Source organism: Cygnus atratus, chromosome 7, assembly GCF_013377495.2.
Source record: "Cygnus atratus isolate AKBS03 ecotype Queensland, Australia chromosome 7, CAtr_DNAZoo_HiC_assembly, whole genome shotgun sequence".
Classification (NCBI taxonomy): Eukaryota; Metazoa; Chordata; class Aves; order Anseriformes; family Anatidae; genus Cygnus; species Cygnus atratus.
In genome coordinates, this window is record NC_066368.1 from 25,860,606 (window position 1) to 25,921,553 (window position 60,948).

Genomic DNA, 60,948 nt, shown 5'->3' on the forward strand with positions numbered 1-60,948 from the left:
AAGCAGGCAATATTTAAGAGTCTAGATTTCTGTAGCAGAGGATCTATCTTGGCTTTTTTGTAGTGATGTTGGTCTCCTTTAACACAGCTCTTCTCTTGTTGGGAGATATTCACTGTTTCACTCATAGACATTTGAATGTTACTCAGAATGTTCAGATGTTAGAGCATTAATAGCGCCTATTTTGCTTTAAGAAACTTCTGATGAGCCTTAAGAGCACCTGTTTTGCAAGCAAATAGTGCTAGAAATATGAGATGTGAAATGTGTTCTTCATTACCACTGTATTTTGTCCCTAATGTCTCTTCCCTTTCCTACTGACAGCATAATTGTACAGCCCACAAAAGGAAAAAAAAATGGAATTTATCATCTCAGAAATGGGATGGGATAAATCCTGTTTCCGAATAATTGCAGAAGACACTCAAATAGGCCTTTGTGCACTTGGAGTCATGCCCTTGAATACTCAGTCACCTGGCCTGTGACCTCAGGGTTGTAGTAGTGGGCACCCTAAACAGTCTAAAATATCCATCTCTTCTTCAAGAAAAAAGCCCCTTAACAGATCTTTAACTTTTTCAACATTTCTTTCAGACTGTCGTAAGAAAAAGACCATTTTTTTACTCTGATCACAAAAATTCTCTTTATATGTTCATAATTAATATTGTCCAATAGTAGTTCTCAAAAAAAAAGAACTTAGATTCTTTCTTACCCATATCTTAAGTTGTCTTTGCTCCTTATTGAATCTCCCTGTAGTTCACGGTTAAACAATATCTTTAAGAAACTCCAAAATAAATTTAGTCTGATTTTTAAATTAGAAATGAAAAAGGAAAAGACATGACAGCAGTCTTTGAGAAGTGCCTGGGATGCTTCTCTGTCCTCCTTTCCTGTTGGTCTGTGAAGGCTTGGACACAGATGTTAGGGCAAGCTCTGAGTGTAGCACTTCAAGTGCTGGTAACGTAGGACAAGTTTTATTAATTTAAGTAAAGTATGCAAGCCAGGTTCCTTCAGGAATTGCCCACGTGAGAAAGAGTCTATAAGAAAGGTCCAAAAACATACAGCACAAGTCCACAGTTTGGTGATGGATGTGCACACAAAAGTCCACAAAACTAAACTAAAACTAACAGGCAACAATATTCTTTTTTTCCTAGTCCAAACACAGGCATGCTGTGCAATCCTTTCATGGCTGAAACTACAAATGCACTTTCATGGACAGTGACCCAATTGATTTAAACTAGGTCATTTCTGTTAGTTCTGCTAGCAGTACGTGTGAGCAGTGCAGAAATCCACAAATGCCTGAGGCTGAGGACTATTCCAAAGTTTTATTTTGGGACAACTTAGCTCTGTGACAAAAAAAGGTTTGAGTATTGCATGGCCTTGCTGTAGACTGACAAATTACAAGACTGCACAAGGTAGTTGTAATAAGAATTTGCATGACTTACATGCTGAACAGCTTTCTCTGTTCTACCCATGCATGTAAACAGCACTGATGTCAAAGGAATTGTGCACGTGTATCTGAAGACCACTGCTTGTGTAGCCAGACTGAACAAGCACAAGCCAGACAAAGGGAAGCCCTGAAAAGCAATGGTATGCAAACTAAATGGTATTTGCACGTCTGCATTTCCACTTCTACATTTTGTCTGGTAATTTCAAACGTATGGGCTGTTTTGGTTTTAAAGTGAGATTAAGTTTTCACATAAATATTTGTTCCTAGTGAAAAAGGGAACTTGAGTCTTGAATTAGACACGAAAGAAATCTGGCTTGTATTTTTTTCTATAAGTTTTTTTTTTCCAGTTGTGCCTTTCTTTTTTCATACTCTCATAGTATATTTTTTATCTTCTCCTATGTCTTTTTTATGCTTTTTCACAAATCTTCCCTAAGAACATTGTAACATAAAAACTTTCACTTTTGAATCATATGTATAAGTTATGATGTTTAAATGAGATTTAAGTTAGGTGAAATAATTTGCCTATCCTCATAGTACTAAACAAGTATAGAAAAAATCCCTTGGATTTTTTTTGCAATCCCTGGATTGCAATATTTGTTCATAAACAAGTATAGAAAATTAAACTAACATAGATAGATAGATAGATAATCAGTAACTTAGATTGTGATTTAGATTGCATTGTCCAATTGCTGTTACGGTACAAGGTAAATTTTTAACAAACCATCTTTATGCTAATTTATTTACAAATATACCCAGACTGCTAATTCTTGGCAGGTGTTGATAAGAAACATTCCTTCAGTAGCACAGCAAGACATTGTAAAATCTCTAAAGAATGCACAGGAATAGCAAATCAGCACAGAACACACAGTTCTTTGTCTCTGATAGTCTGTCAAGTATAAAAACTAACTCCTCTATTGATTATAAATTATTTCTGATATGTAAATATCATTCTGCTCAGCTACAGAAACTAAAAGCTTCCTATTACTGTTTAATTTAGTTAGACATTTCTGAAAGAAGAAGAGAGAGAGAAAGAGAGAGAAAGAGAGAAAGAAATATTCTGACCTTAGGAACAGGAGGTGTAGGAGAGGGAGAAGAGCAATGTTGAAGTTTACGAAATTGTTCCATTAACATTTGCTGATTTTGTTTCCACTCTTAAACTCTAGAGCATCTTCCCAAATGTAAACCTCATGACCAAAACAAAACTGTTGATAAAGTAACCAGTGTCTTCAGGTCTTCAGCATGATTCGTATAATGTTCTGTTGACGTAAACTCAAGAGCTACTCTATTCTCTTGTCAATTGTTGGCATATTATTTTGTAAAACTTAAGATGGGCTTCTAATTACTGCTTAATGTTGCAATATATTGAGCCAAACATTTGCTACTGACAGTCAAATACTTTTCTGAGAGAGAGAAAGAGAGCAGGAGAGATAGTGAGAGCTCAAGGGAGAGAGCTATGCCCTTCTAGCAGGACTGTTTCTGCAGCTGTCGTGCACATTAATCCAGAGAGCAGATCTCCCAGCACTAAATATAGCCAGTGGGGTCATTTTACACGACAAAATAAATAAATAAATAAAGAGAAAGTATTTAACTATGGGATCACGTTAAATTAGGTTTGATTTTGCTTAAGAAGGAAATCCAAATTATGGCATATTGGTTTAAGACTGAACACCAGAAAGTAAATAGTTCAGAAAGTTAAGGAAGGGCCTAAAGGCTGAAAGAAGATTACAGTCCCGGCAGTGAACTTTTCAGGTCATTACTATCTTCTGTTGATTCTTTGGAGGAGTCAGACTGGCTCCGAGGGATTTTGAGAACCCCCCCAATGCTATTCAAGCCCTTTATAGTGCTGCAGAACATTGTTTCTTTTTCACTGTAATACATACGCCTCAGCCTAATTTAAGTCAGTCAGTTTTAAAATGATTTGTTCCCTGTATACATCTTATCAGCAATAATTAGCTTTCAAAGATACATGCTCATCAACCCCTCTGCACCTGTGCTGCAAAATTAAAATGTAGACCAGTCTAAAGTTGAAGCATTACCTTTTTTAGTTCTTCCAGGTGTTGCTGCCCAACTCTGGCACTTAGTAGCGATGACAATTATCCAGAAACGTGAGATTAAAGTTAAGGAAGCGAGGGAATTCTTCCAGTCTTCAGGAACAGGAACAGCTAGGAGTCCATACAGTGAAGGAAGTTAACCTTCGTTATTATGAGGATGGCTGTAAGAAGCTGGACAACCTGTCACCACCGGAGCAATAGCATTTGTCAGTTTGCAGGTCCCAAGTTATTTTGAGCAGCGTAAACCATGTGCCTGCGGAGCATTCCACCTCATTGGACAGGAGAGTATCGAGCACAGGGAATCCACTGCTCTGACAGCACCTATGGGCACTGAGTGCCTTCTCCTCACCATGAAACAGCCCCTATAGATGCTTATGTGGGGTTTGCTGATGCGTCCAAGAGGCGCTGTAGTGGCATCTTGTCAGCCGGTTTACACTTCAGCCTTTTAGAATTATTTGTCACTGCTGTTGTCTTTACATTTTGATCAGAACTCGAAGAAACTGGGAAACCCATTAGTGAGTAATAATGTAAAAGTTTTGCAAATCCAAATGCAAATGCAGCAAACGTGATTTAATAGTAGAATATTCCTGACTTCTTCAAATGTTTGATTTAATAAACACGTACAGCAATTATGCAGAAATCCTTAAGGATGGCCTGTGACTACAAATTCTCAAGAAGCAAGAAGCTGGAAGTTCTAAACTTGTTATTGAGTGCACAGGAATAAATGCTTGGGGGAAAAGCAATTAAAAGTGGCAAATGAAACCTGGCTATAAATAGACCTGAGATATGAATAATTTAAAAATATTTTAACCAGTACACAGAGAAAACCTGTTATTACATAAAGAATAGTTTATAAAACTGAGCTACTAGATAAAACCTTGAGTGACTAAAACCTACAATATCACATTGAAAATGTTGAGACTAGATTTTCTTTTCTACTCAACCTAGACACCAGCAACAACAACAAAATCTGAAATTCTAAATGGTACAGCTTACCAAAAATGTTTCTTGATTGTTGATATTTTATTAAAAATGCTCATCACAGTTCCAGTTTTAAAATATTAGTAAAATGATACATGTATATTATGGAGAGTTGATACATAGCCCTTTCCACAGCTAATGATGTAATTGGCCTTTTTACCTTCTCCCAATTCTCTTGAATGTTACACGTGAGCTCCTTTGCTAGGAAAGACATTCTCCTGGAGGATGCAGGTGCAGAAAGATATTTTATGAAGCATAACAGGAAAAATCAGAGGTGTAATGGCAGATCTCTTCTGAAAAATTGTGTGGCGGACTGGAAGTGGTTTTCTTTTCTCTCTCTCTTTTTGTAAATATAATTGTCAGAATAGCTTGTGAACATCATTTTATGATGTGGTTTCTTCAGTGATCTGGAAGTTGTATGGTGAAGTCAGACCTTCTTCTGGGAACAGGGTAGGCATTTTATGGGTTGAGTGATGTCTAATGTTACTTTATTACCTGGATCGGAGATCTAATGTATTCTTTATAATGTCTGTAACAGTAGATGTGAGCCATACAGTACTGACAGGAACTGCATATTGATATTGTACCATACACTACTGTGGCTTGGACATTACAGTATCTGTAGATGAAAGCTGCAAAGTCTGAAGCATGAAAATATACATCTGATAAAATAACTGTAAATCCAAGTGGACTTCTGCTGAGATATAATTATTGCAAAACATTCAGAGCTGTGAGCTGCTGTTTGTGCATGATAGGCAAAATTAAGCAAACCAAAGTAAGTATTCAGTATGATCCAAAAAAATATGCAAAACTTTTCCACTTTGAAGGACTTTTATATAAGATGCTAGAAAAGCAAAATCATTTAACAATCTGTGCAACAGATGAACAAAGAGTTATGCAGAAAGTACAGCGCTGAGAAACCATAAAGGTTATGAGCCTTTCCTGTGACTAACACACTGACCATACTAACAGCGGCTGGTACAAGGAGAAAACTTTCAGGAACCATGAGAAGTCCAAGCACACACGGTAAATACACAGTTCACTGCAGAACCATCATCTTGATGGAGCAACGTCAGAGAAATTCAGATTCACTAGTTTGCAAACAACAGAGTCCATGAAAATACTGTTGTACCTCTGTGACTACTTTTAGAAGGCAATCAACTGAGACCTTTGACTGCAGAGCACTAAAAAGTTGTACTGTGGCCCTTCAAGATATTGACTTCCAGCTTTATGTTCTCTTGTCTTTGCTGGCTGACAGAAGGGAATATCTACCTCTCTAGCATAAGGCTTATCATCCACCTAGCATATAGCATGCATTTTCCTAATTAGTTTGTAAAAAAAAAAAAAAAAAATCTGATTCAAGCTACCTCAAGTTCACAGTTACACATGTACAACACTTTATTTTGGCTTTAGAGGTTAGTGCTGGAAATAGTGCTGACAGCTGCAGGTTGGCAGTAAGCTTTGGGACATAAGTTACAGGGCATCCCTGATTAGTTTGATACTTTTCACAGAAGCTAGTGATGAAAAGCAGCTGGACAAACTTCAAAATTGTCTTCTGAACAGGAATACTGCCTTAGAACAAAAGGCATAAAACTGAGTACTGCTGACATTTAGGGCTGGAACCAGGAAGAGGACAGAGGCAGGACCAGAAGACCAGGAGCCAGCTGACGCTGACCGTGCAGACGGAGGCCAGACTGAGCCTTGGGCTGGCCAAGGAGGAGGAAAAAACTGTGCCCAGCAGAACATTAGCAGTGCAGCTCATAGGAAAAAGGGTATCGGTGCCACAGGGAAAAAATTACTGGCAACATTTTAACAGCTGATTTGTGAAGTGACTCTGATTTTAATTAAGCTCAACTGGACTAGACCAAGCCACTTTCAGGTCAGCTCCAGTCAGTTTACACACAGCAGCTGTCTGTGTGCTTGTGGGGAGACCAAAGCAGCGAGAGTTTCTGCTGTTACTCTTCAAGATCAAGTATGTAAAATGGTACCGTAGCTCGGGTGATGCCTCATAACTCATTCAACCATTATAGCTTGATATAAATTCTTAGCGAAAATTTAAACTTATCAACAATGTAATTGTGTACTGTGGACACAGCAGTGAAGAAACACTTGCAGAATCAAAAGATGCTGAAGTCACAAAGAGACCTCAAAAGCACAAGTCACAGAGCATGCCACAATCATGCTTCCTTCTGGAGCTGGTCAATCACTGTGACTTCCTCACCTAGCAGTGTCTATAGTAATGAAAGCTAATTCTAATGTCCTCTTGTCTTTGTTATGCCATTATTTCAGAAGAATATAACAGAGCTCAGTGGGTTTATTCCAAGGTGTTAGAAAGTGCCATCAGTGTCCATAGGAAGCAGAATTTTAATGTTTTACAGCTCACCAATCTCTTGGCTTAGTTTTTAAACCAATAAGGACTGGAAGGAATTGCATTATCATTGAAGATATGGGCAATGATGTGCGTGTCACAGGTTGTGATTTTGTACTCAAAGTGTTGGCCGCTGGGCAAATGCAGATTGTTTTTGCCATGTCCACCTCTGCAAGAGACAGGCAAGAGTGCTGAGGCAGATCCAGAGAGAGTTGCTATAGTCTACATATCACATTGGCAAAAAGAAAAGAAAATGATGGTCCAGTGCTGCTTCTACATTGCAAAGAGCAAGTGAACTCTGTAATTCAAGCAACAATGACCAATTTCCTTGCTCTAAAAGGACACCTGAGTACACTTTGACTATATATAATTGTGAAGAAGGTCTGCATTTTCTGAGAATTACAGTGAAGATCCTCCAGGAGCTTTGTGTGGAAACCAGGAATTGATACACGAACGGTAGAAATGACAAATCTGTTTGGATTGTCAGCAAACTCATGTCTCATAGCCTCTCTGAGGCTGGCTGACAAAGAGGTTTACATCCAAAGGGCTCCAGCTATTAGCAAAAAAAGGTGATATCAGATATGTCACTGTAGCTTCTTACCATGCTGTCACAAACGGGTTCGTAAAAGTATGCATTTTAATATTCTGATTCTTGCTATTAAGCTGATAAAGGAGGTATGCTACACAATACCAATTTGCTGTTGATTTAGAAGAACATAATATGTGCTTCTGAAAATCAAATACTTACTGCCTGTAGATATAATTATAGGTTTTACATGCACTTTATCAAAGCCCAGTTTACAAAAGAAAAGACATTCAAAAAAAACCTGTGGTATTATACTGATTGTTATACTTCTGCTGTGAAATTTCATACGTAAGAAAAAGTTTAGAGAAAAGACACAAAAAACACCTTTTGCATAGAAGTTTTATTGTATTTCTTGTGAGTGATGCCTGGGAAACACCCAATGTACAATACAGCAGCAGACTGTATGAACATGTGCAATAGCAGCCATAGTCATTGTGTGACATCCAGAGCAGGAAGACAGTGTTTATACAGCTATCTTACAAACAAAACACTTTACCTATTGCTGGTTTTATTCCTATAAAGTCTATATCAGATCTACCTAGACTGTTATAAATGTCTTAATCTGTAGCATGTAAGCTAATGGTAGCTGTAATCGTAAAATGCATGCAGTTTGATGGTATTTCTCATGATTCTATTAAACCATACTGTTATCTACTTTTCACAAACAGATACTTATAAAAGATTATTATTGAATTAATTTTAAGATTCACGCTTTCACAGAGGTTTAAAAATGCATCCTCTTTGGTACAAAAACAAACAAAGGAATTTTGTGTGTGTATTTTAGAAGCTAAGAAACGAATGGAATTAATTAGCATTGAGTGTGCTACTAAACCAGTATGACATGTACCATAGAAGTGGATAATGAGAAGCTTGGTAAGCACAGATAGGATGACTAATTGAAATATGAGAGGGCAGTATCTTTTTCTTGCCCTGTGTTACTTTGTATGTTTTTCTGTTTGCCCAGGAATACATTATTATTGTTGTCAGTTGGTATGACTTTGTTTAAAAATCAATCACAGGAACTGAAGGGGTACCTAGAAGTCAGCATGATTAAAAGCAAGAAAACTTAGAAGGAGCATCCAAACTCTGACCTACTTTAATATAGTAATCTACATTAATTTATCGCCATTAGCATATGGCAGTTGTTTCCAAAGGTAAGGGGTTTATGTTTTGTAGTTAAGGGTGAAGGAAACTTGTTAACCTAAAGTTAAATTCTCAAAGTTAGATATTGAGAATATTGCCAAGAACCACATAAATGCCTTGCAGGATCATAAATTGTGCAGTGAAATTGCAAAAAAGGAAAAAATAACTATTCAGCAAATCAGTAAGTAGAGCTAGCATAACTAATCCAGCCAAACATTGTGATATTAAAAGTAAGAAAAAAAAATCCCAGTTTTTGCATCCCTGTATACAGAACTACTATTATATTTAAAGGTTCAGTAAATTGAACAGCATCAACCCTCTTTCTCTTTTAGGTCGTAAACTATACTGAATTATATTAAGGCCACTGTTCTTTTGGTAAGTAAAGTGTTAAAAGCAATTTTCTGGATGCTTCTGGTAAGGCTGGTTCAATAGTGATTTGCAAACCTTGTGTAAGACAATATCAGTTGGATGTTTTCTATTCATATCATTATGCAGTGCATCTCTTAGCAGAAGCCTGCCAGGTATTCTGTGATTCTAACTCAGATTCTAATTTTAGAAATGGAGACATATCAGAAGGATGAAAGAAATGGTAGCTCTTTTCTGTAGAAGGCTCAAATAATAACGTCGAAACATTCCCTCAGTTCCTGTTCCTTTTTCACCCTAAACAAGCTTTATCATTTAACAGGACAGCACTCATGTGAGGATTGCCTGAATGTTACGACTGAATTTTCCAGTCGTGGAATTATTCAGGTGAAATGTACAGGTAACTTATGGGGCCTGATGTGTTTCCACTGAGATTAGTGATTGTTCTGTCACTGACATCAATGAAAGAGGACTCAGACTTTTCCAAAGAGTTAGTTATAGCCACAACAATGAAAGCAGTCTTTCGGTCATCCGCACAGAACCACAGTCTCTTGTGCTGTCTTCTTCCAGTTTCATCCAGTTTCATCCAATGTTCCATATATTTGCGTTTTTTTTTTTTTTAATGAACAAATAAATAAAAAATACCAGTATTTTGCTTTGATACAAAGGAAATGGTATATCTGAAAAATGTTATCAGTATTTCTATAAAATAGTAGAGATAATCCCCAGAACCAGAAATAATTTATGCTACGGATGGCAGTTGTAAAAGGGGATTTGTAACATATCTTTTTTGTAAAAAAGCTTTTGCACAATTTTGAAAGTGTCTCTTTAAGTTGGATTCCCTGCCTTGAAAAAATGAAGGACACTGATTCTTTACTTCAAATTATGATCTTTTCTGTCTTGTGCTGTATTATCCTTTGTACAATACTACCCTTTATAATATTAGCCTTTAAAATAAGCTGGTCAACTTGCAAAGATATCTGTCATAGAAAACATTTAACAAAAGTATTCATGTTTTACTATTCCCTGTATAGTTAATATTTTACTAGGTTCTCTTAGATTCTTCCATTCAAACTTATTTATTTATTTATTTATAAAGTCAGGATATCTCAGCATTCCACAAGCACCTTTAATTCTTTAATTTGCTAGCATTCAAATTTTAAAGCGGATCACGTATGGTTCTAACATAAAGTGCATGAGCTCTATCTGGAAGTGCTCACTAGGCTGAGTAGGATCTCCTTGAAGTTACCATCATCTCGGGGTGCAGGCTTTAGCTCACATCAGCCTTCCTTCTGGGACAGGGTCAGTGCTACCAGACTTAATGAGTTGTAAAGCACACAGCAAGTACTGATATATAAAGGCTGATAGTTGTTCAACAAAGCAAAAGTTTGATGCAACCTGTTATACAAGATTGCTTTTAAAAATCAGAAAAAAGTCAAACACAGAAAAACGAGATAATACTGATGAGGGCTTCTCTCTGTAAAATCCAGTGACTTGGGGGATACAATGTCTGGCAATCAACAGAAATGTGGATCAGAAGTAAATGGATTAAAATTTATAACCCAGAAACTGGGCTTAATTACTGAACAAAATATCAAGGGGATATGCTGTTCAATTCATGATTTTCTTTGGGCAAGTGAAGCAGGAGGAAGCTTGATTTGAGTTAGATACCAAAAAACAGCTTGACTGCAAGGTGTGAGATTTACAGTCAGGGTTACTACTCCCAGCATGCTCAGACTACAGGATCTTACCTGATACTATAGGATTTCACTAGTCTGAAACAGACAATAGAAGGGGATCTGACAATGCCAGTTTACTGTCTTCACCTAATCTGGGGCACTATGTACTTTGTAAAATCTGCATTCCTACTGTGACCCTCTTCATCCCTTTGTTCTTTTATTTCCTCACTTTATTTCTTGTCTTTCATGCCTTTCTTCTCTTTTTTTCAATAAGAACCATTGAACCACTTGAACGATAAGAAGCCACTTGTCTGGCTTACCAGAGACTTACTTTGCTGTGTTGTTTCAGGCCTCCAACTAAGAGAGCAGCTGTTGGCACCAGCTCAAGTCTGATGCTGGTACAGGTTTGCCAGATCTTTGTGTAGCCGATGCAGTGATGGACTGGACATGTTTTCCTCGGATTACATGTAAGAGACGGCACTAAGCCAAACACTGTGTTCTGACTTTTGCTGAACTTTTCTGGGTTTGTTCTCCCTCTTTTTGTGGCATGGCTAATTTGTTCTTCAGATAAGACAGGATTAGACCCTAGCAGCTACAAATCTATCCATTTCCGTTAGCTTCTTTACCTTTCTTTAGAATATAAATATCCAAAGTATCTAAAAAGGTTGTTTATAGCCATGATTAATACCAGCTGAACAGATTGTCACTTGAAATGATAAAAATAGTGGAGGTATTTTGTTACCTAGTCTGAAGGAAAAGGAGATAAGGGACAGTTACTGAAGGGAAAGCCATATTATAAACTTCATATTTTGAGTATTTGAACTTTTTCTCCTTCTGTATTGTAATAAAAGTTTTAAAAATAATTTTCATGCTAGTTATTTCTATGGTTGATATTAAGCGGATGTGACATCTACAGTGTCTGCCTTTGTTAACTGCTTATTGTTCTCCAGTGACAGGGTCATACATGTGAATGCCTTTTGATTTTGGGATGAGATTAACACAACAATGCATTAAAGGCTGTATTTTTAAAATTGGATTAAGAGTCAGGCTAGTTAGTTGCATTTTGTAACCCCATAGTCTCTATTTCTAACTGCACATTTGTCAAACAATGTTTTACAGTGCAGTCCTTATAACTTAAATGGCATCGCACATCTAGAAATTCTGAAAGCAGAATTTTGTCCAGGCTACTTACAAAGAAATTCCAAAATCCTAAAGGAACTGAGAGACTTCACTGAGAGTCCATCTATAAATGCTTCTAACAAAAAAGAGCAAAATAAGCCTTGCTATTATTTGTGGGAACCCAGTTAATGTGAGTTGCATGGCAATGAGGAAAATGTACTCAGAATTTTTTGCCTTCTGTCCGAACTAGCAATGTATATACCATTTATATAAAATACAAGGATATTCAGTATCTTTTTTCTAATTAGGTGTAGTGGCTTTCCAGTATATTTCTTTGTTTTACGCTAGAGGCCTTGAGGCCTACTGCAAATTAAATATAAGAGGGCCAGGTAGAGCCCTCTACCAGTGGGCTGAGGCAGCTCAGCCTAACTGTAGTGTAGATTAGGACCTTCAGAATTTTAGAGGGACCAAAACCAGAATCAATGGCTGGTATTTTGAGCACCAGAGGCTTCGGCACCTGTTATAGACAACAGAACTTTAGAGGAAATCAGCTCTAGATGTTTAATAGGATAAAACGTTCAGTAACTTGGATGCCAAAATTAGATTTCATCAGATAGATCCCTAATTAGAATGTCCTAGCTAAAGGCTCATTGCTAGAAGAGAGTAAGGAGAGGGCACTCACAGATAGTCCACATTTTTAAAATACTTTCTAGAGACCTCTTGCTTCCCAAGCACATTCCAGTGAGGGTTTCAGTGGTTTATCAGCAGTGTTTATGGTAGTCCGTGGGGTCACTGGCTCCCCAGGTAGGTAGGCCTGGGTTAAACACTCTGGAGAACAGCAACGTGATTGTTCAGTGAGGTGGCTAGAGGAACTAACTGAAGCAGAGGGTTTGACAAGCATAAATTAGGTAGCAGGAGAACACAGTTTGATAACAATTTGCGAAAATATGGTAGAAGGAAACTCCATGGAAAGGAGAGACTGTGTGTAGTGTTTTACCATGGTGCAACAGGATGAACTGAGAAACAGTCCTGTCTGAAGGTCTACAGCTGGGGAAGAGATTCTATATCCATGCTTACATGGAATCTGTGATCAAGACACATGGTGGAAGCAGAAAAGCTTGGCAGTAAATCAATTAGTGGCCCATGGGCTAGGAGCATGGTGTTTTCTGGTGTCAGCTGGGGAAATGAGCACTAGCTGCTGTTATTTGTCCACTTGCGTATAGCATTCAAAAGCATTCACTCTGTCCTGCCATCTGCTTGTACAGACAAACAGAAACAATTTCTGTAGAAGTTCTAAGGCTTCTAAAGTTTTCCTCCTTTATGTTAAAACAGTGCCATTTTTAAATGAAAATGGAACTAGGATATCATTCCCACGCTCTGAATCTCATTGGGTGACTGCTATGAGAAATAGTTAATATTTTACCAGCACTTTGGTGTGTCACCTTATTACACTTGCTTGAGATCAGTTTACCAGCCCCTCCCAATTATTCTGGCACTCTTTCCCTTATGCTGCCTCATCTGTCTGGAACTCTTTCCCTCAGGCCACTGAGTCACCTTCCCACTTTAAATGTCGCTTTCTTCATTGTAATTTTAAACTGACTGGCATTATAACATCATTTGTGAAAATTTATATGAAGATGCACTGCAAAAATCGTATGTGTAGATATTAATGAAGCTTCAAAAAAAGATTTCCTTAGGATACAATGTTACTGACAATTTAAAAAGAATATACATATGTAGTCTAAACACAAGCAAACTCATAATGTACAGATATGAGAATTCAAGTCATTTGATAGTAGCAGCATATTAAACACCAGTAGAATCTGAATCACTCTGTCTAGCTAAAGGACAAGAGCTATTCAGGTAATTCAAGCTCACGTACCAAAGTAAAGATCACTACTGAGAAAATTACTTCAGTACAGCTATAGAGTGAGATATTGGCTATTCTGTCCATACAGAATGCAAATTGTGCAATTGTTGTTGTGCAAATTGTTAACTGGTCCAAATGTGATTTTTTCATAAGTACTTAAGACAGAGAATGAGAGAAAGAGCAAGAGAAAGAGAGGAGGATATACTTATTATGATATACCTATTATGATCTACCTATTATGAAACTAATACCTCTAACTCATTTCAAAGAAATCACCTGGTAATCAAAAATGGTTATGACCATTTTCCCAGGCCACATTTAATCCAGTGGTTCTGCTCATGCAGTTGTCTGTTTCTAGAACAGTCTAGACTCCAAACAGTCAAATATCAATCTACCCAGTAGAAGGAGTCAAAAGATATATCACCGGATTGAAAATATATTCTGATCTGATAAACCATGTGTGTTACAAGCCAAGTTTAGACCAACTGGTACATCTGTGACATATAGTAATGCCATGTGCTATCACACAAGTTATAAAAAGGAATTTTCTTTCCGCCTAGTGTGCCTTTGAAAATGCTTTTTTAAATGTCTCACTTCTTTTTGCTTTAGAAAGAATACTGGAAAACTTCAAATTGACGCTGGTAAAGAAAATGCAAATATTATGGTAAGTATTTTTCATTTAATATAATTAGTAAAGGCTTTTTAAAGCACAAAAACGTTTATGATATGCTTAATTGATGGTATGGGGCTGTGAATGTATTAATGTTTGAAATAAATTTTAGATACAATGCTCTTAAAGTATATGCTTAATGTTAAATAAGGAAAATATAGTGAATTGACAAAATGTATTTTGTAAAGAAATATTTAGTGGTTTGAAAATTCAAAAACAACCTATGAAGAACAAGCCTACATCTTCATTAAATAGTTAAAACCACATACTTCAAATTTTTGTACATATCTGTTGAAAAGCTCAGGGATTGCCTGTGCAGATCCAGTTGTGTATTCACATTTGGGGTGTTTATATAACCTGATATTTTCCAAGATTTTGACATTTAGGTGACTAGAGGCAGTCACCTGAATCTCTGAATCTTCGCCATTTTTTGAAAATCAAGGTACACCTTTTGAAGAGACTTTAGAAAGTCTCAACCATGCTTATAACACACAGGTATCATATATGAAAACTGTTTCTACTGTATAGAGGGGATTTATTTTGTTGTGTATTGAGCTGTGAAATAGAATTTAAGGTGTTAGAGTGGATAGAGAAGTTTAAGTGGTGAGTGGAGCAGGAAGGGGAGCCAAAACCGCTGATACTATGTTGTCATGGTTAGAACTGATGCGAAATGAATTTTGGTTTGCTGACTGCTCTGCATTAAAAGGAGTATAAACACGTATATGTTCATAGTTTGCATGCTCAGTTGTGGTTTTGTACTCAGTTTTGTACTCGGTGATGTAAATCCATGCAAGGCTCAACTAGGTTAAATTGGCATTATTTCCATTGACTTCCACTGAGAAACAATTTACCCATCTGAGGTTTTGACCTACAGGACAGGGCAGCAGGGAAAATTACAGCTTAGATTATTGGCCAGGGAAGGCCAAGAGAAAGAACTCAGTGGGAAGAACTTCCACAGTTTTCCCAGCTTTAGTCAAGATAATAAAGTTTAAAAATCTAAGAACCAATTAATATTTTGATTCCCAAGAATAAGGCTAATAATAATAAGAAGAAGAATAGTCTCTACCTTGCAAATATGGCTACTTCCTGTGCTCTTCCATGGGCTCCCTTTGATTATGTTCATGAAACTCTTAAGAAGGGATAACAGTGCTCCAAACAGTATTGTTTTCTTTCCTGAATTTGAAAAGCTTAAGAAAGTGTTTATATATTTCCTATGTTATGTTCTTCCTAATCCTGAAATACTTGCTGTCCACTCATGTCGAGCAACAGAAAGCCTTCAGTTCTTTTGCAGAGAAATGAAAATCTCTCTGGTCTAGATCCTGAGATGCAGGATTTGTTGCAGCCAAATGTTTACATCAGAAAATATGTGACAATTAATATATTATTGGCTTCAGGTTTTATTCTTTTTATGTTGATTACTGTATGACCAAAGAAATTATGGCAGAGGCAAGCAATAGTCTTTGAATCTTTGATTTGAAACTTTTTTTATTTTACAAATATTTAAAAAAATGCATTTCCTGAAATATAGCTATAAAGATAACTTTATTTGCTAATTTATTGAGCTTTTGAGTTTCCATTTAAATTATGTAAATGTACATATTCAAAAAAATTAATTGTGTTGTCAAATGGTATTTCTTTTAACTTGTGGTCTTGTTAGAAAACATCAGGAAAATTAATATTATACCTCTTTGTTTTATTGTTATTGGGGCAAATAGTGAGTTCTGTATCCAGCCAAATTAGCTGTAAAATGAATGGCACATAGGAACAGCTGTAAAAGTGTAGACTTCAGATTTTTACGTATTGCTATTAAATATTCTAAACTAAATCTTAGCCATCAGATAAAAAGTTTGACCTGAAAGTTTGACCATAAGTTTTGACCTGAAAACACTGTAATCCAGAATCCTAGATTCTTAAGAGATCATTGCTGATATAACTCACTGGAAATTATGACTAGTTGTAGTGGTTATAAAAAAAACGCTTCTCAGTTCATGTCTATTACAATTCTGCAGGGAAGCCAGAAGGGATTATTAGAGTTATAAACAGACTGTTTTAATGCTTATGGTTATTATATACTTGGAAGATAACTCAAGCAGGTTTATAATGGTGATGAACTATTTAGAGGCTCAAACTTGAACAAGAGGTCAGGAAAAAAATATAAAGATCACGTCATTCGTTTCTCAGGAAAAGTGATTTTTAATCCTAATACTGTTTACTACAAAACAACCACTTAGTCATCAGGTCAAATAAGCATTAATTATTAAATATTAATTTCATTCATTTTATTTAAAAAAGTTATACTGAAAACAATTTATTTTGTAATATTTATACTGTTTGTTAAAGTGTTCAGCTGTCTGAGTCTGCCTCAAGCTTATCAGCAATTATAGTATTGTAATATTGTTTGTATTGAATTGTTTGTATTTACAAAAGTTTTAACATATTGGGCACAATATTTTTACAAGTCTACAAGCTAAAAGTTCTACAAGTTTACAAGCTAAAAAATATTGTGGAAGTGTTTTGTGATGAAATTTGAGTTTCAAACTGACTCCTGCTGGCAATCTGTATGGTTTTGGATGTCTCCACTGGGGTGTACGGAAGCTGCTATGTCTCAGTTTCATGGAAATGCTGTCTTTTCCTAAGAGGGTCTCAGGAACAATCTCTCTTGAATCTCCATAGATCCAAGCCCTAGGATTACTCAAATTTATGTCTATGTATGTTTAAGGGTCATTTTTTCTGCTCTAGAACCCTGCGCAGAAGCTGGAAGTAACCCTGTATTGTTCTTTTATGAAAGTAAGGAAAGACTTTTGTAAATAAGTATTACTTACTTACTTTCCCCCCCATTCAACACATGTTAAGTGGGGACTATCCAGTACTCCTCAAACAATCATTTCTCTTTGGGATCAATGATCATATTTAGTGGTGTCCTAGTGGCTTGTTGACATTAATGACAGGAAAGTCTTCATCAGTCAGACATGGCTGATTGATCACTGATACCACCCTCCTTATCCAAGAAAAAAATGACAGCTAAATGCGATGGAGGTTTGCCACAGGTGGCTGCTCAACTGTTTCTGCTTGAAAATGATATATAGTTGCTTTGGCCTCCCCTTACAAGTGTGAAGTTTTAAATTGAAGCCATTTTTTTGATGCTGACAGACCAAATAAACAAAGAAACAGTCTTCTAAAAACATTGTCCTAAGATTTTGTGGAGAGAAATAAGAGTCTCTAAATCACTCATTAAAAATCAAAAACAAAATTGTCAGCATTTTGCACAAGTCCAATGTCATCAAATAGAAACAAAAGATCACTAGTCTGCAGCAATTTTCCTTCCTAAATGGTAGCTTATTAAGTATCAGGATGCAAGATCTCCAGAAACATGAACAGCCATTAAGTTTATCTACATATGAATTATGCACAGGGAAGCAGTAGTGATCCCATTTTTTCGCATAGTTATGAGGATTTGATTGCTCATCTTATGCAATTTACTTTACTTCTCTCTCCAAAATGATGTGAAAATTTTTGGAACTCTTCTATTCCAGTAGTAAGGTTGAGACTTACATCATAGGAAATTCAGAGTTAAGTTCTCCCAAGGACTCCAATCTCTGACTGCTCACATATAATTTCTGTGGAGCCCTTTAACAACCTCTGCAAGAAAAATCTAATTTTCTACCTGTCCAAGAATCTTCATCCACTATGAATATTTAATCCATGTTTTGAACAGAGATCTCCTACACTGTAGTTGATACAAGTGGCACAGGTTCTCTACCATTTTGGCACCACATTTCAGTCCATGCTATACCAAATATCAGTTGCTAACTGCACCAAAATAGATCTTAAAGTATCATGCCCCTCTGGGTTTCAGTAATACATGTGAAATCATGAGTCTTATCCTGAACTAAATCATGAAAACTGCAAAGAGTACTGTCCAACCACCTTTACCAAACATAAATATCTGTTACGAAACAGTCCCATATTATTGAAAGCAAACTCCCAACAGAAGCAGCAGCATGTAATTTGAACATACTGGTCACAGGTTATTTCTCAGAGTTAATTATTTTATTCCCATTTATTCTTCTTATTCTACCATAGGAATAGAGAAAACAGCACATCCTGACAATCATGTAGGCACAGGGCCACAGGCTATTGCACTGAGCTGATGGCTGAATCCTCTGCTTCCTAGAGACACATGCTGTGTCCTCTGCTCTCCTAGCAATTGGCCCTAACATCCATTCGATGTTTTGCCTGTTGTGCCCTCTGATACTCAAATCAAAAACTAAAGGTTTTTTTTCTTATTTGCAAATTTCTTGCTGGTCCACAACCTTTTCCTTTACTCTTGCACCCAGACACATCCATGCATATCTTCCCTCTGCCTTTACTTTTTTTTTTCTCTCAAATCTTACTCCTTGTAAAGCCCAAGAAATGGGGTAGAAAAAGAGCTGAATGTCTGGAAAAATTCATTCTGGCTCAACAGAAAGAGAGGGCTTTATCATGGTATTTCTGGTTCCCATGCCAGTACTACTTTTTCTTCCATTCCCAGTTCCATTCCATTAACAAGCTTCATTCTGTGAATTGAGTGCCAGTCCCCCCCCAACACATACATCCCTCTTAAGAAAAGAGACCATCTGTATTGTTTTCACCATTAGTTGTTCCCTCTGCTGTTTCCAAGTCCCCTGAGAGAACAGATCCTCCCCCCTCCCTTCTATTTGCACGGTCACCTTTCTTCTTTCACAACCAGGTCACCCTGTGGTTGGGATAAGAAAGGACACTAAACAATCCAACACGGAAATTTGCAAAGAAGCCAAGAGTGCTCACCATGAAGTGCGGGGACCTGCCTGTGTGTGAGCCTCAGCTCTGGTCCTCTCCTGTGCCTCTTTGTTCTCCTCAGTGCAGGCTGCTACCTTTCTGCTTGCTCTTTACGAAATAGTAAGAAGGCTAATTTTAGGGTGCTTCATCATCCTGCCGTGCAAAGACACAGTGTCATGTCAGAATCAGCAGCATGTGGCACCACTTGGAGCTGCTATTTTATAAGCTGAGGTTCAGTGTGTTCTCAAATTGGTCTCTGCAGGGCAGAACTGGCTCAATTGTTGATCTTGTACTTCTGGAGGAGTACACCTTAAAAATCAAGGTTCAGTATTTCAGCCTGACCAAATGCCCAGTTTAATGACATGGGAGTTGGTGACTCAGCATCCAATACTTAAACAAACAAACAAACAAAAAGATTACAGGGGAATTTCCTGGTGTGCAGTTAGTACCTAGCCTACCGTTCTATTCTTATATAATAGAAAAATTCATGTAATAGTGTGAAACACCAGAGCAATAGGAGGAGAACGTGTCCCATGCGGGAAAGGGCTGCACTCCTAGCCCTCTGCGTGGGATGCTTGAAAATGTTCAGCATCTTCAGCCCCAACCTGCAGGCGACCAGGCACTTGTGCGGCTTTTGCCACGCTGCCAGGAAATGGGGTAGTTGCTCCAAGTACCAGCTGCTCTTTGTGTGGGCTTGGGGATATTGGATCCATGCAGAAGTTTGTGAGCACAAGAGCTGCATACCTAATGCAAAGGTCAGGTTGTTCCCTTCATTGTAGTCTTCCTGTCCAGCATTCATGGTTGTCCTTCGCTGCTTTTCCATTTTCTTCACATCTGTCATTCTGTGAATAGCATTCTTTTGGCTGTTTTAGCTATTTTGTGGCCTGAGGGGTTGAAGGGAATGAGGTGTTGCAGCCTTTTGTTCTTGCTTATCTTATTTGAAGATATGACTCCTGTGCTTCTAATGAGAAGCTCCCTTAATTAGATGCCTCAGGTTAGACACAGAACTTGCAGTATTTTAGATTTAGTATTTACTGATTTACATTCACAGTACAAAAACTGTTCATTTTTTTCACTACACGGCCATCAGTTAATAAAAAATTGGTAAGCACATGTAAATTTGAGCTCACTAGAATCACCACAATGTGTAGGGTGGGCAGAGCGAGAACTAAAACATGCTCAGCTATAAAGTAGCAGAGCATATAAAATGCGTATGTGTGAGTTATGTCTGCCTATATAGGTGCACATTCATTAATTCGCTAACACCCAAATATTGATCTTGTGAAAAATGTAAGGATAAAATGGAAAACTGAAACGGCATAAAAATGTCTGTGCATACCTTATTTGTAAGGCTATTTGCATGCTAAAGCCTAAAGCCTTTCCTTTGTCTTAATCAAGAATACTCTACGCACAAAGGCTTCTCACAAAGGTTCGCAATTTCTCACAGCAAAATGCTGACATCTCTAATTTCATGTTATCAGCTGTTCTGGACACACATTTCTATTTTCCATAGACTGTGACATATCAGAGTATAAAACAAAGGGGTTAGAAATGAGGAATTACTGTATAAAAACTATGTACTGAGTGTTGCCAGGAGAAAATGGAGGCAGAGAGCAGAGTCCATCTCTGTATTCACCATAAAGAGGTTTTATTCCGCAACACAGTAGTCTAAAAAATACGTAGATTAACTGAATTATGTTTTCCAGTATTAAAACACAAGGTATACATGAGGTAACATTCCATATGTTTTTTATTTCATTTTTATGTTGTCTGAATAGGTGATTAACTGGGGTACAAATTAAAAAACCAATCAGACTGGCAGCAATCAGCAGGCAGTAACCAAGCACTGCTATTTTAATAATGGCAGGACAACTGAAAAGAGTTTCCTGTTTGTTATGACCATCAATAAGAAGACTGAGCAAGTGTAATACGAAGTCCTCTATGCTAAGGCACTTCAGAGAAATAAATCACTTCCCTGAAGTTGACTAAATTTACACTTCTTGTTTTCACTGGATTTGCACCACTGCCAAATCTTTTTTTTTTTTTTTTAATGTAAGTACTAGAACGGACATCAGGAATGGTGAGGTGCAGGCACGCTTGCCCACGGTTCTCTTGACCGCTGGCACTGCACAACCACAGTTCGGCAGATTTGATGCCAATGGATGCAGAGTTGGTTGTACTGAGCAGCAGGGAGTTCAAGCAGTGATGGGCACTCCCTTTGCCCTGCCCCTGCATTTAGATCTTCAGTCCCACAAAGGAAGGGGCTTTCTCAAGGCATTAAGATAAGCAGGATATGGCTCATCTGGCACAGAAAAAAAAATTCTCAAGCTGGGTAGTAAGTGGAATAAAAATACATTTTATAATTCATTTAAAAAGGCGTATTTGAGTTATTTTACTTGCATTATTGTGATTTAGAAACTAAAAAAAAATATTTTAAATAAAATAGCAATTCTGTTACACAAGGAAGGTGAGATTTGTAGGATAACATTGTATATTGTTTCATGCTTTATATGTTTCTTATTTAATATATTTTATTTAATGTGTTAGGCCAGTTATCAAAATAATTTTCTACATAATAATTGCACTGGGCATATTAATGTTATCTTCAAGTACATGGACATATCCCCACATGCTGGTCAGAGGACACATTGCACAATGAATGACTTAATATTTAAAGCCTCCTTCACGGTGTAATTATTCACAGTTACTGTCCTGATGGACAAGGCTCTCAGACACAGTTTGATTTTCAGGTAGTCCTGTGTGGAGCCAGGAGGTGGACTCAGTGATCCTTGTGGGTTCCTTCCAACTCAGGATATTCTGTGACATATAAAAAAAATAAAAGGAAGCGTAGAAGATAATGAATAAAATCTTTTCCTGTGTTTGCTATGTATAACAGCTGCTGCTAACTTTCTAATCTTGCAAGCAGAATGGAGAGACAAATTGCTTGCATCCCTCCTTTAAACAGCAAGGCTGCATAATTGCTACCCTGAAAAGTGCTGCATCACTTAGGCTTTATCAGCCATGCAGCTGTCATTTTCTCTACTTATGAATTTAACGGTTCTGCACGGGGATCTTTACTGATAAATTAGAACCACAAGTCCCGTGGAGTCTTAACTACATAGGTACACAAAGGAACATTTCATGGCTAGACCAAGACATCCGATTTGCCTTTTTTTTTTTTAAAGCAAAGAAGCAAACAAACCTTTTCCATTAGAGAGCAAAATGCTACCAACCATATCGCCTTTCTTAAGGTAGTCTGTGAGAGCACTTACTGTGAGGTATAGCTGGCCCTGGCCCTTTTTACTTGCTGACCTATGCACCCGCGGCTCACAGAACTGCTACAGGGAGGTTGCCGAGTAAGGAGCCTGCACTCAGATTCTCAGTCAGCCCCCTTACACGAAGGGCAGAGGATTTTCCTTCCAGCACAAAACAGAATCCTAGGGAAACGAAACAAAAGCCTAAAAGATGCCTCTGCTGCTTTAAAGCGTATGCTGCTGCACTGGACATACACGCTTAGTGCACACCAGCGCTTTAACGTGTCCGCCTTGCCCTGACGCCGAGAGGAGCCGGTAACCGGAGCGCACCCCTCAGCCACCCGCCTTCACTCCTGCTTGTGAGATGCGGCTCCGCAGGACGGACAGCCCCGCCTTGGCACCGCGCGTCCCGAGCCTGCCACCTCCGTTCGCCTCCAGCCGGCCAGAGGCTACGCCGCTTTCTCGCCCTACGACACCGGGACGAAGCGGAGGGAAGAAGCGCGAAGGCCGGCAGGGCACGGAGAGCACCCGAGTAGCGCCGCGCTGCACCTCCGGGAACAGGTCCTAGCCCGCCTGCCCTCAGCCACCCGGGGCTTCACGCCGGCCGTTAAACGGCCGCGGGCCGCGTGACGTCACGCCGCGCCGCCGCCCCTGAGCACGAGGCTGGGCGGCGGAGCGGCCCCGCCCGCGGAGTTGGCGCTTGCGCAGACGGCGCCGGCAGGGCCCTGTCAGCGCTCCGCGGCGGGGCCGCTCCCGCCCTCAGCGCTGCCCGGGGTGCCTGAGGCGGCTGGGCTGGGCCGGGCCGCGTCGCGCCGGGCTGGGCAGCGGGGGAGCGGAGCGGAGCGGAGCGCGGCGCAGCCGGTGAGTTCCGCCGCTTTGTGACGCGCCGCCGCCCTCGGGCTCCGCGGTGCGGCTGGGGCCGGCGGGACGGCGGCTGCGGGACCGGGCGGGGGGAGCGGCGCCGCCTGAGGGGGGAGCGGCGGGGCAGGTGCGGGCCGGCCGGGACCGTTACGGGCGTCGCCGCCTCGCAGCCGGGGTGTCCCCGGGGGAGCCCGACGCCGCCCCGCCGCAGCGGGAGGAGGCCCCGGCCCAGCCCCGGCCTCCCCCGCAGCGTGGCCGCCCCCACAGGGCCCCGCCGAGCTCCGGGCTGGGCGGCGCGTCCCGCCCTGAGGGAGCTGCGGGCCGGCTGCTCCCTGCTGCGGGCCGGCTGCTCCCCGCTCCCTGGAGCGAGCCTGCGGGAGGCGGCCAGGCCGGCCGGTAGCGCCGCTCCTGGGCCCTTGCTGGCAGCGGCTGGGGCGGGGGCTGCCTGCTTTCCTGCCGGGTGTCAGCGCTGGGAGCCTGCTCACTTCACCTCACGCGGAGCGGTTAGCAGCCTGCAGCTGACAGTGGGACGGGACTGGCGTGACTGCGTGCGAGTGAAAAGCGCTGCCGGGATCTAAGGTTAAAGTACAAAACTTTTTTTGGGTGCTGGCTCTTCAAACAAACAAACCTTCTGTGGGAAGCAGAGAGGAGAAACTTTCCTCTTTTTTTTTTTTTTTCCCCAAACGGAGATCAGTCTTGCCTGTGGAAGTCTTGAAGCACTATAATCATACATCTTTTTAAACTTCTTGTATTGCAGGTTGAAGCTTGCATTGCACTTACAGATCTGTGAAAGTTGCTGTTGCATAGCTATGTCTTAACTGAAGATGTCTTCATTTTGATGTCTGCTTCTGAACGTGGTACGATATAGCTAGGGAAATATTTGATCATGCCTCATCTCCTGAGATAGGTAAACAGAATGCGATATATTTTAAGCTGTATGGTTGTTTGTTCGTTTTTTGTGAGATCACAAAAAGAGGCATCTTTATTACTGTATTTTGACTTGTGCAAAGAAAAATAGTTCATCTTGTGCTAGCAGGAATTCTGCTGTTCTTTGGTTTACGTAACACTTCGGTGCTAACCGACATCTGGCTTCTCTGAGCAGTCTTATATGTAGGCAATTTATATATGTTATGGCCCTGCACAATGTAAGATTGAGTGCATGTGTTGTGCATTGTATTCCAAATTATGTGATTCGTGCCGACTTCCTACTAATGATCACAGATGAAAATCTACAGTGATTTTGCACTGTATTGCACTGATTCCTAAATTGCTCTGAAAACATGGGGAAACTTCCTGTTGTGGAAGTGTGATACAAGTAATAGTAAATATCATCGTAAGCTCTTTGCCATCTGGAATACTGAAAATGAAGAGGGAGCATAGCTTTGTATCTTCTCCAAATAGGTACAAAGCCTGTCAGTATAAATACTGTTACTTGCAATCTAGAGGTGTTAGTTAGGGATGCGAGTTAGCAGGGATGACTCTGCCTGTGTGACTTCCTGTTACTGCAGCAGGAACTGTGAAGCGCTAGCCTGTGTTCTGGTTCAAGATTGGGACTATCCTATTTATTCTCTTGTGCTGTGTAAGTTCACTTGACTCATACTTGTTTAAATATAATGATTGACACATCATTTTATTGTTTGTGTTGTGTAACTGGATTGATCAGAGCTGACCAATTTTTTCCAGGCTGTGAGTCAAATGTTGTTTTTGGGGCTCTCGTCAAAGCCATACGCAGAGCTTTCTGGAGCCGTGCAAGGCCTCATGTTAATTAACTTGCCTGTACTGTCTCCTTAGAAGACATTTGAGGACTTTTCCTCTGGTCGGCTAGAATTGGTGGTGATTGTCATTTAAATAGTTCTAGATACGGAATTAGAGAAGCTTTACAGTGAATAATATTTAAAAAATTTTGAAGCAAACTGATAAAACTGAGGACCTGCACATCTTAAAACTGGAATTTGAAATAGGAAGGAAAGCATCTTACTGCAGTTAATGTAAATATTGTCTGAGAAAGTAAATCACCCTTCTGAAAACTGTTCACTAATTTAATATATGGTTATATTGAAAGTGAACATGTGGTTTACATGCTATATAGGAGATAAACTTTGGGGACAATTCTGAAAAACTACATTTTCCTTTTCTTGAACAGCTACACACAAGGAAAATTCTAGAAAAGTGAAGCTGGAAGATCTGCAATCAAGAACATAAACATGTTGTGCTGGGGAAATGCATCATTTGGACAGCTGGGGTTGGGTGGAATTGATGAAGAGATTGTTTTAGAACCCAGAAAAAGTGACTTTTTCTTAAATAAAAAGGTCAGAGATGTAGGATGTGGACTGAGACACACTGTTTTTGTCCTGGATGATGGGACTGTGTATACGTGTGGATGCAACGACCTAGGACAACTAGGGCATGAAAAAGCCAGAAAAAGACCTGGTAAGTTTAGAAGTAATCCATGGTGGAGCATTATGTCTTTGAATTATGTGCCTTTTGTTTCATTATGCTACATCAAGCCCAAGGCTATCAGTGTTTTTGCCTGTGCGGAACTGTATGCACAGTAGTTCTTCCAAGAATGGGCATATTTTAAACTTTAAAAGCATTCCCTTGGATCACATGGCTGTGTCCCTGTACTTTTGCCCGCCATGTAGCGGGACAGTGCCGCTAGTTTTTGTTTCCAGTGTGGAACCCCTTCACTTGGGGCTGTGGAGGCCTCATTGGCTGGGTTTAATCCCAAGGGGAGGTGACCTGCCTCAATACGTGGATCAGCATTGCGCTGTACGGATGGGTTTGGCTACCAGAGTAAGGTGGGAATGAATACTTGGCATGCCACAGGCCAGAAGCATTCTGTGTATTTTTAACAGTCCAATATATGATATAGAGCAGTTCTGATCAAAGCAGCGTGATTTATTTTCTCTTTTTAAGAACTAAAAATAAAACTTTTGATAAAAGACTTGTACACATATAGAGTGTTGTAGGAGTGGGATTTGGAAAAGCCTAAAGGACGCAGTGTATCAGTTCCTTGGACTTTCTTATTCCTACCTGTATTATATGTGTGTTTCTGCTCCTTGCTAGTGCAGTTTGCTAGCAGAAGTGGGTAAACGTCTTGTAAGGACTGCGGAGGAGTGTGCACATGGGCTCCCTTCAGAGCTGTGCATTTGAGTCATATCTGCAAGCTACTGAGAGATGGAGCAGTGCTTCTGACAGTATTAAAGCATCACGTAAGCAAACTGAAAAGGCTTAGTAAGAGTTTATTCTAATTGCTACGATTGCAATTTTGCAAGTTACTTGGCACAATAATTGATACAAACAGTTCAAATGGAAACAAGACAGTACCTCTATTATGCAATATTTTAGTAGTTCTTTGTTCAGAGTTTTGATTTTGGTGCCAAGTAAAGATTTTTCTTGTAGTTTATACATAACTTTTAGAACTGATTTGAATTTCTGTTGGGAAGCAGTAAGCGCATATTAAAACTGATAAATTGAATCCTGCATAACCCTGTTTCATGAACTTGAATAGAAACTTGTCAAACTTGCTCTGAACACTTGTTATCACCTGGGAAATAATGCTGAATTGTCTTTTAAATCTAAAAATTACTATAAGAAATCCGACTTTTAATTTTGTTTTTTAAAACAGCCCTGCATGAGCTTTCACATGTAATAGGCAAATACTCACTATAAATCTTTTTTTAATGTGCTCAGACAGCAGTCTTGAGGGCTGTATTGTCCTCCTCTGTTTTTTTCTTAAATCCAGAGATTACTGACCATACTGTTGAATGTTACGATGTAAGTCGATGCTTTGGGATAATTTTAGTCAAGAGAGGTTCAGTATCTTTGCAAATGGGTGTATGTCTGCTAACTAAAGATACTTTTATCACTGACTGCTCATCTTTGCCCCCTCAGTGTCACCAGTGGTGCTATTTAGCTGTTACCTTACCTCTTACCTTACCTTACCTCTTTCCTTCTCTCAAAGCTCTACTTGCCACAGGGATTGGTTTCTTAATCCATATTAGGCAAAGTCAGTCTGGCTGCTTCAGCGGCCGGTGAAGATAATCAGCACCGATGTGCATGGTGTTGCCTGAACTGGAAAGCATGTACATGACTTCTTCCACTGGCAGAGCTGGGGAGGCCTTAATGGGCTAAACTGGGCGGGTAACCTCTTTAAGAAGACCAGCTGTTAGCAAAATGAACTTATGTCTGCTGCTTTTTTTAATTCTATTTTGGAAACTAATTGTCTGTTATGTTACAGATATTGTTAACTACTGTTTTGAAACTGACCTAGGCTGTGCTAGGCTGTGTTTACAGAGCGTGTTACATTGATGATACGCAGGCATTTCCAGTGGTGTGGGATTCTCAGGCAGGAATAGAATATACATGTTGGAATATCGGGCATAAAATGTCCAGGCAGGCTCTTATTTAACAGAACTGTTGAAAACTCCAGCTGTAATGACAGGCTCTGATGATATTTTTTTCACCTTTACTGTTCCTGAAATGAAAATGTTAGACTTCTGATCACAAGTCATAAGCACAATAACAAATACATTCAAAGGTACTCAAAAGTACTGATGCAGACTACTGGGAAAAATCACAGGTACTTTAGTGTTTGATTTTCAGAGGTGTGTAGTGTATATCTAGAACACTAAGCTTTAGGATCTGTTTCTACAGTAATTTGCATTATAAAGAGGATATTGTGTAGCTAATTGCAAAATCAGTAGCTTTAGTCTTTTAATTTCCCCTGCCTTGTTTTGCAGGTTGTTTTTTTGTTGTTGATAATGAATAAGTGAATTTAATTTGTTGTGGTGGAATGTTTTCCACTTACATAATGTCTACACGTGTAGTCATTTGACAGTAATGTATTTGACTGTAATGTTAATTGAGTTTCTGTACTCATTTTCAGATGGCAAGGTTAGAAGAAACAATTAAAAACCACAGAAACTGCAGATTTTGTGCACTTTAGTATGTTGCTGCTCTAAGTTAATTCCAGAAACTGTTTTTGTTTGGGTGTCAAATTTAACTTCTGCTAGGATAGCATGTTTATAATTTTAAATTAAAGATATTTTGGCAGAATTCTAGGGTTACTTTGGTGTCATTTTGATGGGTATCTAGTAGACAAATGACTGTAACTGTCATGGACAATGTTAGTTTGTTAGTTGCCTTTTTTAAAGAAGAAACAACAAGCAATTAACTTCTTTTCTTGTCTTCTTAGAGCATGTTGGTGCACTGGATGCCCAAAATATTGTAGCTGTATCATGTGGAGAAGCCCACACTCTTGCACTAAATGACAAGGGTCAGGTATATGCCTGGGGTCTGGCTACCGATGGACAGCTTGGCTTGCCTGGAACAGAGGAATGCATCAGAGTGCCCAGGTTAAAAGCAATAAGTATATAATAAAGTTATTTTCTTTGAAAAAAATGTACTTAAATCACATTGCTTAGGCTTTTAAAATTAAAAATACACATTAGGAAGTGTATTTTAGCATTTTAGCTATGGCACACGCATGCCTCAGACTGTTTATTTCCTTTCTCAAAAAGTCAGCTAATGTGAGAAGTGTGGCATGGATTTGCTTGGTTAGTTTTTGTTTGTTTTTAAATTGTCATCTCCTAAGAGTGGAGGTTATGTTGCAAAAGTAGTATGGGTGTTTTTTTATTTTGCTTTTGACATAGGAAAAATCACAAGCAACAGTTCCTCAAAACATGAGTAATTTATAACTTGGCCATGCCTATCTGTGACGTATAGATATGAAGGATATAAATAACAGTTAACCCTTAATAAAGGTTATTTATTTCTGTATCAAATCTAAAAGTCCATAGGCCTTTTGGAAACTCCTGTTTTTCTCATAAAAAAATGAAAGCATTCTAGATTAAATGTGGTTCTACATAGTATTTGCAACTTGTTGATAATATTGTGTGATATTTGCCAGCTTTGTAAGCAGTTTTGACTCAAGTTAATGTTAATATACTGAGATAGAAAAAATCATTCAAATTTTAACAGAATGTAATTCAGCCTTTCTATCAAATACTGATGTAAAGAAGAGTAATGCATCATACAACCTCATTTCTTTTGAAAACTAAAAAGAAAGAGCCTCTCTTCTTGCTTCCTGTATTCATTGGCTCCATTCAGCTGCGTGACATCTCCTTCCTAGTCTCTCTAAAGTACATGAACCTCCTTAATTCTTCATTATGGTTTTTTTTTTTACTGAATTAATTAATTTGAAAATAAGACAACTTGTCATTAGATGTATTAGCAAAGAAGCAGTTTTGACTTAAGACTTTGCTAAATAGCTGTAATTAAAGTTAGAATATTTAAATTAGTTTCATATATACTTCAGTGGAAAGGATGCACTTGCTTTATGTTACCCTTTGGTGTGACTTTACATTTCATGCCATGACCTAGTAGCTTAATTCCTTCTCTGTTTTCTTATCCCAATAGAAATATTAAAAGCTTATCAGAGATCCAAATTGTGCAAGTTGCTTGTGGTTATTATCACTCACTTGCACTCTCAAAAGGTAAGCAATATTCTTCTGAAGTTTTGTGTAGTTTCTTACCCGGGGATTCTGAAGTTTTCAACATTCCACTTCACTGAAACTTGAATTTAAAAAATAAATTTACGAACAAAGGTAGTGTTGGTTATTCTGCTTTCTTTTTTCTTGTGCTTTTTTGATTTTTTTTTTTTAACAACATCTTGCTTTCAGGTAATTTCCTTTTTTAATTCGTCATTGTTTCTCTCCTTGTTCCATCTCTTTCATCCTGCTAGCATACTACTTTGTCACTAGTCTTTTATTCTAGGCTGTAACTTCAAATTATTGAGGCTTGCAGGCAATGACTTCCTCATCTGCTTTTCTATTGCAAAGCCTCTATTTTGTTGGTAATTCTACAGTTAAAATGAAATGTCCCCTTATAACCCACATTTTGAAAGTTCTAAGCGTGTCCTCAGAACTTTTAGGGGGGCTCTGAGAACGTACTTATTTGGCCTCACTTGTTTGTGTAACAAATACAGCTCTCTGGAAATGAAGACAAATGTGAATTTAAACTTGCTTTGTGTTTGTTTCTACTGCAACAAAATAGAGTTGTGGCCAAAACTTGCTTTGAAAGTGGGTGCTGAACAGGGTGAATTTCCACCATGGAAACATAGAGCATTAAGGGAAAAAAAAAATTAAACACAAAAAAATCAAGTGATGTCTGACAGTGTTTCTTAACAACCTGGGGTAGAATACAAACTACATAAACTTGGGTGATGTATTAATTGTATGCTATTTTTTTTTAAAATAAAATTTATACAGATAAGTGCCTTGATTGAGCACATAACTTTTTAAAGTAGGCTTGTATTGAGGGTTTTCTGTGCCGTTCTGTATTTGCTGGCATCTTTGCCCCTTATAAACTAGTGAGATTCCTTTGTTTTCAGGATATGTAGACTGAGATATTAAAATAACGCTTTGCCTGAATTAAGAGCAGCAGTATAATGTGTTCAGTAACAGAATTGTACTTCTAAGTGTTCTGCTGCTCAAAGGTGCAAATTTAATAGGACTTTGTCATTTAAAAATCACTGTGTTTTAAATACTTTAAAGCTTTGCGTACAGCATTCCTGAAGAGTCCTATTACTAATTCATAGGTTTGCAGCTGCATGTTTCAGTTTATCACGTTATAGTATTTTGCTTTTTCCTTCTGGTTTTGAGAGAACATGCAGAAATATTTACAGAGTATCAAGGTCAATCACAGTTATGGCCTTAAAATAGACCGACACAGGGAGGAAAATTATGTGAATTTCCTTCATTTGACCAGCCTGAGTGGGAACTTCGTAGTATTTTCAGTTCTGTGGGATATTAATCAGACAGATTAGTTCATCTGATTAGATTATAAATATGATTGGCATAGGATTTCTTTGGTGTTAAGAAGATTGTTTTTGCATTGAGGGATTTTTTTTGTAAATAAATACAGTTTGGATGACCTGTATCTCAGGAGATGATCTCCTCGCTTTCTATCTTGATAAATGCTTGAATTGAAAAAGTGGAGATAGAAGGGACATAGGTAGCAATACTGTTTGAAACAAATTACATCAGCAAAAGCAAAGCATCTTTGTGATTAGCTGTTCACCTTAGGATAGTAAATACCTTGATAAAATATTGGTTGTTCATTAAAACATTTTATTTGGGAGGTAATATAAATAAATAGCTCTCTGAATTGCGAGTCTTCAAAATACATTTTTTTTCTTTATAAGACATTAAATAGCTTTATCAACTTTGTGCTTCATCTGTCATATTTTTAATACAATATTTTAAAATCTAATTGTATGTGGAAAAATAAGTATGTTACCTTATAAAAGCTTAAATGGGGCTTGTGACTGGAAATGGGAAGTTTCTGCATGTCCATTATGCAACTTTGACAAGATCTCTGCATGAAAATAGGTACAATAGTGGAACTCTCAATTGGAGAGCATTTTGCTTCATAATAACCAAGCACAATTTATCTGGCATTGTTGAAACAGGCAAGTTAAGAGTAGAAAGTGATTTCAATATTTGGGTTGAATACCTGCAAATTACAGAATGCTTAGCTTCAAAAGTGAATGAGTCTGTTCAGTGATTTGTGTGCATTATCAAATCCAAAAATATTTGAAGAGTAACTGTCTAACCTCACTTCTAGTTTCTCTGACAGTAAATACACTTTATAGAATTAAATGATATTGATTGTACTTATTGTTATCTTTTTAAACAGGAAGTGAAGTGTTTTCCTGGGGACAAAATAAATATGGCCAGCTGGGCTTAGGTTATGAGTATAAAAAGCAAAACTCCCCACATGTGATTAAATCTCTGCTGGGAATCCCTTTTGCACAGATTGCAGCAGGAGGAGCTCATAGTTTTGTATTAACTCTTTCTGGAGCAATTTTTGGATGGGGACGAAACAAATTTGGGCAGCTGGGTCTTAATGATGACAATGGTAAGTAAGCATTTCTACAGTAAAACTTCATGCTGAAGGTCTTGGTTTGTGAATCAAAAGATACCAGTATTCTTAGAAAAGGAGCAGACAAAACAAACCTTTGTTGAATATTTTCTGATAGTGCCAATGTCATGTGAGTTTATATAAGGAGGGCAGAGTTCCACCCCCAGCTATTTTGTAGTGAAAGTTCGGACAGCATTATGTTGAAATTCTAGCTGGCTTGACTTTTTTTCTTTCCCTGTTCTAGATTTTTCTGACTTAGGCGTTTTGAGTGGGATTGAACTGAGATACTATGCAGTAGCTACTGTTTGAATTGAGTTTTAGGTAGATTAACTGCTGGGCAAAAACAGTGAAATACTGAAACTATTTGATTGTCCTTAAAATGTTTAAGATGTCTTCGTAGTTTATTCCCACTATACAGATACTGTCCTTTCTCAGGCCACTTCTGAAAATTGTTCATAATTTTCAGCTACTTCCAAAATTTCCTCCATTATAATGCCAATACTCAATAATAATAATAATAAAAGTAGACAAAGGTTTGTTTCTTTGTTAGTTGTATTACATTACATATACGCCATCAGGGCACAGGGCTCCAAGATGGAAGTATATGATGCCAGATTCCCTCAATATACAGTTCATTATTCAATAATCTACATCTAATTTCAGGAATTCATGCTTTCTCACTGATTCCTTGTTCTCAACACCCTTTAAAATCAGAAAAAATACGTTGCAGTTAAAATGTGTATCTGAATTCATGCTTTAAATCTGGGTGCAGGCATGTAACAAGAAAATTACACATTCTTTATCTGATGTTTTTCCCGTGAGATTTGACTTAATGGGAATTTTTGGTTGCTTCTATATTCTCTTTGGAAAAGTGTATGGCCCCAATTTTGTATACAGCATCACTTTTCACTAAAATCCATTTTTTTTTCTGATGTCTGTATAGGGTCTTTTTCAGACAAGTGTACCTGACAAATTTTTAGGCATTAGCATTAACATTCAGGAAATACAGCGTTTGTGCAACTGGGTGACAAAGTTGATTTGTTGCCATACTAGAGGGAAATTAGTTGTGCCTCCTAACCATTCAGTGTTCCATTCTATTACACCTTTAATAATATTGAACTGTGACCAACTGATACTAATTTATTGGAAAGCTTTACAATTGTGAAGCTCATAAACACCTCAAAACATCTGTTACTTTTTTTCTTTTCTCATGGCCAATGGCAGGTACTAGTGAAACTGAGGCTCTTTGCTAAAAAGTACGTTAGTATAGTAGTTCTTTGTTTTTCTGTAGTAGCTCTTTTGTCTAAAAGTGTAGTATAAACCCTGTCACAGCGATTGGATTCTGTTGACAATTGTAAAATGCTTATTTGGTTGGAACCAAGTAAGAATGAATAGGCAAGACTATTTGTTTTTGTTTTTTTGTTTTCAAAAAAAGCAATCTATTGCTGTATTAAACCTCTCAGACAGGTATGTTCCTACCCTGCTGAAGTCACTGAGAACTCAGAAGGTTGTTCATATTTGTTGTGGAGAAGATCATACTGCTGCCCTTACAAAGGTACAACATTTAAAGATATGGTTATACTTTGATTTTGAATGTTTTCAGGAGAAGATGCTACCTGATTAGGAAATAACAAGCAAAATTCCACTTAAAATTTCTTCAAAGTTTGTTAGATGAAATTGAGGAAGACTGGAAGAATGGTTAAATATTTGGAAAAAAAACAACTTACCAAATACAAGAAATCTTTCTGTAGTTTTAGATTTTTGTCAGATATAGTAAAGGTGAGCACACAAAATAAAGCATTTTTGATAAGACAGTGCATGTTACATTATTAAAATTGTGCAGGTATTGAAATTTATATTAGAATTTACTAAAGAAATAGCTGATTTCTGAATGAAATGCCTCTAGCATTGTTTTTATCACTGATCAGGCCAAGTTAATTTCAAATTTAAATTACATGCCAGAAGGATTGGGGTGTGTGTGGTTGTTGGGAGGTACTGAATTGCAATTTGCTGCTTATGTCCTATTGGCGAACAGACAGAAGAGATTGAAGATTTGCTAATCTACTAGAATTATATCGTGAGGTTCTATGGAAAGTTAGTCATTTATTTCAAGGCCATTTTGGGAAAAAAAGAAGCATGTATTCTGTGTCAGTGTGACATATATATATATATATATATATATATATATATGTGTAAGAATCAATCAGAGTAGTTGGAAAGTTTAAATGTGCCAAGTTGCTGTGTTTATGTAACTGTTGGCTAAATGCATAATCTGCAGTCTCATGTTTGTTTAAGGTTTGGATGCTTTAAGGAGGAACATAGAATGTAATGCTAGAGCTCTTTCTTATACTCATCTTAGTGATGGATAGTGCTTTTCAAGCATCAAGTGATAAGTACCCTTATTTTGTGGTGGGTAAAATGGTACATATACATCTTTCTTTAAATGATTGACTCCTCTATCTTCCTGTGTTCCGATACTTGAATTCAACCTCAACATTTAGGTATAAATCAGTAGGTGTTAATGTTCTGATGTTTCATTTTGTTCATCACTCTTGATAAAATGTGTCAATTTATAAAGAATGTTTTGAACTTGTAAATAGCAGTAGACAAGTATTCTGACCAATTGAGATCTGGACGTGACTAAATATTCATTTATCTTCTGAGTCTGTATTCAGAACTTTGTTGTAGAAGGTGTTGGAATTTTTGAAGTAACTATTTTTCAGTTTTTTCTCTGAAGAAAAAAAATCTGTATTTACTCTCTTGAAGAATGTACGCTTTTTAATGTATGTTTGAATTTTTAAACTGCAACAAATGAAAGTTTTGAAGAGTGTGGTTTGTCTAAGTATGGCCATACCTTTGTTGCTTATACAAGCTTAATTGTCTATAGTGGAAGGAGAAAACTGTTCACAAACAATTACTTGTCATAAAATATTCTCTTGCTTTGACTGGAAAAGACGTGGCAACTTTGCAGTCATGAAATGGATATTTATGTATTGTGTAAGGTTATGGAAATATGGAATGTAAAGAATTATAACATATTCTGTATGTTTTCCTCTTTTTAATATAGGGAAGTTAACTTCAAACTTGCTTTGATGGACTCAATTAAGATATTGAATTTACTGTAAATTGTATGATTTTATGTTACCCATTTATATAGGTCCATTTTTCCCTTTCATGATAGGCCTTTCAGAACCAGGGGTCTTGATACATCTTTTGTAGACAGTACTGTGTGCGTGTGAGCATTTTTCAATTCCTTCTCAAGTTTGGAAAAACCTGTCACTGTTTGTTATCCTGATTCAGTGAATGAGGCTGTTGTTTTTCCTCAGTGGATGCTGCCATTTTAATGATGATTTCCACCAGAGGTCCAGTCTGATGCAGAGTAGAATTGAAAGAAAGAGCTTTACAATTTCAAAGCATTTCAAAATGGAAAGTTTCAAAGTTGTTGTAAGGTAAGTTGTATAATTTATGAAAATGGTTCTGATTTAATATTATTAAAGTTTTTGGTTAATTTATTGATAAATTAATCAAAAACACTTCTAAAAATGACTTGCCTTACAACAAGAGTGAATTTTTCTGGTTTGTCCTTTCAAATAATGAAGCTGGCTATTTCAGTCATACTCTGCATCATCTGTCTGAGGAGGGCAGCTTCCTGTTTGGTAATTGTTTTCAAATTTCTATTCAAGATTTAAAAGCCAAAGTATACTTTTTAACAGTAAGAATTTATGTACCATTAGAGTTCATCAAGAGAACTGGAAAAGAGAAAAAAACACAAGGATTAGTATCTTGTAATAACACAAGTTAATGACAGGACTCTATTGTATGCTAGTATGGAAAGTACAAGAATAAGATTTAACATTAATAAGGTAATACTTGATAGCTATGCCATGTTTTCATAACTGCAGTTACTTTGCGATCCTTCTGTGTCTCAGGACCCTCTTGAACAAATTTATTTTCTGTCTTTTTCCCTGCAATTCCAAAATAATCAGACAAGGTAATTTATTAAGCCCCTGTTTCTGATAATTTTTTTGTTCCAAGATATGCTATTATTTTAATCCACATAATTTGTTTGTTTAGGAAGGTGGGGTTTTTACATTTGGAGCTGGAGGCTATGGTCAGTTGGGTCATAACTCTACCAGCCATGAGATAAACCCAAGGAAAGTTTTTGAACTTATGGGAAGTGTTGTCACGCAAATCACTTGTGGCAGGTAAGGTCTATTCTGTGCTAGTGCTATGAATCTTATAAATTACTTGCTTTGTATAAAACTTCACATATATTCTAATATGAAGTGTATTTTTTCCTTAACCTTGGTGGTTAGGGAAGATGGGATAAATAAAGACTCTAAATACCTTTAGCTAGCGACATTACTGGGGTTTTAAAAACATTCAGTAGAAGAACTGAAGGATGCTACACTTAGAGTTCTGATTCTCTACACTGAAAATGTTAATAATATGGTGCTGTTTATTGCTGTCACTTCATCATTCCCTATTAAAGAATGAGGGTGTATGGGGAGATACTCTCACTTCACTGAGGATAAATAAAATTTGGAAACATACATCATTTTAAAAAATATCTGTAAAACTGTACTGTACTTCAGTTCCTAATGTTGTTTGTTTGATTATTTATTTTAATAATATATTATTAATAATAGCACCCAAGAAATTTGGAAAAATTATCAATGCAGATGAAAATGTCCTTGTCCAAAGAATTGCATTCTAAGACAAAATGGGGGAGACAACATAATTTTTGAAGATAAGGGCATATCTTGTTATTTGGGTTAAAAAACACATTATGTAATCCTTTCTGCATTTTGGTTGACACTAATTGGACCTATTCCCTTTTATTAGTTTATGTGAACTCAATACTGGTTCTTCCCAGGAGGATGATAGGGGAGGGGGGCATCTGAAATTGAGATGAAGAAAAGGAGATGCAGCCAGTCTGGTAGAAACTGCAAATTTCGGAATGTCCAGAGAGATGCCCTAAAGGTCAGACTGTGGATAGGCAGGGGTTCAAGGCAAAACCTGGCATCTCCATTTCCTGAATGTTTCCATGAAAAGGGAATGTTGCGTATTGCACTGTCAATTGAAGTACTGCCATTGCCAGTCAAGATGTGGAGTCTGTGATGAGACCTTTAACAGAGTTTTTAACAATTAACAAAATTCTTAGATTGCATAAAGCACGTTATGGTGCTTACGTTTTTGTTTTTTTTTTCTTTTTTTTTTCCACTAGACAACACACTACTGCGTTTGTTCCTTCATCTGGAAGAATTTATTCTTTTGGACTTGGAGGTAATGGGCAATTAGGTACGGGAACAACCAGTAACAGGAAAAGTCCATTCACAGTAAAAGGAAACTGGCTTCCTTACAGTACTCAGTGCCTGATACCCACAGGTAAGCAATACCTGGTGGATTCACTCTTTCTATTCCTGTTCCTTTTTAAGTGTTTCTTGGCTCTTGAGATTTTAACTGAACATGGAATATAATCACTTCCTTCCACACAGTTTGTTTTCACTGTGCTGTAATTCACTGAAGTTCATTTCTGCTGTAAGAAGTTGTTGTGGTTTAGCCCAGCTGGCAGCTAAACACCACACAGCCGTTCGCTCACCCTCCCCCCTCCCTCTCCGGGATGGGGGAGAGAAACGGGAAAGTGAAGCCTGTGAGTTGACATAAAGACAGTTTATTAAGACAGGAAGAATAATAACAATAATAATAATAATAACAATAATAATAATAATAATAATAATAATAATAGTATTAATAGTAATAATGTGTACGAAATAAGTGATGCACAATGCAATTGCTCACCACCCGTTGACCGATGCCCAGCCTATCCCCGAGCAGCTGGCCCCCCCCTCCACCCCGGCTAGCCACCCCTATATATTGTTCAGCATGACGTCAGATGGTATGGAATACCCCTTTGGCCAGTTTGGGTCAGCTGTCCTGGGTCTGTCCCCTCCCAGCTCCTGCTGCATCCCTAGCCTGCTCGCTAGCAGGACAGAGCGAGAAGCTGAAAAGTCCTTGGCTTGGTGTAAGCACTGCTCTACAACAATTAAAACATCAGCATGTTATCAGCGCTCTTCTCATTCTAATCCAAAACATAGCACCCTGCCAGCTACTAGGAGGAAAATTAACTCTGTCCTAACTGAAACCAGGACAGAAATACTTGCAACAATTTCTTGCTTTGCGATTGGGGTAGGTGCTTTGTTAGCACTGGAGCTAACACTTAGAGCTGTTAGTGTTTACCTCCATTAAAGATAGTTTTAATTATTGCATTGCCAAGATCTGCCCAGAGCAAGGTTACATAATGAAGGAACCATTTCCTAATCGAGTATGTTGATTGCAGTGTCTTGAGTGTTTCTCAAATCCACATTTTCAGTTGACTTTTTTTTTTTTATTCTTACTGCAGATAGTGATCAGTATTACTGTGTAAAGAGAATTTTCTCTGGTGGGGACCAAAGCTTTGCACACTACTTTTATCCACAGGTAATACATCAAATATACTTTAGAACCAAGCTGAATTTATTTTGTTCTGATGCATTTTAAGAGATATTTCATATTGAAGATGCAGAAGTATGCTGTAAAATTTTAAACTGTGGAAGCACAAGACATTGCATCAATTAGCAATGAGAAGACTTCGATCCAGTCTGTTGAGTGTTAGCTGTCAGTGAGCTCAGGAAGCTTTTTCGCACAGGCTTTTTTCCTGAGTCATGAATGCATGCCCTTCTTTCCTTTTTAAAGAATCAGAGCGATTGAGGTTGGAAGCGACCTCTGGAGGTCATCTCGTCCAACCCCCCTGCTTAAGCAGGGTCACCCACAACAGGTTGCCCAGCACCATGTCCAGGTGGCTTTTGAATATCTCCAAGGAGGGAGAATTCACAACCATTCTGGGCAGCCTGTGCCAGCGCTCAGTCAAAAGCACCTTTACCTTTGAAAAAGAAAAAGCCCAAGAGCTTTTCTTCCCTGCCCAATAATGGTGAGGTGGGAGTGTGACGGAAAGGAAATGCTCTTGGACAGTGACTTGGGAGGAAAGAACAAGGTGAAGATATATGCCTGGATTCACGTAGAAGCTATGTTCAAATAATAGCCCAGCAGATTTTAGACCACAGGGATTAGTGAAGCAGGAATGAATAGAAAATGGGGGGTGAAAAAGTGATGACACAAAGGGAATCAGTAAAGGTTTAGGGGGAAACATGTTTGTTGCCAAGAAAAACTGGGGTCAGGCAACCCTGTGCTCCCACAGCTTATTCTGCTTGTGAAAAATTATTTTTTTTTTCTATTTTCCCCCTCTTAATTCTGATTGAGTTTTGGTATCTATTTCTGTATTTAATAGAAGCTTGTTTAACAAGTGTACACTGAAAAACTAACTGGTAGTGTAGGATCAAAACTTTTCTATTAAAATTCCACTCATGAAAAAAAATTACTGTGCAAATTTCATAATCAAAGTAGATTGTGACTGACTAATTGAGGTAAACTTAAGACTATGAATGCAGTTATTGTGGTTTGTCATGTACAAAAAGTGTTAGCAATAGATGGACTTTGATGATGCATAAGCATCCTTTTTAGAACTCCTTAGTTTGCTAATTTGCATTCTTTCAAAGCTACGTGAGTACTGTACTCCTGGGACTTGGGTGTCCTTGCCAGCTAAGGGGTCTCAGCAGGCAAAAATCTGATTTTTTTCCAGTTAGTTTTTGGGCAGGTCTGTTCCCTGAATTGTTTCACTGTCATGCTTCTGCTGGACTCAAGGAAAATAGCAAGAGCGTTTCTCGTTCTTATCCTCCCTTTCTGAGGATTGGGATCAGAAGTACTGATTTTTGGCAACAGCTAGTCATCGGTACGCTGAGTCAGCTATGTTGTAAAGAGCATGTCCTCAGGAGAAGTGTCATCTTTTACTAGTTTAACCTTATTTTTGGTGCTGTTTGCCACCTCTTTTTGAATCAGTGCTCTTACTCATAAAGGTTTTCTTGCTTCTATTCCTGTTTTGTGTTAGAAATCTCACTGTAATTCATTCAGTTTGAGCAGCACATCAAAATGCAGCTTGTATGATAATGCAGTAAACATTCAGAGAAACGTGATTCATTCTCAGAAGAGTCTGATGGATATGGGGTGGGAGAGCAGCTGTCTGAAAAATTGAATGGGTCCTTTTCTGGATGCTCACAGCCTGGCGGTGAGCTAAGTGGCTGACAGTGACCAGAGAATAAACATGTTTGCTACTCTTGTCTAAAGCTTGTTTAGTGTTCATCTCCTAGAAAAGTGCTTGTATGTTTAGGGTTGTTTACCATGAAATAACCTGTGGTGTGAATTAACACACTAATCTGGATGGTTTTAGTTTATCATAGCTTACTTTGCTTTCATAGCAAGTGTGGAACTGCTAGAATATAGTAAATTGATTCTTGGGCTTGTTTCAAATAATAGTCTGGGTAGGCAAATTGTCCATCAATGAAGGGAAAAGGTCTTAGCCACAGGACTGTTTTTCTGGAAATTGGTTTAATGTGCCTGATTCATTGTTTTCTTTACAATTTAGAACATGGTACCGCCAGATGATTTCAGGTATCCTGATGTTTTGAAGCAGATCTGGACTGTGAACGAAACATTTATTCAGAGATTGCTGACTTTCCCATCTGGAAGACTTCCTGTAGAGATTGCTAAGTAAGTATTGTAGAGGAAATAAGTTGTCTTCAGTAATTTTATGTATGATTTGGGCGTGAATGTGGTTTTGTACATACATAGCAAGGGTAATCTTAATTACTGCTTTTATTACGTACAGAGCTTTTGTTGTGCTTTCATTGTCATGCTTGTCATGTAGTTTATCTCCTTTGCTCTGTCTCATCTCTGTCATAGTTTAGGTCACTGCTCCATACAAGATTAAGTATCTAGTTGCACTTTGAAAAATAATAGTGTGTATAAAGGAATATGAGAATAACTCGGAATATTGCTGCTATCTTACTAAAGGAGGATGCAAAGAAATTAAAAACAAACTGCAAGTCTCTTGTTTTTAGCTGCCTTAAGTGTTGAGTCTTGAATGGAGGTTTTACGGGATGTTGTTTGGTCATATTCAAGTCAGAGTTAGGTCCTATGTACTATGTTACTTATGAAGGATTAAATACATTAATTTTATAGAAGACGCTAATTTGTAAAAAGAAGTGTAACTTCTTCTTTCATGTGAACAATTTCAGTGAAATTGATGGAACATTCTCCTCAGCTGGGTGCCTCAATGGGAGCTTTTTGGCTTTGAGGTAGGTGGTCAGGCTTTTAAACAAGTATTCCTGTGAACAGAAGAATTAATGGTGGCTACCTTCCTCGTGTCTCTTGTTTCGACTATGACACCTTCCCACCATTTTCCCTTCTTAGTATTACTCTGATGCTTTCAGTTTAACCTTATAGCTCCTTTGCTACATGTAGTTTGTCAGCTGGCCCAAGTGCAGTATGTCTTCTGCCAGTTCTTGGAAGTGTGTGCCACCTGGCTGCTGCCATTTAAGCCAGCAAAAGTAATTACTTAGCAGCCACAAGTTGTCTATAATTCAAGGGGAGTATATTGTACAAGCTGGTTTAGATCTCGGTGATTGCCAAGATCTAAAGCATGACTGCCTTGCAGTTAGAGAAGACTTTTTTTCAGTTGCTTCAAATGTTGTGTAAGAGTGATACTGTGATCGCTAACATTTTAATTCCCTGTTAAATAGGGTTAAAAATTCAAGGTGGAAAATTTGTAGAGTCCTAAGAATACAGGATTCAGTCTTTCTCTAATTTTTTTTTCTTGCTGTAGCAATGATGATCATTACAAAACCAGCAGTAGATTCTCAGGGGTTGATATGAATGCTGCTAGACTACTATTTCACAAACTTATACAGCCTGACCACGCTCATATATCACAACAGGTTTGTGCTGCATATTTTCATTTTGTTTGGGATCACCTTACTTTGTAGCTATAGGGAAATACTTTTGGTATGCTTGCTCCAATTGTTTTAATATCTTTCTTTAGTCGATAACATATCAACCACAAATAGCTAAAACTGTATTGTGCTGTGCCAGAATGTAACCCACCAGGATATTGTATGTCTTTAAATTTCAAAAACAAGACAGTATATTAAATAATACAACACAGGTTGAAGTCTTGATTGTTCTCTCATTTACTTTTGATCTAGGTGTGGGATTTTGTTTAAATGCCCAATTGCATTCAAACAAACTGCATTTTATTATGCATTGCAGGTGGCAGCTAGTTTGGAAAAGAACCTTATTCCAAAACTGAGCAGCTCCTTACCAGATGTTGAAGCTTTAAGGCTGTATCTCACTCTACCAGAGTGCCCACTGATGAGCGATGCAAACAATTTCACAACTTTAGCTATTCCCTTTGGAACAGCTATTCTGAACCTAGAAAAAGCTCCTCTGAAAGTTCTTGGTAAGAAAATGAATTTTTTACTATTCAACTTAAGGATCTACAAACAAAGATGTATAGAAATTCCATCAGTGATGACATGGTCTCAACAACACCTGCTTGTGTATTTGCAGTCCTGTAGAACTCCTCAATGAGAAAGTTAAGGGTTAATGTTGCTTGCTATGTAAGAAAACACCTATCCTGTTGCTTCTGAGTGAGCTAGCTGGCCATCCATATAGATTCATCTGGTTTTGCAATCGTTGAACTCGTTCCATTTGGGAGGAATCATACGACATACATGAGTGCATTTGATACGTGTCTTTGCACTTTAAAGTGAAAATTGTGTGGTCAGACAACTAACAAGCACTAAGTAATTTACAGGAGTGCTACAGAGCAGATATTAAATTGTCATTGTTTTGACTGTAGTACCTGTTTTTTTTTTTTCGAGATCCATGTTATCTCACTGATGCTAAGATGCAGTCTTGAAATATGCAGATTAGAATAGTGTTTTTTTTTTTTTAAATTTCCGTGCACTTTTTTATTTTGACTCCTATCACCAAGGATTCAGCTTGAGGAGTTGAGATACCAGAACATTTCCTTTGTACTTAGTATCTTTTTAAAAAGGGTACTTTCTTCTTCATTGGGGTGGTGTGTTTTTGATTTTTTTTCCCTTTACTTGTAGCCCACCTCTTAAACTTGGCAGTAGTTTTCGGTGAGTGTAAAGCGTGCAGTCAGTAAAAAGCTTGCCTGCTATAAAGAAAAGCAAACTGATAATTTCTTTGGACTACAGGTCCTTTTTTGTGTTGCTTCACTACAACAAGTGTTTCCACTGTTCTTGTTAGGACCCTTTGCTTAAGGTTTCAAGGTTTGAGCCACCTGTGTCATGTCAGAAGTAACTTCATGATACTATTGTGTACTTTAGATAAACAGACTTAGTTTAAAGAGTTGGTGTGTAACAGTAGGAGCATAGAAATAGAAGTTTTTTTACAAAGAGCAGTTTATTGTTCAAAAGTTTGCACCACTCTTTTAAACATTTTTTTTTGAAAGAAGCTTTCCCTTTGAAAGCAGTGGCCCGTTCTACATTACTTTTCCCCACCTTAAAATACCTTTTCATACACTTTGCTTAGTTGTCTTCTGCTCTCTAATTTGTTGTATGTCTTTTTTTTTTACTCTCCAGAGCTTCCCCATTTCAGTAATGCTTATACATGGTCCGCTGCTAATGCCCCTTTTGTGCTGTTTTAAATCCCAGAATGGGGTGGGAGAGGGGAGTAACATTGTAGAATAATACACCAGAACCATTTCAAAGTTGAAAGTCTGTTGCTTCCCCAAGTCTTATTGTATAGAGAACCGAATTTGTATAGAAGTGTCAATATTTTGTTGTTCTTTCTCTGCCCACCTGTCTTTAGTTTTTGGTAACTGACAAGTGTGCTTTCTAATAAAACATGTTTTTTAATTAAGAGTAGCGTAACATACTGTTGTAGTGGCAAGTACTACATTTATGTGTTCACCATTTGTTGACAGAAAATTGGTGGTCTGTACTTGAACCTCCATTATTCCTCAAGATAGTGGAACTCTACAAGGATGTTGTGGTCCACCTCTTGAAGTTGTATAAGATTGGCATTCCTCCATCTGAAAGAAGAATATTTACCAATTTTCTACACACAGCTTTCAGAGTTCTGGAAATATTGCATAGAGTATGTTTACATCAATTTTAACCAATTATTTTGTTTGTTTCTGTCAGCATCTGTGCTGTGTAGTTGTTGAAAGAAGTTAAATAACTAAAGAGTTTTCAATATTTAGACTTGCATCTGCAGAAATATTGTAGTTGTTCCATTTAGACCTATGAACCATTGGAATTCTGGATTCCAGTCTGACATGGTGATGGAATTATCACAGACTGACCCAGTCAATTGCACCTGTGAGGGTATGTTGGAAAGAATTGCCTCTTAAGTTTGAAATGATAGCAAATAAGGTCACAGTTGGAAGGTAAGAGCAAGTTACATTTTGAGCAAAATCTGAACAGTTTTACCAGGACAAACTTTTTCTTCTCTGATTTGTTTATTCAGTGTGCTAGTATGTTAACTTAATTCATAAAACTTAGTAAATTTACAAGCCTTGAATAAAAATAGCCCAAATCGTTCAGAGTGCACATCAGAAGCCTGAGAAGCTGTAGTATCTGTCTGCTGCTGCTGTAATTTCCCCTCTCACCCTCTTATTTTTTTTTCTTTTTTTCTTCCCATTGTAATTTATTCTGGTCATATGGCATTTTGTAATTACATCCTTAAAGAGCTTTGAAGGCACTCCTTAAGGTGCTAATCAAGTACTGTATTCACACAATCTAGTGCAATGGGGACAAGTGTCTAAATTGGACATTTGTGTGCTATATGTACACCTCCCATTCCCCAGGGAAAACAGAAAGGATATCTGCTTTGGAAGCTGGAATTCTTAGGCTTCGGTTTGCTGTGCTTTTATTTCGTTTATTCTTTATGAACGCTGTCAAATTAAGGCTGGGAAATAAGGCTGTTCAGTAGCCATCCTGTTTTGGAAGCACAAAATGTCCATTAGAGATTCCCATTTGGAAAGCTGTTGGTGTGTAAGAAAAGACTATTTTGCTGCCTTCAGAATTTCTGTCACTGCTCAGGGTTGCCATAGCTGTAAATCTTAACAGTTGAAGTTGATCTTAAAATATTTAAACCTTGTGGGTAAATGTAGAGTTATAATCTGGCTCTTCTCTTCTAAATTCCTATTTTTTGGAAACCCAGCTTTGACTAATAAGTACTTACATTGTAGAAATAATTACATTTATAAACAGTTGGACAGCAGGGTAGGTATACTGATATGTTCTTACTAATTACCTGGTATGAGCTAAAGTAAGAATGGAAAAAATGGGGATACTTATCTAGGATATTCCACGGATTTAATATCTGTTTTTGTTCATTTGTTTAGTGTTTTTTGGGGAAGGATTGGGTTCTTTGGTGGTAGGGGTGTTGGAGTAAAGCAAGTTTAGATTGTCAGTTTTTAAAGAGAGAATTTGTAATCCTTCTGTTCTGGCAGTTAATGATGCTTGTCAGTCATTGAGAAAAGAAGCGTGTGTTAAGAAAGCAAATTACTGAATCATCGTGGAAGCCCCGGGTTTAAAATTGCAGTATAGAGACAAGCCTTTAAAAAATGTTTGTTTTCCATGTCATTCTCTTATTTTTCTAAGCTTAATGTTTTTAAATAGAAATTGTTCTCTGGTCACAGGTAACAGAGATAGCATTCATATTGTAATTGAGAACGAAGTTTTTCATTGTAGTTTGTAAATCCTGTACATAAGAAAATACTGTTCCTGTGAAATCACATGATGTTTCAAAGTGGCAGCACTGTATTGTGCAATATTGCATGATTGATTAATCTTATTTTTTTGCAGCTTAAATAGGATTGTGAATAATCCATGTTTCCATATCTTTAACATTGTTTTTTTATGCTTGTAGGCACTGTTGTTTTTCTAGTACTTCTTAGTAGGTGGGTGTCTGTGGCTGACATAACAAATGCTTGAAAACTACAGAAAAAATCCTCTTAAACTGTTATGCAAAGTGATAAAAATAGATTTTTCTTCTTTAGGTAAATGAAAGAGGACAAGTTATACAGTATGACAGATTTTATATACATGAGATACAAGACTTGATAGATATCAGAAATGACTACGTCAACTGGGTCCAGCAGCAGATGTTTGGAATGGTAAGAGTTTGGATCCCTCCTTCCCCCCCCATACTTGCTTTTGGTTGTCTCTGTAGAGAAGCCTGTAGATTTTCTAAATAGGGGCACTTTCTTTTCATACAAGTACCTGCACAGATCTCTGATACTGACCAGACTCAGCTTTTGTCAGGTGCTAGCTAAAGAAGAATTATTAAATAGGTGTGATTCTTGTAGGGTATCATTTTTAGGACTGACACCGTCTAACGTTTTAATTAGAATGCTATCAGTTGAGATTTGCCACATTGGAAAAGTTAGGGAAGTGCTAACTCTTGACAGGAAAACATCCAGAATAACCTGAATTACTATGCAAGCTAGGTTCAGTCAATGTTGTCAATAGAGAAAGCTGAGAGTGTCATGGAAAACTAAGTTTAGAAATGAAGTAGGGAGTTAAAGGGGACAGATAACCAATGTAATTTTCTACTTTGAGTGTAGTGACAAGAAGTAAATTAATTCTTGCATCTGTAAACTCAAGAGTGCTAAGTGGGAATAAATGACTGCACAGAACTAGTGAGTTGGATAAGGTTTTGTCACACAGTTCTTTGACTTAAGCTTTGAGAGAATAGAGTAGGTTATTATGCTTGCTCTAGCCACCTAAATTTAATTCTGCAGCAGTACCTAGAAATTCCTGAACAGGGGAGACCTACTTTTGTTGTGTGTTTTATGAATACAAAGCAAAAGATAGCCTGTCTACTAAAGGATAAAAAAATGTGAAATAAAATAGCAAGAGCAGGGAGATGGGGGAGTGTAAAGAAATAGTGAGATGATAGTGGTAGTCATGACAGACTATGTTTCAGCCAAACATCTCTGAAAAAGTATTCTGTGCTTGATGTAGGCTGAAGTTGGTAGCTGACAGGGGCAGTATACTATATGAGATGGAGAAGGTGTGAAAAAACAAGGCCTTGGAAGAAGAGACAGGTTGTGTACTTGGAACAGAGAAGGATATGGCAGTGAAGGATGTAAAAGTGTTAGAATTAGAAGGAAGATGACCTTTGCAACTATGCTTTACATGGATATAAACAAACCAGAATTGCATTTGGCATGATCAGACAAGAAAATTCTGAGATAAGGGAAAATTGATTAGTGTCTGAAGTCTTAAGCTGCATTTGTTAAATTGGAAAATTAAGCAGTAGCTTGATATTAGTAAGAAAATAATACTGAATTTCCCTTTAATCATCTTTATTCTGTCATGCATTTATACATCTTTCAGTTTAGCAGAGAAAAAAGACTTCGGTTTATTATAAGGCTGAAAAAAATAATGGCCTTAGTATTATCACCTGCATAAGTGGTTTTGATGGCTTTTTCTTGCCTTTGTATCCAGCAGTTTGTGCTCTTGCTTGTAAAGTAGTAAGAATCTCTAGTTGCCTATTTTATCACTAATATTAATCAAAATTTCTTGTGCTAGTGTCATTTTTTATTGTCATAACTTGACGCAAAGGTGTTTGTTCGGTTCCTTAATTAAAATGTGGAGAGGGAAATACAAAAGAAATGAAAAATTCAGAAAAGTTTTAGAAATTCAGAAGAAAAAATTCTAAGCTTTCAACAACAGAAGAATAGGGGAAAAACTGAAGTTACTAAATACAAATGCTCCTTAAAAGAGTTAAGTGGGAAAAAATAATTAGGAATAAATGATGGTATGTACAGTAGGAGTACAAAATAGTATAAATTTGTCTGTGAGAAATGGGCTACTGAAATCTGGTGTTTCTTTTAGGAATTAGGGATATGGAGGAAAGCAGATTTTACAGATTATGATATTTTGATCATCGCTTTCTGAATCATAGTTGTCTACATATTGGACTCCTAAGTCTCATATGTTTAGTCACAAATCACATTTAAAATTTATTAGTTTATCATTAGCTTTTATTCTTTTTTTTCTTTTTTTTTCTTTCAGCAGCAGAGGATAAGGGTAACAGTACCATAGAGATAACTTAGTGTCTTAGCAGAGTTTATCTAGCTTGTTCTGGAAGTCTCTACACAGACCTAGCAATATGTATTGGTCTGTCCCTAATTTCAAATCTCAGTTCTTTTCTCATACGCAGTATCGTAGATCTGAATGATTCTTGAGATTTAATGACTAATTGTTTTTTTGTCTTTAAACTTTTGCTCAGTAAAAATACTTTGAATTTAATGTGATATGCTTCAGTCATTTGAGAGTGAAAATGCATATGTGAAAGCAAATGTCATTTTCAACATATGGAAATAAACATTTTAAAATGTTAACTTTTGTATCCAAGAATACAAGAATATTAGATAGTCTAATGCTCCCCTTTTAAAGACACATAGGATGTTAAAAGGCATTGTCGTATTTGGTGGATTAATTAAAATGTTTATGGTGGCTATTTATTTTTTCAGTAAATACGTTTTTTTGGGGGGGGGAAGCTGTAGCTAAATATTCTGAATTTTACATCTAAGATGAATAATTAATGCAGACACTAATGCTGCTTTTTCATCTTAATTGTTGCTACCTTTGTGCAAATGCTGTCATAGGATGTCAACCATGGATTATCTGAGGTAAGATTGGTTGCAATCTGATTTCTTTTCCAGAATGTAAGGAAATCAGAAATAGGAGTGTGAAGGATTGTGAGATGTGTTCTATTGGAAGTAAAGCCTTATATTGGCATGGATGTAATCTGAAAAAGTTTTTGTGGGGCAAAAGTATGTAATTCTTTGTGTAGCAAATTCAGAGCAGAGGTTGAAAGCAAGGACTTGTTTGATGATAACATACTAGCTGTAATAAAAGGTGTGAAATTAAAATGTACTAAGTGGGGGTGGGCTTTCTGCTGAAATGCTAAACAGTTGAACATCTACTTTCCTGAGATATTTTCGGACCTGCATTGACAATGAATAAAGATTTCTTTCTCTTTTCAGTAAAATAGATATATTAAATATTATTGTAATGACTTTAACCATTATAGTATTTTTTTTTAATAAGCAGAGTCGTGACATGGTTATTCTCATTCTAGCTCACAGATATTCCTGTTACGATTTGCACATACCCATTTGTTTTTGATGCCCAGGCAAAGACAACTCTCCTGCAAACAGATGCAATCATACAGATGCAGGTGAGAGTCTGTTTTTAAAGATCTGATTTATTTTGGATTTAGCTTAGGGTGCTTTGGAGAGGTTTTTTTTTTTTTTTTTTTTTTTGGGTGGTGGTGGTGGTGGTGGTGTGTTTTTTCCATAACACTGTCTCTTCTCCATGAAAATGAGTGATCTGTTTTTTTTCCAGATTTGTATTAAACACCTTAGTCTTCATTTGCCTGTTAGAGGAATAGAGGAAGTTCAGGTGTTTTGTTTGAAGCGGGGAGGAGGGGGTAAAGGAAACATATTCCCTGAGATTAAAGGAATATGAAGATAATTTGGGTGGATTCAGTAGCTGTCTGCATTTATGTCTTCTGACTTTTTTAAGTGATGGACGTTAATGTTGACAGCAATCTAGAGTTACTTAATGATCCTTATACTGTGGGTTTTTTTTGTTTGTTTTCCAGATGGCTGTTGATCAAGCTCACAGGCAGAATTTGTCTTCTCTGTTTCTGCCAGTATTTGAATCTGTCAACCCATGCCTGATATTAATGGTGCGGAGAGACAATATTGTAGGAGATGCAGTGGAAGTCCTAAGGAAAACAAAGAATGTGGACTACAAGAAGCCACTCAAGGTATTACCAGTACACTCTGGTCTAAGTGTCTTTTACTGACATGTAATTGAGAATATATTTTGGACAAATGTTTTGCTTCCTGTTTTTAATTCTGTGCTAATTGAAGTGTGTGTTCCAGGTTATTTTTGTAGGGGAAGAAGCTGTTGATGCTGGAGGTGTTCGCAAAGAATTTTTTTTGCTCATAATGAGGGAGTTGCTAGATCCCAAGTATGGGATGTTCAGGTACTACGAAGAGTCCAGGCTGATTTGGTTCTCTGATAAGGTAGGGTGCAGTTGACAGTTTGTGATAATTTTATTTCAATAGGAGAAGCTGAACTAAGTAGTCTAGAAATACGTTTATTTTTGTCATTGTTAGATCAAAACTTTCCCCTCCCTTTTTTTCCCCCATTCCTTGCTCCTTACCACTTGTGCCCAGTCCAGGTGACGTCAGTGGGAAGTGCCAGCCAAAGTAAACCGATTCCAAGAGCAGAATTGGAGTGGCAGAGAAAAATGATGTGGCATGTTGAATATGTCTTTCTGTGTTCATTTGCATTTATGGGTCCATTTTATATGTAGTCACCTGGTCATACTTGCTGGAGATTTTTGACTGTTGACGTTTTAGTCCTTTTTCAGAGGAAAATACTGACTAGAGTGTCAGTGATTCCTGAACACTAAATGTTTCCACAGCTGTGTTTTAAGCCTTAGCTGTTAAGTCCAAGGGAGTCAACAGTGAGCTCCTCACCTCTCCATCTACTGCACCCCTCTTCAAAACACAAATTAAAATACAAGGACTGAATAGTGTAATAGTAAGTCACTGACAGAAACAGAATCTTTTTTGCAGTAGTTTCAGAAGCAGGCATCACTTACAGTATAAAACATACCATCTCTCTGCTTTTTTTTGTATGTATATACTGCATGCATGCTTTTTTCTGCACTCTAAATGATTTAAATAACTTAGTTTAAACTATCTTGTCTGTTTTCTGTTCTTAGACCTTTGAAGACAGTGACTTGTTTCATTTGATTGGCGTTGTCTGTGGTCTAGCAATATATAATTTTACTATTGTAGACCTTCACTTCCCTTTGGCTTTGTACAAAAAGCTATTGAATAAGAAGCCATCCCTAGATGACTTAAAAGAATTGATGCCAGATGTTGGCAGGTAAGCAAGAAAAAAAAAGAATGAGACTAGGAATTAAGTTTTAATTCAAGAAAACACCTGAGGTTCACACTAACAGGATGAACAGCTCAGAGTAGCTTGCTGCCATTGTGCCATTTCAGACAGGATACATGCTATTGTTAAACACCTGCTTCTAAATGTTTGATTTTGGTACTCATGTCTTCTGTGTTTTTATCATCCTACGAGACTTTTAGGGGAACAAAATGTTTGCAACTCAAAAAATTTGAATTTCTGGTGTTAATTTTATAAACTAAGCTTGAACATAGTTTTAGTTCCAGACAACTTAGTCCAGGGAGGAAATGTTTTTATTTCAGAAACACATACATGCTAAATATCTGTCCTTGAGAAGGGATTTGTATCGAATTAACAGGTAGGAGTTTCAAATGGGGTGGTGGAGTGGGTGTTTGCCTCGGTGTTGTGAATGAGAAAAGTTTGTATAGGTTCGAGGAGAAATTGAACAAGTTAATGGAAAAGCTCATCAATGGTTGTTAAGGACTTCTCACCTCTGGCTTGGGAATCCTTTAGCTAGAGACCAGGATAAGAATTTTCTCTCTTCACACATGGATATAACCAAAAGGAAATAGTAGTACAAGTAATTGAGAAACCATTGCTTGTCTTTAAAGCTTTGCTTACCATACTTTTAAAAGTAATGTTGAATGGCTTGAGATTTCCCAGCACTGTGCTATAGGATGCAGATCAGTGACTTAATAGCTGGAATATACCACTAGAAATTAATTATAGATTTTTCTTGAATTACCAAAGCATATCGAATACTTCGGGAAGATAAATTTATCTTTTTTTCCACTGGTACAAGTACTTTGTAAATTATTTTGTAGGGGAATGCAGCAGTTGCTGGACTACCCAGAGGACGACATAGAGGAAGCATTTTGTCTTAATTTTACTGTAAGTTTTACATGAAGTTGGAGTCTTTTTTATTTTAATTAAGCTTCTACTGTCTGTTACAACTGCCTCTGATGAATTGCCTGAGCAAAAGCATTGGCTGCTGGTTCCCATGAGTTGTAGCACTCTCTGCTTATGTTAAGTTCTGTGTCTGCTGTTCATGTTGCAATTAGCAAAGTGGTAGGAAGAAGTCCTCTACGTGGTAAATAAAACTAATACTTCTTGTTTGTTTTAAATAGATCACTGTGGAAAATTTTGGTACAACAGAAATTAAAGAGCTTGTTCCTAATGGTGCTGACATTCCTGTAATCAAACAAAATAGGTGAGTTTTATGGGTCACAGAGTAGTTCAGTGTTACTATCTGCTTTGGGAACATAACTGGGCTGCTATAAATATCTTTTGCCAAGCTGTTATGCTAATGATGGGAGGCAAAACTACTGTGGTTGTTTTTCCAAGTTGTTCTCATGTGTTGTTAAAACAGCTATTGTATTTAGGAATTCACCATCTGCCGAGTCTCATCTAACTTTGTAACACCTCTTATACCTTTTTTATTTATTTGTTTGTTTATTTGCTTCAAAATACTTCTAAGCTCCTTAGGATCCATTTCGACTACATGGTCTTTGTTTTAGAAGATGAAAAATGGTTGTGGTTCTGCAGGAAGTTACTGAGTAACAATGTGAAAACATCAGCCTAAACACCATTATGTGGCAACTATTCATTTGTGAAATAATATTTCAGAAAAGTCTTCCCTTTGTAGAGCAGATAAGTTAGCCTGTTATTTGTGTCATTGTCAAATGAGGGATGGTGTTTTTTCCCCTCTTCCATGGATTCTGGTAATTCTATTTATAAAAGCAGCCTCTTCCACCCTTTATTCCTGTTCTGCTCTTGGAGGATAGGCAGAATGATGGTACTCTCATCCATTTTTGCAGAATATTGTCACTTTCCTATCTCTCCCTGTCCGTTCCTTTCATATATTTGCCTTGGTTCTTTAATCTTTGTGCCTTCTGTGAGTTGTCACTTCTCTGTGAGTGAAGGAAGAATCAAATGAGAAGGGCATACTGTATGAGAATAGAATGTACCTAGGCTGTGCATACTAGGAATGAGGGAGAAAATGTGCCTTAGGTGTGTTCCTGCTTATCTCTGTTCTGTCTTTTGAGGAACATTTTCTGTGAGTAGCTAGGTCCCTTGTAGAGGACAGAGTTATGACAGAAGGTTCTGAAGGTATCAAACTCATGCGTAGATAAAGGCAGTGACAGTGCCTTCATTCACCTGACTTCTCATTACTGGGAGAGAAGGACTCCAATTGTAAGCGCAAGACTGAGGAAGTTCAATGAAGGGAAGAAAAAAACCACACTAAGTAATTTTCCTAAAGATGCTAATACCATTCAGCAGCAGCAGTCACCACTTACACCTGTCAGGTGTCTTTCTTTTTTTAGTCCTTGGTAATAGCTGAGGATTTATGGTACTTCATCTTAAACGTGGTAGCTTCTAAGTTTTCTAAGGTGGTTTGCTGTGTCACAAAGTGACAATGAAACTGAAATATAAGAAAAGTTTCAGGGTGCCCGTGGAAGGTATACTGCGATGTCATCACTAGTTGTCTGAAGAAGTCCTATTTCTCAAGACCAAAATACTCCATGAATCTTTAATTCAGTTTTAAAAATGTTAACATAGGGTATAATAATGTTAATTAATTTACCACTGTGAATTTGCTCTGGAGAAATATTTCATTCCGCTGTTACTATTTATATACAGACTGTGCCTAAAACGTATCTCATTGAGTGCTTTAAGAGGGGAAATGTTTTACAGCTTTAATAAGTGTATCATCAAAATGTGATGTTTCTTTAACTTACTGGTGATGTTGTTGAAATACTGTGGATATTATTCAAATACCGTGGATTTCCATAAAGAAAGTGCACTGATATGTTAAGTGTAATATATAACTGGAGTCACTCTGCCAAGGTAGAAACTAACAGTATTAACTAGGATCATTTAATAAATATAAATATTGTATCAAGAAATTTTTAACTGCTAACTGCTGTGGAAGAAGGTGCTTTCAAGAAAATATGAGAACTTGTACTGAAGCACAGATAAGGCTGTCTGTTTTTTCAGTATCCTAGCTACTTTTCCCTGATCTTTTTTACTGTGTAGGACTCAAATGTATGTTTGAAGTTGATTTTCATCTTCGGTTTGCATATAGTAATCCTTTTAATAAAAATAAAACAAAAACAACCAAAACAATAGAAAAAAAACTATTTTGACGTTATTTGGCTTCAGGACATTGTATGCAATTTGAGCTTTTAAGCTTGTTGCCATTCAGTTTGGTTCACTGTGATGCGTACAAATACGAGAAATATTCATAGTGCCTGAAATAAATAACTCTAAATGTTGTATGTTTTATGTTGCACATCAAAGGCTCTGTCTTGGAAAAAAAAATATACATTTATGTGCTATTTTCAGTCAGTTTATCTTCGTTACACCTGAAGCATAGAGCAGAGAACGTAAGTATATGTTGTGGTTTAGCCCGGCTGGCAGCCAAACACCACACAGCCGTTCGCTCACCCTCCCCCCTCCCTCTCCGGGATGGGGGAAAGAAACGGGAAAGTGAAGCCTGTGAGTTGAGATAAAGACAGTTTATTAAGACAGGAAGAATAATAACAATAATAATAATAATAATAATAATAATAGTATTAATAGTAATAATGTGTACGAAATAAGTGATGCACAATGCAATTGCTCACCACCCGTCCCAGCCTATCCCCGAGCAGCCGGCCCCCCCTCCACCCCGGCTAGCCACCCCTATATATTGTTCAGCATGACGTCAGATGGTATGGAATACCCCTTTGGCCAGTTTGGGTCAGCTGTCCTGGGTCTGTCCCCTCCCAGCTCCTGCTGCATCCCTAGCCTGCTCGCTAGCAGGACAGAGCGAGAAGCTGAAAAGTCCTTGGCTTGGTGTAAGCACTGCTCTACAACAATTAAAACATCAGCAAGTTATCAGCGCTCTTCTCATTCTAATCCAAAACATAGCACCCTGCCAGCTACTAGGAGGAAAATTAACTCTGTCCTACCTGAAACCAGGACAGTATATGAAGATCCTTTTTGCTTAACTTCAGAGGAGGTGTTCTATACTGAAATGGCTACTGTTTTATTGATGGAAGGGTGACATACTTTTCTTCCCTCCTCCTCTCAGTATAACTTTTTTTTTCTTCTCTGTACAGGCAAGATTTTGTAGATGCTTATGTGGATTACATCTTCAATAAATCTGTGGCTTCCTTATTCAGTGCATTCCATGCAGGCTTCCACAAAGTATGTGGAGGTAAAGTTCTTCAGCTCTTCCAGCCCAGTGAGTTGCAGGCAATGGTGATTGGGAACACAAATTATGATTGGAAAGAATTGGAGAAGGTAAAAACCATAGCTATTTGTTTCATATATGTTTAATTTCAAGATGCAAAACCAAAATCTGTAAGTGTCCTTTTGAGCTCTGTTTTCTCCATTAATAAGTGATGAGTGTGAGTTCCAACCCTGATGGGATAGACTGCATAACAAAGGAACTTCTTGGTGTAAGTTGTCAGTGAATGAAGACACCAAAATATTATTTATATTCCTGCTTAAAACTTTCCAATCTAATTTCTGAGTCAGACTTTGGGGGAATAGAGAAATGGCACAAAATCAAAAGGCAGCTTAAAATAATTTGTTATGTTCGTTAGAAGGGGAAAATTGAACAAAAATGCATGCAGCTAACAAATGTAAATATTATTGGTCACTAAAACTTACTGTGAGATTTTGTTACAACTTCATTGGGGTTGAAAATGCTTTGGACTACGTCTGTCTGGCATGTGGTTGAAGTCAGACTGAAGAGTTGAATAAAATTGACCAAGGAAAATTGTAATGTGTAACTTGCAGTGCAGTATCCCTTTACATAAACCACATTCTTAATACTTCATTGCTACATTTCCTACTGTTCCTACATGCGAGGAATAACCTGATTTCTTGCTCATTTTAGAATACAGAATACAAAGGAGAATACTGGGCAGACCATTCTACAATTAAAATATTCTGGGAGGTTTTTCATGAGTTGCCTTTGGAGAAGAAAAAACAGTTTTTGTGTAAGTATTTGATGCTACTTTGCAGAAATTGCTAACTGAACAGGATCACTGTGATTTCAGGCTCTTGATACAATAGGGTAGATGCAAGTATTTGTCTGTAATGGTGTGATTGTATATAGGAAAAAAGTCACAGTAGAAGCAATTGATCATGAGCTTCTCTTTGTTTTTTGCTGAGGTTGTCCTGAATAATTCTGGGTGGTGGAGGGTTATAAGATCACAGTAGATTGAAGCAGCATTTAAAAAAAATAATAAATTGCCCAACAATGTAAACTGCTAATGTCATCTGTCTGATGACCTCAAATTTTTTCTCTGTGGATTGACATCAGGTTTACATCCTCCACTCTTCATTGCACATAGGTGGAATAGTGGAGTTATAACTGATTGTAGTTACTTCAAGGCACTGATGTGAGAGAAAATGTACAGGGTAAGACAAAGTTACAGAAGCTGCTTGGGAACAAACTGTTGAGAATAGATCATAGATTAGTTCACAATTTAAACAAACTTTGTGTCGAACAAACTAATTCTGTGTATTTACAAGATGCTCACAAGTGCAGTAAAGGTATAGCCAGTGGATTTTAAGTAACAAATCCTGATTCAAGAACAACTTTCTGCTTTTATCAAGGACTGTTTGTTTTCATATGCTATTACTTTGTGGGGTCACAGTTATGAGTTTATACGTGCAAGTTGGAGATCAGGCTAAGTCATTCATTGTTTTTCAAACTTATCTGATGTAATTGAAAAATGTAAATAATGATTAGAACTGTGTATGTGGGATACATAATATTTAGTCTTAAACTGCTTTCAGGACTTTTTTTTTTTTTTTTTTTTTTTGGCAGTGTTTCTGACAGGCAGTGATCGTATTCCAATTCTTGGAATGAAGTGTCTTAAACTAGTCATCCAACCGACAGGAGGTGGAGAAGGTTATCTTCCGGTAGCTCACACTTGCTTCAATCTTCTTGATCTTCCAAAATACACAGATAAAGAAACCCTAAAATCTAAGCTGATCCAGGCTATAGATCACTATGAAGGTTTCAGTTTAGTATAACTTCAGAAATGAGAGTTTTGTGTAATGTGGGATCATTAAACTAATTTTTTGTGTCTTTCTTGTGGTGGTAAATTCAGTGGATTAAATGATGGAGATGATAATATAACTGATTATTTGCAAGACGTTCAGTGGTGTGGATATTCATGGGAGCCAAAAAAAAAGACAGAATTGAGGAACATTTTCTTGTACAGAACCATGTGGATTTCACCATCTTACAATAAAAATTAGAGTATTGTGAATGGGAGTCAAGTTTCACTAACATGAATTAACATTTCACCTTATACAAACAATTTGGCGTGTGAGTGCATGAGAGACTTGCTTAAGTTTTTCAAATCACTTAGTAAGAACATCTATCTCTTTCCCTGATAAAATTCACTCGGTAACTTTTCAGTTTGTAAATAATAAATTTTTGTGATAAAATAATTATGTTCCAATAGCAGTATGGTTTCTATTGCTTGTAATTGAATATGAGCTTATTTTATGGCTTTTAACAAAAAAGTGACTACTCTGATTTCTGAAGATATATTTTTCTGGTTTGTTTTAAGAACCTTAATAATGGAAGTATTTGTTTAAAGACATTCATCATCACAGTGTACAATCCAGCAGTTTCCATGAAGCAGTCACTTAGTGCTGGTTTAAAAAAAAGAAAAAAGTACCTACATGCAATGGCATTTTTAATATATGGATCGACAAGCTGACTTAATACACTGTTTTATTTTTTAAGGACTGATTATGTAAGCAAGCGGACACAATTATAAAAGAGGTCAATTTATCACTGGGAACCTCTGCAGCCATGTGTCAAGAATACAGCTTAAAAGAAAAAGGTGCACCAGACAGTTGTTGCTGTCAAGAGGTTAAACATTTATTTTTTAAATGCTGAAAGTGTAGTTTATGGTTTCTAATAGAATTTTCACTTTTTTCCAGATAAATGCATTTGAAATAACTCTTTAACACCCCTCTCCCCTTTTCTTAAGATTTTATTTTTAGTATAATTGCCCTGAGACGATTGTGCTTAGCTGGACACTTTCAGATTTGACTTTCCTTCTCTGGTTAAATTCCAGATTTTGTGGTGTTAATGCATATGTGACTTGCAGCTGTGAAACAAATATTTATTTTTTTTAGATTTTTAAATGCAGTGAAAAAAAATTCAAGCTATAATAAAAGACTTGAATGAAAACCTTTGTTGGTTGATGTGTATGGATGCTTGCATCATGCATATTTCTTCAGCTGGAGGGTAACTTGCATGCATTAAGTCAGCAATACAGCTAGGATACTAAGATCTCACTTTAAAAGTAGGGAAATTGATTCAAAGGGATTGTTTAAAATGCAGTTATTTGACTTGCAGTAGATGTAGATAGAGAAAGCAGTGCAGTTAAAAGCATTCTTCTTTACATAACACTGTGTTTTTACAGCATTCTGATGCAGTGTAACTTCTAGTAATTTCTTTGTATGCAGACTATGTTTCATCTTTTCCAGCCATTTGTTACTTGGCTGGCAAATTCTCCTCCTTGTGAAGTACAAGAAAACGACAAATGCTAAAGCAGCTTGATCTTACTATACATGGAGGAAAGAAAGGAAAAAATATGTATTATGCCTTCATTTTACCAGGTAATAATAAAACTTTGAGAATTATGGAATAACAAACTTGTAAAGGCAAATATTCAGAAATAAGGAAATGACTAATTTAAAGCTGTTTGTAGTGTTTTTTCCCTTGTGTATTATCACATGTGAAAGTACTGGTTTCTCCCCTGTCCTCCATGGAACCCTTCATTCAGTACACCCAGTTGATGTATGTGTTATTTCCCTGGTCGGTTGTGCTTGACCAAGCCTAATGCATATCACCTAAACTTAGCACTATTTATTTTTAATTTCTCTGTAGGATTGTTTGCTATATTGAATTCTTCATCAGTATTCATCAGAGATGAGTAACAGCCTTATCCTGTACATGAGGGCGTTTAAGACAGAATTCAAGACACAGTTATTGAACAATTATTAATTTTTGGTGCCCAATTCAGGATGTGCTAGAGAATTTTAGATGTCCTTTGTCTCTGAAGTGCAGTTACTGTTGACTAGAAGTGCTGTGACAATTGCTTCATGTTGCTGCAAATGTTTCTCCAGCATCAGAAAGACAGACTTCTGCTCCTGGAACTTGGGTGGAAATTGGTAAGCATGTGGGAGTTGAATGATTGGTTAAATTACACGTTAAGAGCCCACTGGCAGAGGAGGGTAAGAGTCATATTCCTCAGGACAGCATTAACCTGAGACATTGTTACAATTTCAGCCTTGGTTCTAGCCGCCTCTGCAAGAAACGGAGTTGGGTCCTATAGAGTATAACATCTGTTAAGCACTCCCAGCTATCTTACAGGTGTTAGCTCGTTCAGTGCAGTGAAACAGGTGTCCTGTTGTAAAACAGACATGATCTACATAAGAAGGTAAAAGACTTTCTTCTAGTACTAGAAGTAAAATAGTGACTAGTCATAATGTTACTTCTGTCAAACAGGTGTTTATACTCATTTTATCATTAGTTTTGAAAACAGAAGAACTTTTTTTTTAACCAAATTTAAACACAAAATGTTTCCTCTGGTTAGGAAAAGGTGGGTAGTGTGAGATGTTTTCTCACCTTCTTGGATCAAGTGTAATTTTGCATACAATATTCAATGGTGTGTGTCATGTGGGGAAGAAAAAGAATCAATTTTTTGCTTAGCTAAAAGAGCCGTGGTGTTAAGGAAGAAAGGAGTTTTCTTCCTTGACAAATCTCTAATTAATCAGGAAAGCTTGCATACAGTTTTTTAAAATAATAATGTGAGCAATTAGGGGAAAGCGGTATTCTGGGCTGCAGTGGGAATGCTGTAAAATAATTAAAAATCTTTAAAGAAAGTTCTTTTGTTGGATAATAAGATCAACATTCTGATAAGTATTCAGGATTATCACTGGACAATGCTAGTTGTATATCCATTTCCATCATATTTACTAAAGGAAGACCTGTTTTTGTCATAGCAGTGGATTTACTGCACCTGTCACAGTGGTACAGAACTGCAGGTTGAGTTTGCGTGGCAGAACTACACAGGCTATTTCAACTACATTTATCACTGAAGCTTGTCCCTCCTTTTCCAGAGAAAATCAAAGAACTCCTGTACCACTGTAGAACTATCAAAACCACGAGCACTGCTTAAGCAAAATGGCTTGTCTCCTTTGGCACTTCGTAGGAGCTACTACTATTAAGATTGTTTTAATGTAGAGCATCGAGACGCAGCATTCCCTTCAAGGTTTATGCTCTACAATTAATTTCTGTCCACTGCACTGCTCTGTGCTGGAACGAATTCATACATACTAGTACATATGGACCTACCCGTCGCTTACTAAGAATGGACTGACCCATCAGAGTTTCTGCATGTCCCTTGGGTTTGAACATGCCGTATGGATTTTTTGTAAAACAGAAAAATAACATGTTGTCAATGCCAGGAATGTGAGCTGGAGTGCAGCATTTTTTATTTATTTATTGTTTTTTTACCAGTCTCAGATTATTAGAAAAGAAAATGAGGGCTATGATACTTGTTCCAGATATCAACTACAGAGCTAGTATGTTTTGGTATTGCTTAGTGTTTGCAGTGCCAGTGGGGATCTTTATCTCACTGAGACTCCAGGCTGGTCTTATCCTTGGGTTATGCCGAGAGCATGTGAATCCTACACACTGTGCAGTGCCTGAGGGGCTGTGAATCTCTGCAGGTACAGCTTTCCCCAACACGCCTGATTACATGAGGAAATTCAGTGAGAGGAAAAAAAAAAAAAAACTAATGCTATGTGAAGACAAAAGTATTTGACTTCAAATACTTTTGCAGAGACTGTGAAAAAGTTTCCTTCAATTTTTTGAGCAGGTACACCAGCTT

At 37.4% G+C, this 60,948-nt stretch overlaps 1 protein-coding gene across 8 annotated transcripts; it reads left to right on the forward strand.

Moving 5' to 3' along the window:
* Window positions 1-23,003: 23,003 nt before the first annotated feature.
* HERC4 (HECT and RLD domain containing E3 ubiquitin protein ligase 4) lies at window positions 23,004-57,484 on the forward strand. 8 transcript variants are annotated; one of them, XM_035537789.2, is made up of 26 exons: window positions 23,004-23,177; window positions 23,935-24,084; window positions 25,321-25,607; window positions 28,375-28,534; window positions 29,598-29,674; window positions 31,878-32,099; window positions 33,566-33,657; window positions 36,177-36,307; window positions 37,330-37,490; window positions 38,506-38,582; window positions 40,621-40,745; window positions 41,273-41,332; window positions 41,860-41,971; window positions 42,303-42,492; window positions 43,990-44,162; window positions 46,072-46,188; window positions 48,691-48,714; window positions 49,167-49,265; window positions 49,692-49,859; window positions 49,978-50,121; window positions 50,829-50,995; window positions 51,850-51,916; window positions 52,153-52,235; window positions 55,129-55,312; window positions 55,914-56,016; window positions 56,853-57,484. In XM_035537789.2, the coding sequence occupies exons 3-26, from the start codon at window positions 25,382-25,384 to the stop codon at window positions 57,059-57,061; spliced, it is 3,171 nt and encodes a 1,056-aa protein (XP_035393682.1). In that variant the 5' UTR covers window positions 23,004-23,177; window positions 23,935-24,084; window positions 25,321-25,381; the 3' UTR covers window positions 57,062-57,484. The 8 variants fall into 8 exon arrangements, with proteins under 8 accessions (XP_035393682.1, XP_035393700.1, XP_035393718.1 ...); XM_035537807.2 differs by having other exon boundaries at window positions 23,014-23,177; window positions 23,935-24,034; XM_035537798.2 differs by lacking the exon at window positions 23,004-23,177 and adding an exon at window positions 23,445-23,756.
* The last annotated feature ends 3,464 nt before the right edge of the window (window positions 57,485-60,948 follow it).

Bases quoted from the DNA above. Each gene is read 5' to 3' on its own strand.
- HERC4 (XM_035537789.2), top strand. From the start codon at position 25,382: ATGTTGTGCTGGGGAAATGCATCATTTGGACAGCTGGGGTTGGGTGGA. The intron at 49,860-49,977 runs GTATTACCAGTA...TGTGTGTTCCAG, and splicing joins ACTACAAGAAGCCACTCAAG to GTTATTTTTGTAGGGGAAGA. The intron at 51,917-52,152 runs GTAAGTTTTACA...TGTTTTAAATAG, and splicing joins CATTTTGTCTTAATTTTACT to ATCACTGTGGAAAATTTTGG.